The sequence below is a fragment of the Dryas octopetala genome, chromosome 3, assembly GCF_963921425.1.
Source record: "Dryas octopetala chromosome 3, drDryOcto1.1, whole genome shotgun sequence".
In the NCBI taxonomy this organism is placed as follows: Eukaryota; Viridiplantae; Streptophyta; class Magnoliopsida; order Rosales; family Rosaceae; genus Dryas; species Dryas octopetala.
Genome location: NC_141368.1, coordinates 19,034,996 through 19,107,084, shown reverse-complemented (window position 1 = coordinate 19,107,084; position 72,089 = coordinate 19,034,996). Strand labels below are relative to the sequence as shown.

General features: G+C 35.0%; 2 protein-coding genes and 2 pseudogenes across 6 annotated transcripts; all 4 read left to right on the top strand.

The window, feature by feature from the left end:
* The first annotated feature begins 7,790 nt into the window (after positions 1–7,790).
* LOC147291591 (mediator of RNA polymerase II transcription subunit 15a-like) lies at positions 7,791–20,721 on the top strand (annotated as a pseudogene).
* A 16,698-nt stretch (positions 20,722–37,419) lies between these two features.
* LOC147291590 (uncharacterized) lies at positions 37,420–45,802 on the top strand. 5 transcript variants are annotated; one of them, XM_086236706.1, is made up of 11 exons: positions 37,485–37,626; positions 38,831–38,885; positions 39,056–39,125; positions 39,509–39,544; positions 39,648–39,692; positions 40,172–40,255; positions 41,927–41,992; positions 42,174–42,251; positions 42,828–42,927; positions 43,593–43,743; positions 44,964–45,802. In XM_086236706.1, exons 2-11 carry the CDS (start codon positions 38,869–38,871, stop codon positions 44,980–44,982), a joined length of 666 nt encoding a protein of 221 aa, XP_086092832.1. In that variant the 5' UTR covers positions 37,485–37,626; positions 38,831–38,868; the 3' UTR covers positions 44,983–45,802. The 5 variants fall into 5 exon arrangements, with proteins under 5 accessions (XP_086092829.1, XP_086092830.1, XP_086092831.1 ...); XM_086236707.1 differs by having other exon boundaries at positions 37,493–37,626; positions 38,836–38,885; XM_086236703.1 differs by lacking the exon at positions 39,056–39,125 and having other exon boundaries at positions 37,420–37,626; positions 44,964–45,797.
* A 1,262-nt stretch (positions 45,803–47,064) lies between these two features.
* LOC147291589 (protein ELC-like pseudogene) lies at positions 47,065–48,690 on the top strand (annotated as a pseudogene).
* Positions 48,691–53,960: 5,270 nt separating this feature from the next.
* Positions 53,961–55,311, top strand: LOC147291588 (uncharacterized). Its single transcript, XM_086235982.1, has 3 exons — positions 53,961–53,999; positions 54,569–54,655; positions 54,742–55,311. Exons 1-3 carry the CDS (start codon positions 53,961–53,963, stop codon positions 55,309–55,311), a joined length of 696 nt encoding a protein of 231 aa, XP_086092108.1.
* Positions 55,312–72,089: the final 16,778 nt, after the last annotated feature.

The window sequence follows — 72,089 nt, the reverse complement described above, 5'->3', positions numbered from 1 at the left end:
TTAAGGACACCCATGTTTCCATGGGTTCCTTAAACTCACCTTTCTTTATACCCCCCCCCCCTTGAGTTCTATAGAGGCTAAAAGCTGTGAGTTCCTACGGTAAAGAAAAACCATAGATGACAAAAAAAAAAGGTTAGTTTATGGAAAGTTAAAGAAAAACTTCTAAGATAAAAATTTCAATTTCTAACCTTACTAGAGTTTCCAACCTCTCCTTCTCTAACTCTTTCTAGTTCACTCACTCTCTCACTCACTCTCTCTCTCTCTCTCTCTCTCTCTCTCTCTCTCTCTCTTTCTCTTTCTCTTCCTCTCTCTCTCTCTCTCCCTCTGTTCTTTTCTCTGTTCAGTTTTTCTTCGTTGCTTCCTTAAGTGTGAGCTCTTCACACCAAAGCCCTTTATTTATAATCCAACTTGTTTGCTCAAATCTAGTTAAGTTCATTGGCTCTCATCATTGCCTAGAGGTGACTCATCCCTCTAAGAAGAATCAAAACCATTGATCAAGGCTTATGTGTATATGTAATTAAGGGAATGGACGTTGGTATTATCTTCAAAATCCATTCAGAATTTTTTTTTTTTAGTTGGGCTTTTCATCTCTTGTAAAACAATTGGGCTAAAGCCCAAACTTAGAAATTTAACCCAATTTTAAAGCCCATAAATATTATTATTATTATTTTTTTTTATTTTTTTTATTATTATTTTTAGGACATTACAGTTGGGTTTTATGAAACTTCTCTTTTTTTTAATTATATATTTTATAAAATTGATTAATAATAATTTATAATTAATATCTTTTGCGAATAGAATTATTTGGTTGTAATAATTGGTTAATATCAAATGTGTTTTCATTATTTTTGTTTTACATAATTGTTTTTCAATTACGCTACCAGACGCATTCTTATACTTTGAGAATGCAAAATTTAATTTTTCATTTTCATTTTACAATACAGTTTTTAGAAAATTGTTCTGTAAACTATTACCAGACGGGCCCTTCAAATTCTCTTATAATTGTAGAGCAGTCCATCGTAAGGCTAAACATGATAAAAATATATTTTTATTAGTAAATTAAACTGTGTCAGTACCAAGGAATAAAATTTCGGGTTTCGAGGAAATTTCGATGGAAATTTCGACGGAAATTTCGAAGATTTTTAAATTTTGACAAAAATTAGATGGAAATGACGGAAATTGCTATCAAAATACGAAAATTTTGAATGAAACTTTACCATATGTTTATTTAACATATTATCTACTAAATTGATAAAAAACATTGAAGAAATCAAATTATATAGTAGGTTTCATGTGATATAAGGTGAATATAATGCGCGCTGGAGTAAATACTGTTAAATAAAATTAGTATAATGAATAAACAAAATTAGTATATTCTTTATATTGTATAATTTAATTATACACTAAAATCTAAACCCTAATACTCTATATATTCTATATACCTTAATACTCTTTATACTCTATAATCTATACATTAAACCCTATATACTCTATATTTTTTAGGATATTAGGTTTTAAGTCCTTTAGGATACTTTTAATTATTTTTTTATATAGGAATGTATTAAAATTTAAGGTTTAAAACAACTAAAAGAAATCTCAAACTTTTTTTTCTTCTTTCCAATTGCCCAAAGGCCCCAAACCCCCCCTCATTTTTTTTCTTTTTTTTCTTTTTTTTCTTTCCTTACTTTTTTTCCCCGTGCCTCTCTCTTTAGTCTTTTTTTAATTTTTTTATCTTTCCTTCCTTTTTCCCCGTGTCTCTTACTTAGCCAAACTTTGTCTTCACTAAGTGTAACAACCCAAATTTTGGCTTATGATAATTTTGTTACTTAAATTTTTCAAATTTGTTTTAAGGTTTGTTTAAAGGAATTAGAAATTTCTTTAAATTTATTTTAACTAACTTAGACCTTTGGTTGTGGTTCTAGAGCTTAGTTGTGTGGAAATGAATTTTAGAAAATGAAAATTCAAGAATTTGACGATTATTATTTTTTTCAGAATTAAATTATAAGAGTAGGATTTTTCATAATTTTTTTGAAAGCAATTTGACTATTTTGAGGTTATAGGAAATTAGTACTCATCAATACAAGTTCGTAGAATTTTTCGGTGAATTATTTGGAGTCTCGAGCTATTTTTGGTGAATTTCTGAAGTTGAAGAAAATAGAAAATATGAAAATTTCGATAATTCGATAATTTCGATAAATTTCGATAAATTTCGGTAAATTTCGGTAAATTTCGATAAATTTCGGCGAAATCTTCCCGAAAAATTATTAAACATGTGTTTCGATTTCGACACCCTAAAAAAACGAAATTTAATTCCTTGGTCAGTACAGTTAATTGCTATGAATTTTGGTCAAAAGTACTATTGCTTTAGTGACTTTACATATTGATTATTTTACCAATTTAGTTTGGTCTAAGACCTACTTTGGAAAATGATGAGAAAAAAATCACACCAAATTAGATTGGTTTGTCCAGTTCAGTCAATTTATTCAATTTTACGTTACAGTGCTTAGTCTTACGCAATGGTCCACACCACATGATGCATCACTCCATTATAAATTAAATAGAAGCTCTCCAATTCAAAAACATTGAAGTTCGTACCATTGTTTAAAAGGAAAATAAAAAAGAGAATTAAATAGTAAAAGTTTACCAAAGAAAAGCTTCTTAGAAGTTGGGAGGTCTTGACCTAGTTAGTCTTCTTCAAACTGAATGAAAACCTAATATAGTACTGACATTGAGTGGGATGAATGAATGAGCTGGTTGGTTAACGCACAGTTTCATTAAAGAGAAATTGGGTGAGTAAGAATGAAACGTTGTGTTTTGTAAAATACGAAACTCATAGTTTCATTAAAGAGAAATATGCCAAACGATCGATAAAACAATGAGGAAAATATACCAAACAACAAAATAACCTCGTTTTGTTTAATATATTTCCTATGAAAAAATAGGTCATTTTCTCAATCACAAGGTGTAAGCCTCTTCTCCAAATCATGGCGCCTTTGCAACAATCATACGTGTCGCATTGGTTCATGACTTGTGTATCAAAAACGCTTTTTAAACACTGAATTTGACAAAATGAGAGTAGAGGTCTTAAGAAGGTGTGGTGAAATGTATCAAAGTAAAGACGATCAATTCAGTTACTATCAGTTTAGTGACTCTACTGATCGGTTTTTTTATCAATTCAATTCGATATTTAGGGCCAGTTTGGTATTTCTGTGAGAAAAAACAGCTGTGAAGTAAAACAGCTGTGAAGTAAAGTCAGCTGTAAAGTAAAGCAGTTGAGTGTTTGGTAAACTATGTTTTCAAAAGTGTTGTGAGTGCAAAAAACAGTATCAAAGTGTTTGGTAAATGTTAATATAAAAATGTTGTGACTGTGTATAATTACTAAAATGGACATGATGCTGAAAGTGCATTTCACTTATTTGTTTGGTAAAAATAATATGTTTTTTACTTGTTTTTGAAATTTTTGACTACAAATTTTTATTAGCATTAATTTTTCTAAGAACAACATTATTAAATAAGTATGCCTATTATTTTTTTAGGTATATTATAATTTTAATCCTATAAATAAAATATCATAATTAATTATCACAATATAAAATATAACTAACAATGGACATATTTTTTAATTTAAAATAAACAAATAAAAATCATAGAAATCAATGAGGGTATTATGGGTAAAATAAAATATTCATTGTTGCTGTGAGGCACTGCAGCTTTCAAAAGCACCTAGAAACCTGCTTTCTGTTTTTGTTGTGGGGAGTTGAGAATTGTGGGGAAAAACAGTTTTTTATTTTTTTACCAAACACCAAAACTGTTGTAGGTGATTGAGAATTGTTATCCACAACAACTTTTGGGTCCTCCACCGCAATCCCAAACAGGGCCTAAGACGTACTTTGCAAAATTCGGTCCAGTCAATTTATTCAATTTTGTTGTACAAATGACAGGCAACGCTATTCAATTAAAAAATGTTGTTGTTCTTACCATTGTTAAAAAGGAAAATAAAAAAATAGAATTAAATAATAAAAGTTGACCAAATGGGTTTAGTAAAACCTCTTAGGGCTCTTTTGGTTCAAATTTTAGAAATCTGAGAATGAGAAATTAATTCAATTCTCAGCTTTGGTAAGTACATGGAAGTGAAATCATTTCCTGACCCAAGTGAAATCATTTCCCTTATTGGGGGAAAACTTTTATTGCTTATTTTGTAAATTAAACTAACCCTGATATTTTATTAAATTAATTAAAAAACATTATTTGTGTTTAATAAATAAGGGTATAATTGAAAAACTAGACCAATTTTATTTTCTATTCATGCACAAACCAAACAAGAGAATGAAAATAAAGAGGGAATTATTAATTTACTTTTCCAACATTACCAAATGGGAGAATGAGAATCTTACATTCTATTCCCCCCGAAAAAGGCATAGGAATTGATTTCGTGACCAAACGGGCCCTTAGAGCATCTCCAGTCCTTCCCTGAAAAATGATATAAAAAAAAGCTTCAACCATTTCCTAAAATCTCCCCAAATTTTAGATTTTTCTAAAGAATAATGTTATACTTACCACATTCTTATACCACATTTTTATACAATCTCACGTGTCATTACTTTATTGGACAAAGTTTTTATTTTTATTTTTTTAGTGTCCAATGTATAAATGTCATATAAGTTGCCACATAAAATGGTATGAAATTGTAGTATAAAAATGTGAAATATCTAGCACTACTCATAAAATTTTTCCCAAATCAAATTAAATAGAAGAGGTTACTCAAACCTCCAATAGTCAAATTTTAGACTAAAAATCCAAAAAAAAAAAAAAAAGTATAAGGAAAATATAACTTTAACATTAGAGAGTTTTTTCCTAAATTTAACTTTTTTTTTTCTAAATTATCCTCAAAATCAAGAAAAATATCGAAAAAGAATTGGAGATGCTCTTAGGGATGGGAGGTGTGGTGCACTGCATCCGACGAGAGAACACACATGGTAAGAATGTTAATTCTGTGACCCAACTTCCAAATTTGAACCATAGTCACACTTGATGGGGATTGATATTTGATGACCACTGAGCTGGCCCCACCACATTTGCCAAAAGGGGAAAAGACCAAACTCTCTTTTTAAACCCCGCGTAAGCACCTAGATTCCTTGCCTCGCAAGCATACCACTCACTTACGCGCGGCTACAGTAGACTAAGTACACCCGGCGGGAAAAAGGAAGAGTTGGGTTATTTTAAGCGCAATCGTTCTTTTCCACTACCCTAAGTGGAGGGCCGTTTCAGATGGTTTCACAGTTTTTCCTCTCAATCGTAACTCTCACACAAAAGGTCTAAAATCCCTCTGTGCCTTTGTCTACGTCTTGTCTTTGTTGGATATTATCTTGTTTTTTTATATCCTATGGTTATTTTCTTGTTTTTATTTCTATTGGGTCTGATACTGAGGTTGAATTTTTGTTGTTGTTTTCGTTAAATTTTCTGGGTTTACTAGATGATGATACTATGAATTGTTTATTGTGTATATGAATATCGGTATTAGAATGGCTCAATTTGAGGTTTTTCTCTCCTTTGGTCTTTTTATATAGTACAATGGGTTAAGATTTTATTGTGGAGGCTAAGTTTCTGTGTGAATGTTGGTTTGATTTAATTTATTTTGTTTTTGGTAAGAGCCATTGCTATTTTGAGAAGATTGGGGGGAGGTGGGGGAGGGGGTGGGGGTGGGGGTGGGGGTGGGGGTGGGGGTGGGGGAGAGATGGAATGAGGCATTTATCTCTAGCCGAGATAGATGGGCGAATGAGCGGCAAATTTGGGGATTCGAGAGGTCTAACAGTCTAAGACAAGGTGATCCCCTTTTCCCATTCCTAATTATACTAGTAGTGGATGTTCTGAGCACGTTAACGGAAAAAGGCAAGGGAGGTGAAGCTGGTGAAAAGGCTGGAAGTGGGAAGAGAAAGGGTGGAGGTTTCCTATCTTCAATTTTCTGGGGACACTTTTTTTTCTTGAAGGAAGGGAGCAGAATTGTGGGAATCTATTTACAATTCTGGACATATTTTGTGCTTTTTCGGGGATGACAATCAATAGAGCTAATTGCTCTTTGGTGAGAATAAACTCACAGGAGGATAAAGTGGATATATTGGCTATTGCTTTGGGACGTGAGTTTAGATCTTGGCCTTTGAAGTATTGGGCCTACCTCTAGGTGGAAATCCAAGGTTAACCAAATTTTGGAATCCTGTGGCAGAGAAGATTTGGGGGATGAAATAAGGCATTTCTCTCTAGAGGAGGGACATTAACCCTAATTCAAGTCATGCTGAGCAGTCTGCCCTTATATTACTTATCATTGTTCAGACTACCAAGTGGAGTTGCTAAAAGATTGGAGAATTTTATGATGAACTTCGTGTGGGGTGGAGAAAGGGAAGAAACAGCAATTAATTAGTTGGGAGGTGGTGTCATCATCAAAGGAGAAAGGTGGACTGGGAGTTGGAAATATATTGCTTAAGAATAAGGCTTTTCTTGGCAAAATGGTTGAGGCGGTTTCCATTGGAAAGGGAGGCTTTGTGGCATAGGGTGATAAGAAGAAAGTACGGAATTCAAAATTATGGATGGGATGGAAAACCTCTGGTGAGAGGATCTAATAGGTGCCCTTGTAAGGATATTAGTCTTGGATATGAGGACTTCATCAGACATTGTGGTTTGTGGTTTGGTGTTTGGGAATAGGGAGCAGATAAAATTCTGGGAAGATAAATGGGTGGGGTAATCATTTCTAAAGAGGGCATTTCCTTGGCTGTACAATCTTTCTATATCTCATGATGAGGTGTTTGCAAGGATGGCTATAAGTTCTAATTCACCTCAAAGCCGGGAATTTGGATTTAAAAGGAATTTAAGAGAAGCGGAAACCGGGGTGTTGGCTGAGTTGTTGCATATATTGGAGGGAATCAGATTACATGCTAGCAGAGAGGATACAAGAAGATGGCTCCTTGACTCTTTGTTCTCAATGATGTTTTCTAATTGGAGAGCTGCAGTGGTCTAATTCTAAGGCAGTGCAAAGTATTTGTCTGATTGTAGTTGATAGGCCTCTATGTACAGCGGTAGTTTTCTGTAGTGTGATGTGTGCTTTTTGGTGGACTTCTTTTTCACTATGTATGTACTTTTGATGAGAACTAATAAAATTGTTTCTTGTAAAAAAATTTATATTGGAAAGACAATTAAATGAAAACCTGTAGTTTTGGACATAAATATAATATCAACATGGAAAACATAAGTAGAGGATCTGTATTCATAAGTCAGACATATCTCAAGATTTTTTTTTTTTTACAAATAAAAAATACTATAAATCCCTCCCTGATTTTATGCATGACCAGTTTCTGCTGTTTTTTTTCTCATAATGTATAGAAAGTAAATCTGGTACTTGTCTCTGCTAAGTATGGTACTCTTATTAGTATGATTTGGTTGAGTGGATGTGAGTGAATTTGTTTAATTTACTCTTCTTTTTTTTTTCCATCATAGTCATTGGAGATGCTTCTTCTGGATTCTGTTTGTATCTGGTTTTATTTACCGGAAATAGATAAGGACTGAAAGTGTCTGTAACAGAGACAAGAACATGTATTCATTCTACATTGCCATTTGGGAGGGGGTTCTATTGAAGATTTTTTCTCTCTCCTTATTTCTTGTATTTCCACCCTCTTCATTTTTTCTTTTAAATGTCATTGTTTTTGAAGTTCTTTGTGTTGCTTTAGACCTCACACAATGTCCTGTTGTCCACTAAAGTTGATAGGTACTGATTATTAAAGACTTACTCAAGCTGAAATCAAATGGAAGCTGTTGATTGGAGAATTGGATTTTCTGCAAATGCACGAGAAAAAATTGTGAATAAGATGTAAGTTGCATAGCATTATTTATATCAAAACACCATTTGAATTCCACATTAAGGATGTTCCTTGTCTTCATTAGTTATGAGATTCTGTTTTGTTATTTCAATTTTGTATTGGTATAATGCTTCTTTTCATAATATGTGCTCCCTTTGGACTTCATTAATTACTTTCAAAATAAAAGAAAAAGAATTCAATCAGACATGCTAAGCTTTACGAGAATTCTACTTGGGCTGAGCTTGGATGAGCATCAGCATGGCTGATTGGCAAGCCTACAAAGGAAGTATTTTAATGTAACTTCTGATTGAGATAGGGATTTTGTAAGCCAAGCTAGGCGAGCATCTTATAGGTGTGAATGTTAAATATGCTAAAGACTTCTAGTTGGTTTACTAAAACGTTACATTTGAAAACTTCTTGAACTAGCATGGCCAGTAATTTCTGACTTTGGAACAATTTCTCATGCAGTGCAGATACCTTAAGGAAGCGTTTTCCCTGTTCCGAAGGGCATACATCTGAACTTAAGAACATTGCTGTAAAGCTTGAGGAAAAGGCTTATATGGCTGCCAGAGACCAGGTACCTTAAGTTATGAGATGCCTTTATTCTCAAGCATTTATTTCTAATTCTTTTTTTAATAGTCCCCTCTTGGACCTCAACAGCCTCCTTTTAATTATTCTGATATTTTTTGACTGGCTAAGTTTTAGAAGATAAGTCATTGCAGTTCACTAACGTCCTATTTTTCTTTAAGCTGATTTAATACATGACGTTGTGATTGAATGTGCTTTCTGGATCAGTATGAAATAAGTATTTGTTATTTGTTTTTAGAAGGAATACCTAAGGAAGATGACAGAGGGATTTCGTCCAAATGTTGTGCCTAGTTCTTCATCATCAAACCCTCCCTACTCTGGTCTCAACAGCTCAAATCCAGGTAAAGACATTAATATGAAAAATTAAATTATTCAGTGTTACAATATCAACTTCTTTAACTTGTACTTTCTAGAGTTGACTGTTGAAATGCCTTATGTACACTTTCCTTGTTTTTTTAAAGAAAGGAAAATTATGTTTAGACTTTATATTTCGTTAAATTTGGAGTCTTTCAGAATTTTATGTAATTTTAGCTTGTTCAATTGTTTTATATGTCTTTACGGGATACATAAAGTATGATATCATATATTTTCTGGCTACATTCAATTTGATATTTTTTTAGTTTTTTTTAATCTAAAACAGAAAACTGTTCTTGGTTTTTTTGAGGGAAGCAAAATAAACAGAAAACTGTTTTATATATCTTCGCTAGCTACAAAGGTTTTCTTCGAGCATTTAAGATAGCTCCATGCTTGCACTGGAAGCTTGTGACATCCAATCTTCTTTAGTAATCTCCTCTCTCTCTTTCTCTCTCTCTCTCTCTTCCTTCCCCGTCATGTCATTTTCTTTCCTCATTTGTCATACCAATTTTACTATAGTGACGGAAAAATATATAATAATTAATTTTTTTGTTTGCCATTATTCTCAAAAGCTTATGCTCTTAGGACGTGGGCCAATAATTCTTTTATATTCTAACACTCTCTCTTCTCTTCTCTCTCTCCCCCCCCCCCCCCCCCCTCCCTCTCTCTCCCTCTTTCATCTTGTCATTTCCTTTCCTCATTTTTCATACCATTTTTTATAATAGTAGCAGAAAACTATTTATATTGATATATTTTGTTGGTTTACCATTATTCTCAAAAGCTTATGCTCTTGGGGTCTTGACTTTAGTTATTTTATATTCCAAAACTCCTCACATGTGGGCATTTTCCCATCATTAGAAGGTCAAACATAAGAAACTTAACTTATACTGGGAGGTTATAGTTAAAATAATTCTAATTCAGGATCTACTACTTTGATACCATGATAAATTTTGTTGGTCCATCAGTATTCTCCAAGGAATAAGTTTTTTAGATGTTGGCCAACAATTATTTTATATTCTAACATGTTTGACTAGCGAATCAGAAAGCTTTCATTTAGTCAATACACTTCACTTGTTGTTTGTTATATCCATACTAAATTGTTAGCAAATCATTCCAACTTACTCGCTTTCAAAGAATGTCCAAATGTTGTAAAATCTTCAAATGCTGGTATCATTGTGTTGTGAAGTAATACTTGCCTATCTTTCCTGTATTCTTTAACTAAATTCTAATACTTCATCTTATTATTTTGTTGAATAACATCTAATGGTATTCCATCCCCAAGTTGGTAATCAAGGTCAATCAATTGCTGTTCAATCCACTGATCAATCTCAAGCACGTGAACAACATTCATTGCCTAACATTCCAAATAACATTGCATCCGCTGGAGTTTCTGCTATCTTAGCACCTGCACGGCCCATTGTCAGAGTTTCAGCTCAGGTTCCCTTGCCAAATATTGCTAATGAAAATCCCAATTCACAGAGTATCTTAGGTAATTCGCAAAAGTCGGTAAGGAATTCATCAGGGCATGGGACATCTTTCAATGTTTCTGCCAATAATTTGAGAGAGGAGCAAGGAAGACAACATTCACCCCACATTGATACTCAGCAGAACCATGAGCAACTAAATCCTCATCTTCGCAAGCAGTTTAAGCAGGAAAATATTGCACCCTCATGTATAACCCAGCAAAAACAACTTCAGCACCACCAACACCACCAGGAGAAACTCTTAAAACCTACTCAGAAACAGACCTCTCAACAATCTGTCATGCAAACTCCTTTCTTACGATCTTGTAAGATGCATGTTGCTCCACTTTCTGATCTTCGGCAGGATCAGATATCTTCTTTTGAACAGCCATCACAATCTGCGATTGAGAATTATCCGCACACAGCCTTTAGGCAAGCAAATAAATCACAAGAGGCTCCTGATATTCATCAAAATGTATCATCAATTCCAGAGCATCTATTAATGCAATCACAGAAGCAACCACATGTGATAGGGACAAAGTTGACTGCAACTAATATCAAACAGAATCATTTAAATGAACAATCAAATGGTGTCCATGACTTGCAGCAGAAACAGCAAAGGATACCATGCCAGCAGAATAATGCACAACAGCAGTTTCTGGGACAGAAAATAAATCTTTCAATTGCACGTCATGATCAATTGGGCCAAAGAAACAGTATTTCTATGCAGCTTCTTGGCACACAATGCTCTAGTTCAGGCATGCAAGGGGAGACTGGACAAACTGCTTCAGATTTGCTGCCAAATCAAGGGAAACAATCACAGCCACAGTCTCTTGAGAGGCAACTAATTTCTCAATCACAGCCAGAGAAGATGCAGCAGCTGTCAAATCCATCAGAACAGGATCAGCAGCAAACATGTCAAACATCAGGTAAATAAAACGAATCATGTAATTTAGCAGAAAAAGTATATTTATTAACTAAAAGAAAATAAGTACAAACACCTTCCAAGATACATTATTGATCATTTGTACTTAGACAGATTTGCGCATTTCTAATGAATTAGGATTGAGTTGCCAATTTTTGTGGTCTTATTGGGGATGTGTAGGAAACCTCTGATGTGCTGGAGGCTAGTTCTAAATTGAACTCAATAATCTAAATTAGTTAAAAAAAATATGTAGTTTGTTAATAAAATAGTATTAAGTTCTAACTTGGTTTTTAACTTTTTGTTTTTGGAAAATAAATGGATACTTTATTAACTGGAAAACAAACAAGCTCTTCTCAGAAAATGGTTGTGGTGGTTTCAAGTTTCAACATGAGAGTGAGTCTCTTTGGCATGCTGTCATTAGAAATAAATATGGCTTGCATGAAAAATGATTGAGACTCCAATATTGTGATTAGAGGTTCAAGTCTATGTCCTTGGAAAGACATCTCTCAAGGTCTTCCTTCCTTTGTTACTTTTTGTCGGTTTGGGGTTGGTAATGGAGAGTGGGTGAGGTTTTGGGAAGAGTGTTGTGTGGTGTAGTCAGCCCTCAAGTATCTTTTTCCTCAGCTATATAGATTATATATTTTCCATAATGCTTCCTGTAAAGGGGAAGGATTGTTCGTCAAATCAAACATGTCTAGAGATGTATATCTGGCCGGATGCCTTATGTTGTTAACTGTAACCTAAAAAAAAAAAAAAACACTCAACAGTTCTAGGAAAGAGTTTATTAGATAATAACCCAAATGTGGAGGGCCTATGAAGTATGGGTTTGCCACTCGGGGCAATCCATAGGCAATCATTTTTTGGGATCTTGTGATGGAAAAGGTATAGAGATGGCCTATGAAGTATTGAGGTTGACACTAATTTAATCAGTCTTTCCCGTTTACCAATTTAATTATTACCTTTAGCTGTTGGATTCCCAAAGGTGTTGGCTCAAAGGCTGGAGAAATTTATGAGGAATTCTTGTGGGAAGGACAAAGGTTTAGGGGTAGGGAATTTGGTGAAGAAAAATGAGGCTATGCTTGGTAAATGGTTGTGGAAGTTTCCATTAGAGAGGGAATTCCTTTGGTATGCTTTCATCAAAAGCAAATATGAGTTGCATGAGAATGGTTGAGATTCCAAAATTATGACTAGAGGGTCGAGTTGATGCCCTTGGAAGGATATTTCTCAAGTCCTTCATTAAGTTTGTTCTTATTGTCAGTTTGAGGTGGGGAATGGGAATGGGGAAGGTTTTGGGAATGGTGTTGGGTTGAGGAAACAACTTTCTGAACTCTTTTTCCTTGTCTATACAGGTTGTGTCAAGTGCATGATTCTGCTATTACAAGATTGTGAGTAGATTCCTCTTCTATACCTTTGAGCTGAGATTTTGGGTTCCGGAGGAATCTAAACGATCAAGAGGTGGGAGAATTAACCTTGTTACTGCCATGTCTTCAAAATTTTTTTTGGGTCCCTTTGAATAAGAGAGTGTGGAGGTTGGAGTCTTCTGGGTTACTTTCATGCTAATTATATTCAACGGAATTAATGGATGATTCTTCTCTTTCGCATTTTCCCCCTCTCATGTAATCTGGAAGGCTAAAATACTGCCTAAGTGCTTACTTGGATTATTTCTTATGGAAGGTCGAAGACTTGTTATATGGTTCAGAAGAGATGACCTTTTTGTCTATCACCTCATTGGTCATCATGTGTAGAAGTGAGGCTGAAAATTTGGAACATCTTCTTCTACACTGTCAATTTCGTTATCATTATGCTGGAGGCTGTTAATGGATGGTGGGTTGGGTTGGGTGATTCCAGCTGCTTGTGCTGCTTTGCTGTCTGAGAGATATCAGTTTTTGGGAGGGAAGAAGAGAGGTGTGGTGGGGAGGTATGTCTTGGTGGCTGTCTTTTGTGTAGTTTGGATAGATATCTAATGATGTTAGGGGGAAATAGGTGGATAATTTGTGGGAAAGAGTCTGGTTTTGGGCATCATTATGGGTGTCAGTCTCTCCAGAGTTCAGGGACTTCTCTTTTTCTGTCATTATATCTAATTGGAAGGCTGTTGGGTCTTAGAGCCTGGTTCATGTTGATTATGCTACATTGATGTACTGTCTGCTGGCTTTTATTACATTCTAGAGCTTGTTATCTAGGATCTGTTAGGATAGTGCACATCTTGTCTGCTGTAATATACGCCATTATTATTATTATTTATTTATAAGAAACGAAATTTATTAAAGGAACAGAAGTACAAAAGGAAAGAAAAGTGGACAAGATGTCCACCAAAATTAACAAACAGCAGACCAACCAACCACCCCCAAAAACTTAAACGCACAGGAAAAACTTAAGCACACAAACACTCAAACAGCATCAACTCCCTCAAAACCCATAACCCTCCTACCCAACTGCAGCTTTCCAATCCAATAAAAACAACGAAGCTGATAACTCTCTGAAAGCTGGTGAAATGGACAACCATAAAGAAGCTCAGAATCTAACTTTCTCCCAAGAAGACTCCACATTGTCCCCCTTAAAATCTTCAAAAATTCTTCTATTTCTCTCCCACCATAGTACCCAAACTACTGCCATCACTCCACAAGACCATAGCACCTTTGCCTTCCTTCCTAATGAAATATGTTTCTTATCAAAAAAAAAAAAAAAAAGGATATACATTATTGGCTCATTCTCAAGCAACTTAGCTTATGGGTTAAGTTGTAGTCTAGCAATCTTTTAGAAAAAATTGTTCCACATGCATTCCAACTCATAAAATGTAGATAGGGGACACAGTTATTTGTTTCTTTGCAAATCTTTTTTTTTTTAATAAGACATGCAGACACAAACTCAAACGCACATATTGCCATGTTTTTTGTTTTTTTTGATGAGAAACAAAACCTTTCATTAGACAAATGAAAGACTACAGAACAGTGGACAATGAGTCCACAGTAAAATACAATAGAAAACACTGCAACTGCTAGAAAGCTATAACAAAACTACAACAGCTATTGGACTATAACCCCTCAACAAAAGCATCTAAAAACTATAACCACTTTACCACTGCTGCTTCCCAATTAGCAATTACAGCAGAAAAATAAGACTCTGAATTCTGAAGAAACAGATGCCCATAGGGATGCCCAAAATCAAACCCTTTCCCATAAGTGAATCACCTCGTCTCCTTTAGAGTCATCAAATACCTCCTTGCACAAATATGTCATGTGATGAACCTCAAGAGTAACACAATGACAAAAATAGTAATTCTTTGGCAGGTTCTTTAAAAAAAGTGCATGCTACCTGCTTTATTCTGTATGTGTTTTGGTAAAAATGTAGGTGATTGTGTTTAAAAGTGTTCAACGAGAGTTGGACATGGTTGGACACTTTTGCTCTTTTCTCAAGTCTTATGCCAAATTTCAGTAAAAGTTCCCAACACAACATAATAAACAGGAAATACATGAGTATGTTCTCCTATAAAACCAATTGCCAAGTACAAATGTCATAAATATTGAAAGCCTGACTGCCTCTTTTCTCTTCCTTATCTTGATTGGCTTCATTATCTATTGATTGACATGACTTTCTCTTCATTATGAAGCCCAGAAGTCTCTTATCTCTTGCAGCTTTTTTCTTTTGGATTCTCATATCTTTTATCAGTGCAATAATTTCTTTTCTGTTGCAGTTGTTGCAGTATATTATGAAACTTTTGACTGCTTCATTTACAAAATATGAAATCTATATGACTGTATTAGATAGCTTCTAGGAAGTGTATGTATGGGCAGTAAAAATATCTTAAATACATCCTTTTTTTTTTTTTAAATGGAAATCATTGTCATTTTCTGGAATTCTATGGAAGTTGGACTTTTACCTTGATTATTCTTTGTCAGAGTTTGTACAAAGAAAGGTTCACTTCTTGGGATATCTGTTCATCTTGTTGAAGATAGTTTATCGAATTACACATTACCACCACTTTTGTAGTTTGTCAATTGACTTGTGATTGCATGTTTTGTATACTTGTTTAATAGGAACACTAACTTCCACATTTGAGAAACAGATTTCACATTTAGACAATTGGCAAGAGGAGGTCTACCGGAAGGTACTATCTCTCTTTCTCCCTCCCTCTCTCTCTCTCTCTCATGTTTTGAGAATTTATGGTGACTGTTTTTTCTACTTCTATTTGGGTAGTGCTATGAAGATACAAGTTGTAAGAGCGATTGATTACTTAATATGATATATAAGTAGAAATAACTTATTCAGTTCTGCCATTTATTTCCACTTAATCTACTTGTGCAGTAGCACTGGATTGGTAAAGTAAGAAATGTCCTTTTTGAAACCCTAAGCTATACCTACCAGTGACAACCTTAATGAAGTTTTTAGTCTAAGATATTCCATTTATTTCCATTGTTATGATATTATTTTTTATTTTGTTTATATTTTTCTTTTATTTAAATATCTCGAGTCAAGTGGATTTGGTACTTTCTCTAATTGTTGGGAATAGACCATAATTGTAGTTGTGGGCTATGAATCTTATTTTGATAGTTGTTCAGTGTAAGTTTAGGTAATGGGCCTTTACATGATTGACTGAACAATTTTTTTTCTTTTTTCGAAAAGAGGGAGGGACATAGACTTAACCTACCAGAAACTTAAAAAAAAAAACTTTTAAGGGGTTAACCCTGTTCGTTCTAACCCGAGTTTGAATATGCTCTGAATGAGTTGACATCTTGACATCTTACACATCGGAAATTTCTAGTTAAGATAATGTATTTTTAGCAGTACTCAGTCATGAATGATTTAAACTGTAGAACTTTGGTTTAACTAGCAGGTTTTATTTTGGGGTCATGGGAAATTGAGGTTATATGCATTTTGGTGAAAGAGAAATAATTGTTCCTTGGTTGAATCAGAACTTTTTTGAGTCTCACCTTTTCATGGGAAACTGCAGGTATTACTATAGTGTTGCTATGTGACCTACTTGTCACCAGTGTGCAAAAATCAAACCTAAGAATTTTATGATTTCTATTTTTTTTCAATTGCCAAGCATCCCAGAAGGCAGAAACTATATATATGTTCTTTTCTCGACTTAAACTTTTTTGCCTTTTGTGAAACAACTGGAGTCTATTTTTTTCTTAATACATTTTCAAATTTTAACTTACTTTCTTACAAAATTTTGACTTCTTTTCTTATTATTATTTTGCTAGATTATATGTCATATACAAAAATCTTTTCATCCTGTTACTGCGTGTGTGTTTGTCTGTGTTGTAATTATTAAATATTGTATCAACATTTATTATATATGTCAATCAACTATAAAGGACTGATAAGTTCTGTTTTCTAATTATGTCAGTAAAATTACTATGTACCCATGGTTGCATAGACAATTAAAGATTTCAGGCTGTCACTGATCACTATTTCAAATTTTACTCTGCAGGTTGAAAGTTTAAAAAGCAAGTTTTTAACACCACTGAAGAATATGCTTCAAAAGATACACTATATGCTCCAGCAGGTAAGTTATCACTTCACTTCTTCAAGTTGTCTGCCCAATCTATTCAACACGAGATGTAACGCTTTGTTCTTACATTTAACTTTTATACATGACTAATTTCTGGTGTTATCTTTAAAATACCTCTTAATTTTTTCCAGCTCAATTCTGTCCCTCAACATCCACAAAGAGGCAATATCGAGAAAATTAAAGCATCGAAGAATATTTTGATTAACCTCATTAGAAATTTAAATGTGCCCAAAAGTAAAATTACGCTTGATTATGAGGAGAAGCTGGGTGCACTTGAGAAGAGTATTGTATTTGTTCTTCACACATATGGACGGGGAAAGCCTGTTCCCTCACTGCAGCATGGACAACCTTCTTCTGATGTGCACTATATGCGTCAATCTGTGCAACTTCATTCTCAAACTCCTCAAGTTCAGACTCACAAAGATGAAAAGAAGCCACAGCTGTCGTTAGTGAACTTACAGCGTTCTGCAACAATGCAGCGGAGCAATGTGACAAACGTGGTGAATGATTCTAGGCCTCTATCTGAGCCTCCAACCCTGGAGCATGACATGACATATTTGAAAAAGAATTTGACTGAGCAAGATTCAGAACAAGAAAATTCATTGAACTTAGTGCAGCAGGTTAGCCCGGGATCCATAAAAGTTTCTACAAGCAGTCCCCAACAACCAAATGTTAAGACCTTATTGTTGCGAAATCATGTACATGGACAACAGTCAAATGTAAATCCTCTTGAGTCAAGCTTTAGTACACTTCATGGCATGCACCTGAAACAAACTAAAGAACAGCAGGATGCACAGACTCCAAGCCCAAAGCAAGAACTTCAAACGCACAAGATGCAGGAGCAACTAGTGCAACCAAAACAGAAAATACTGCAGCAGCATCACCAGCCGGTAAGGTTGCAATCTGGAGCTGCATTTCCTAATGCTATGCCCAAAATTCCGATTTCTTCCTGTCAACAAGTTCCTCAATATTCTTCTCAGATTGACAAGAAAAATATGCCAAGGCCTCTTACAAAAGGTAGAGCCCCATTCTATCCAATAAACTCACCCTCTATTAAAATTTCTACTTTGGCGCCCTTGGCTTCATTGCCTATGCCAGGGGTTTCTGAGAAACCTATTTCTGATACTTTGTCCTTTTCAAATGCTGGGAATAGATCGACAAGTATATGGTGCACCAGAAGCCCCATCATCAGTTGTCATCAGCACTCCTGGGATTTGTACCTCACCCATTCTTGAAGAGTCCAATAATGACATTCATTGTAATACGTCCACATTAATTTCTGATGAGTTGAGTGCTTCTGTGCATTCTATTCAGCGCTTAATTGAAGTGGTTAGTTGGAAATGATTGAACTTCCTCTTTGATTGTTCACAAAGTATTGGATTTTCTGCATTACATGAAAACTGAGATATAGAAGATGAAATATTATTATCCTTGCCCCATTGCAGGTGAATTCAATGTCATCTAAAGCACTAAGTGCTTCTGTTTTGGACATTGGTTCAGTAGTGCGTACAACTGATAGGATATCAGGATCATTACCAGTTAGGCGATCTAGAGCTGCGATTGCTGTGGATTTGGTGGCCGATTATCATTTGCAGGTGAAGCGCTGCAGAAGTACACTGCCAATTAATGGTGTTGCTTCAGCAACTGGCAGTATTGGTGAAAGCTTACCACAGTTAAGTGATATGGAGAAACTTGACTTGGAGCCAACTGCACTATCTCATATCAAGAGGCCCAGGGTTGAGGTATGATCGATGCTGCTTTTTTTATTTTAGTATATGTATGATGCTGCTTTAATAGGATTTTGTAATTGTTCAAAACTAATAATTATATCCGATGATAACATTAATGTCATGGATGCTGTTCTCAGCAACAGAACATCAATGCAGTTGAGCAACTATCATTGTAATCCTTTTGGTTTTTATAAAATATGTTTTTCTTGCTATGCCATCTGATTCAAGAACAAGATCCTCACCCTCTTAGTTTGCTACACAAGGACCCAAATACTGAAGTTTTGTCTTCCATTTTTTTCTTTCATTTTCAACAACTGTCTGACTTCTATGACAGGGGATCTCTAGTCATATCTCAAATTTCTATTTGTATTGGGAAAACCCTCCTGAGTCATATCTTAGATACAATTTAATCATTCATTCATTCGTTTATTTTAGTAACGGGAGCCCATAGCTTAACCTACATTATTCATAAAAAGATTAAGATAGTCAGACCTTTTTTTGGTTTATCCTTTGAAATCATGGAATTACTGTAGTTTATCTGAAAGAATAATTTATTTGTGGTTTAAATTTCCATGAGAGTAATGTTAACATCATTTACAAAGTTGCAATGCATTTGCAATTACTTCTTTATACTACTTGAATTAATCTATTAGCTTTAAATGTGCCAAGATATACGTAATTGAATGTGAAAAAGAAAAATGCTGAAAAGAAGAGACTCTGGTTACTATTAGTGATCTTCAACTATCACTATACTTATTAGATCTGTATTCTCGCTTAAAGGCATTATTTGATGTTGTCATTGAATTGTGGTGTGCTATCCTTAGCTTTTGTACATCTCTTAAAGTAAGGTTCCATAGGGTTGAATTGGAGCAAGTCTTATCTTTAAACTCTTAGGTCAGTATAAATAAAAAAGAATATGAAAAATTGAAAATTAGCTTCCATCTTAAAAATTTGGGTCACAGTATGCCTCCAGATCCTTATAGTTATAATCTTTGTATTACATTTACATGTTGCAGGAGAATCAAACCCTCCTAGAAGAAATTACAGCAATCAACCAGAAACTAATAGACACTGTACTAGATATCATTGATGAAGAAACCCCTCCAACAGTAGCCTCACCTCCAATTAAAGGTGGTAAAGGAACCATTGTCAGGTGCTCCTTCATTGCTGTGGCCATAAGTCCTGATCTGATGTCAGAGCAGGTTTCAGCTCAAATGGTGCGTTTTAAAACACATTGGTCCAAATGTGATTCAGAAACCACATGGGTGACTTTTCTATTCCTGTATTGACTTTTTGTTTCATGGCAATGTAGTTTCCAATCCAGCCTTTGCGACTGCTTGTTCCTGAAAATTATCCGTTGTGCTCTCCTATATTTCTAGACAATTTGACAGTGGAAGTCAGGTGAGACAATGGGCCTTTTGCTTTGTCTTTTAATTTAGACATCATTTTACAACCTGAAGTAACTATAACCCGTTATGGATATACAGCATCTATTAGAATGAACCCGAAGTTTTACACCTAAATATTTGGCATGCTTTTTATGTTCTTATTGTTCAGAAGAATGTTGTAATATAGTTTTCTGTGTACTTTTTCTTTCACTCTGGGCGACTCCCGGCTTGATTGAATCTTGTTCAACTTGATTCCTATGTACTCTCAATACTGTGTACGTCTACTATGAATGCCCATTTTTTAATTCAGCATCAAATTTCAAATATTTCTTTGAGTTTATAGTCACTGATGTGTTTTCATCATCCAAGAAGTTCTTATTTTGGAATAATAAGAACAAGGAAGGAGAGATCAAAGAGGGGTTTTCCTCTTCAATTGATGTGAGATGGATGTTGTGCTTATGTTGTCTCATGTTGTCTCATTACTGAATGTCAACTCATTAAAATGCTTTTGCAAAAAAAAAAAAACTCATTCAAAAGCAATTGCGTTTAACATGAATCACAAAGTAGTACTTTATAATAATTAATAAACTTATAATGGTCATTTATTTCTTGCTCTAGCTTTTCCTGCACATGAGGATTAATTTACTTGTCTCGTTACTATTTTTCCTTTAGTATAATCCACTTGTCCCCCTTGTTGCTCTTGCAGTGATGAGCTAGAAGATCTTTCAGCGAAGGTAAAGTCAAAGCTCGGTATCTCCCTCCGGCACCTGATGGAACCCTTTTCACTTGGGGAGATTGTCAAGGCATGGGCTATTTGTGCTCGGGATGCTATCTCAGAATATGCACGGCAAAATGGGGGAGGAAACTTCAGTTCAAAGTATGGAACCTGGGAAGACTGTCTTGTTGAAATGTAAATTCTGGGCATGTAATTAGGCAGTTGATTATCTCCATCCATATAAATTAGGCCTGACTTGTAGGTATGTATTTAGACAAGTTTTCTTGTATGAAAACGGTGAACAAATATAAATATCCCCCTTGAGAGAAGAAAAGACGACAAACAACTCTTTTCTTTTCTCTAGTAAAAACCTTCACTTCTCAATGTTGCTTGAATCCTTTTGCACGTATACAAAACCTGTTCAGAAGTTCCTATTGATATGCAACATGTTCTGTGGCAGATGATGGTAACTGGCATACAGTATGGTATGTGCTTATTGTATAAATTTGGATGTCCATAAGGCCCTTTGAAAACTAAAATCTTTGTTTTCACCTATGTTGATACGCATATTGATCGAGTAGAACTACACGTCGTAGAAATGGAAATGACGAGGCTTGAATGATTTTTAGATAGTTGTTTTCCTAGAAATAGACTAAGAAAAAGACCCAAGAGACTAGAAACCCGAAAGGTTTAGTGGATGGAGCGAGACCCAAGCATGGGCTCGAGACCCAAAGGGACCAAGGCCTTTTGGTGACCAAGAAAGGCGAGGCTAGCTTAGCCACAACTTAGACATGGTTAGTAGTCTGTAATAAACCATGAGTTGGTACTCATGCATCTGAGCGCTCGATATCATAAAGGCTCGAGACCTTGGTGCATTGAACGTGCGTTAGCCTCGGCACTAATGGAAGGCTCAAGCCCTAATGACCTAGGCTTAGGGCTTCGTTGTAGGGGAGTTTTGGAGGCCTACACCTAAGGGAGGCACTCTGGAGATGATCCAGTACTGGTGTCGGCCCAGGATTGCACTTAGGGACCCATAAGGTCCCAGGTGGTGAGGTTCGTAGGCGACTAGGGTGGAGAGGATGGGCTTCTTGGATAGAAGGCCTAGCTTACATGAGAGTTAGCCTAGAAGGAGGCGTGTTATACTTTGACAAGAAATCGTGGCCTATTCTAAGTTAAGACTTACGCAGCAGGAACCCTAATTGAACAAGGACTATGAGACCCTTGGCCATAATCACTATAAATAAAGTATGCTGGCCCTCATGTAAGATGTACAACTCTAGTTCTTTAGAATATTCTAAAAAAAGGTGTGATTATTGACATGAGCGTTGTAGGGTCTTTGGCCGGTACCACACTAGTGCCCCCTTACGTTTAGTGTTTTCTGTTTTAGTGTGGTGATTGACATAGGCCTTGACGTGGAGGTCAAAAGCTAGGTTGATCGCGTGACAAATTTTATGCATCAACAACCTACAAGCATTTTGCTTTTTGTCTAAAGGTAGAGAAAAAAAAAGTATTGAGCAAAAAAAGAGCATGAGGGTGGGGTGGGGTGGGGTTGATGGTTTTTTTTTTTAAATGTTTTCAATATTATTTTTGTGGCCGGTCAAACATGATTATTCAATGGCAAAAAGTAATAATAAGAAAATTAAAGGGGCATTTGAGACTTTTTCTATCCAAAAAGTGTTATTTCTACAAAGATAATGTTGGGTGCTAAAATTGTAAACGCATCCTGGAAACGTGCTAGTGACATCTGTTTCCCAAAAAATATTAGAATGACAAGTGGCTGGTATTATAATCTTATGAACGAAATCACATAACATTCAATATGGAGCAAGTTTTTCATTTGTAACTGCACAATATTAAAAAAACAAAAAAGAAATATCCTCGAAAAACTATAAATCTTAAACCATAAACTAATAACTTTCCTAAACTATGCTAAAACACGCTTTCATATATACACCCAAAATTGCCCCTAATAACTCAGCAAAATATCATTTAAATTATAAGAGGTAATTACATAAATGGTCTATTGATTATTAGTTAAGTCTCGTTTTGGTCTACAAATTTTTCTAAGTGTCATTTTGGTCAACGAATTGTGTGAAGTGTTCTATTTTAGTCCAAATCGGACAATTTTACCCCTCAGTTTTGTACCAATGAGTTAACTTTAAGGGACAAAATTGTCCGTTTTAGACCAAAATGAAACACATCAGACAATTCGTGGACCAATATAGAACTTGAAAAAGTTTGTGGACCAAAACGAGACTTAGCTAATAATAAGTGGACCATATATTTATGTAATTTTCTCAAATTATAAATTTAGCATATTTTTGTATTTTTGTCGTTAAAGTTTTGAGATTGATTCCTACTCCTTTTGATATATTTGGAAAGTTTCACAATCCTATGGATAATAAATACCTGTTATTAACTTATAAGAAATAGTTCAAAGTGGTTAAAAAAGCTTAACTTCTAGATTGCTGAGCATCCTCATCCCAGCATTCAATTGGCCTATTAAATCTTAGTCATGTCAATGCATCATTTTTTAATTTGAATCCGATGTAATTAACATGATATGAATTTGTGATTTTAATTTGATAATCTGAATATGATATGAATCCGATGTAATAACATGATATGGATTTTTAATTTCAAGTCAATAATTTGATTATGATCTGAATTCGATAACCTGATAACTTAAAAAATCAAATAAGGATTAGAGTTAATATGGTTCGATAAATAAATAATCCAATTCGACTGAATATAATATTTTATACGTTTTTTTAATTTTTGTTAAACATTATATGTGTGTAAAACATTTTTTTATATTGTAAATTCTCCCAATGACAAAAAAACAAAAATTTAATTGAAATACACTTTAAAAAAATTAAGCTAAATTAATGATTATACATATTTAGATAGGTTCAAAGTTAAATCTAATACATAAGAAAACAATATATGGCACTAAAAGCCTCATATTAGTAAAATTTTAATCATGTTTAGCTATCTAAAACATGATTAATTTGATCTGATCCAAATTTGATACTAATCGGATATGGGTTGATATGTTGAATATGATCATAATATGATAATTCAATTAGAAATAAATTTTGATAAAGATTGAGGTCCATCCCATCCAATCCCAATCCATTGACAAGTCTATTAAATAATAGAGCAAAATGCACCATTGGTCCACTTACTTTGGCGGTTTTACCATATTGGTCCACGAACTAATTTTCGTCCCAAGTTGGTCCACGAATTAATTAAAATGACCCACGTTGGTATGTTCCGTCAAATATCTGCCAACATTTGTCAAAAACCTATCACGTGAGGTACACGTGGGTTTTTTTAGGCCAAATCAAGGATTTCTCGCCTGGCTTACATCCCTATCCTTTCACCATCATTTCCTCCCGCCATTTTTCTCTGTAATGCCCGCCTAAAAGTGTTGGAATATACCCTCATGCAAATTGTTTTAGTTAACATACTGTGTATATTTCTAACATCACGGGCAAACTTGTCTTTTAAGTTCCATCATTCATATACATATTATATCCTAATCTATGTGTGTATGCATAAAAGAGGTCCATGATTTCAAGTTAAAAGAATAATGTCCTAAAGAAGTTAGGATAGTGATACTTAAATTCTTTAGTACTTGAAGTCTAAACTGTTCCTGGTTGCAGGATTGATATCTGGACAATATCAAATCCGGTAAAACCAGCATGATCTATCTTTGCCTAACGTCTAGGATAATTGGTCTCAGATTATCGGTGTAAAAACACTAGGAAAAGATCATGGCTGCCAGTATATGGTTCACTGAACGTGACCAAAGTAATGAATATCTGTCATGGAGTATTAATTACACACCCGTCAACAGGAAATCGTTAAGTCTTGATAATACAATTGGTCCTTAGACTCGAGACACCATGGTTGCCTTGTGCACTCGGTCGCTATGCTTTGACTGTATCATAAGGCTAGACTCCAGAGTTTAGTTAAAGGTACAGATTGAGCATTGTCACTGACGTATGGAGACATATGTGTGTTCAACAAAGAATCCATCACTCCTGGTAATAGAAGAGATGTTTCAAGAGGCAACATATGTCTAGATTTAGGAATCTCTGGCCTGAGTACTAGATCATGGAAACAAGATTCTATAATCAAATGTAATCTATACATAAATGTTGGACCTCAAGGATCATGCTAGGGTTGACAGAATTCCATACTTGACCATGATTCAGGAACATAAGATGATAGAGAGACTATATTGTATTGTATTGTAATCGAAGATGGAATAGGTTATTCTCTCTTCCGGTTAATCCGGGTAGTTGTGATACTCTGATAGGCGTCAATCTTGACTTGTAGAGACCTGAAGGTAAAATGCTAATTTTACCCAGATTAGGTTATTTTGGGAACGTGTCTCAATCCACTGCGGGATTCAATTGGAACCTAAAAGGTCACATGCCTATAGGTGCAGGATGATTTTGAAATGGACTTGAGCATAATTAATTAATGAGTTAATTAATTGGTTAACTAATTTTTGGCTAATGATGGGCCTATTAATTAATTAAGTGGTTAATTAATTTTTGGCTAATGAGTTAATTAATTGACATTGGGCTATTGGGCTTATTAATTAATTAAGTGGTTAATTAATTAATATTAGGGTAATGGGCTTATCAATTCATTAAAGGGTTAATTAATTAATAATCTAATTAAACTTTAATTACCTAGTCAAATGGACCAACAAACTTGGTCCATAAGACTAGGTGGTCGGCCCCCCTATAGTGGAAAGATGGTTTCCACTCAGACTAATGCAAGTTCCTTTAGAATTCATTCTACGTATGTTCTTTCTATTTCTAAAAGCCACACTCACGAAAGAAAGCTAGCAGTCTCATTCTCCAGTGAGCTCAATCCCTCCATCTTCTCCTAGTATGGACTAATTAAAGGTCATACATCTTTGTGTGACTAGAAGAACCAAATGATGGAGAGCTTGTAGATTCACACTTTGATAGGCTTTAAATCAAGAAAACAAGGTACAAATTCTCCTTGGATAAATCATGTTTTTTTGCATCATATTTCAATTTGAAGCATGATCATATGAATTTTATTTCCCCTGCGTTTATATGATGAATTTCCAACAAAAAGACATGTCATGCCCTTTGTTTCTTCTATTTAATCGAAGACATAGGGCTCCAAAGCACCAAAATTGATCAAACTCCCCCTTCCTTCTGCCCTTAAAAATGTCAGTCAACTCATCATCTTCAACACATAGCCCTTATCCTCATCCAATTAAGCTATTGCGATTGTGGGCGGCTCGCCGTGAGGAGGATGAACTGGACTGATTTGAATCTAAGAAGAAGGTTTGAGACATGTTTAATACCAAAGGTAAGAAAGTGTGGGTAATGGGTTTCTAAACACAAGTATTGGTTTTTGTCAATTTATTGCAAGTAATTGATTTGAGATTTCAGCCAGTAATTGATTGGGGATTTGTGGTTTTCCATTTTCTTGCAGCGAAATAGAGGGTACGATTTTTTTAAGTGGTTAATTGGACCCTTCTATGTGCCCACGGTCTAGGCAGCTGATTTCGGGATTGCATAGAAGAATCGACGCACAGGAAGTTGAAGTGAAATTGCATTGACAACAGGAAGCTGAAGTTCAAGACATGTCTGATTATGTCTTGGATTTTTTTCATAGTGGTTATGATGATGAAATAGAATAGGGTGGGTTATGTGTATGGCTGAGTTCAATGGCATGGATGGGTTGTGTGTATAGCTGGGTTATGTGTATGGATGGGTTGTGTGTATATATGGTTGGGTTTTTGTATGGCTGGGTTAGATAATGCAAAATGAATTTGAGACATTTGCATGAATCTACCTTACTTGGAGTTATAACCAAAATGACTGAGTTTAGAGATAGTGCATTAAAATGCTTATAACAAAATCCAACCTCTTTGTAATCCAAAATCAAGGAATTAAATTTCGGATTTCAAAGAAATTTCGATGGAAATTTCGAAGATTTTTAAATTTTGACAAAAATTAGACAGAAACGACGAAAATTGCTATCAAAATATGAAATTTTTTAATGAAACTTTACCATATGTTTATTTAACATATTATTTACTAAATTGATAAAAAACATTGAAGAAATCAAATTATATAGTAGGTTTCATGTAATATAATTAAGGTGAATATAATGCGTGCTAGAGCAAATGCTGTTAAAAAATTAGTATAATGAATAAACAAAATTAGTATATTCTTTATACTGTATAATTTAATTATACACTAAAATCTAAAATCTAAACCCTAATACTCTATATATATTCTATATACCCTAATACTCTTTATACTCTATAATCTATACATTAAACTCAATATACTCTATATTCTTTAAGATAGTAGGTTTTAGGCCCTTTAGGATATTTTTAATTATTTTTTTATATAGAAATGTATTAAAGTTTAAGGTTAAAAATAACTAAACGAAATCTCAAACCTTTTTTTTTTTCTTTCTAATTGCCCAATTGCCCAAAGGCCCCAAACCCCCCCTCCTTTTTTTTTTCTTTTCTTTCCTTACTTTTTTTCCCCGTGCCTCTCTCTTCAGTCTTTTTTTTTGTTTTATCTTTTCTTCCTTTTTTCTCGTGCCTCTCACCTAGCCAAACTTTGTCTTCACTAAGTGTAACAACCCAAATTTTGGCTTATGGTAATTTTGTTACTTAAATTTTTCAAATTTGTTTTAAGGTTTGTTTAAAAGAATTAGAAATTTCTTTAAATTTATTTTAACTAACTTAGACCTTTGGTTGTGGTTCTAGAGTTTAGTTGTGTGGAAATGAATTTTAGAAAATGAAAATTCAAAAATTTGGCGATTATTATTTTTTTCATAATTAAATTATAAGAGTAGGATTTTTCATAATTTTTTTGAAAGCAATTTGACAATTTTGAGGTTATTGGAAATTAGTACTCATCAATACGAGTCCGTAGAATTTTTCGGTGAATTATTTGGAGTCTCGAGCTATTTTTGGTGAATTTCTGAAGTTGGAGAAAATAGAAAATATGAAAATTTCGATAACTTTGATAAATTTCGGTAAATTTCGCCGAAATTTCAAAAATTTAGAAAATTTCGGCGAAATCTTCCAAAAAAATTATTAAACATGTGTTTCGATTTCGGAACCCTAAAAAATGAAATTTAATACCTTACCCAAAATTAGATGAAATTTAAAAAACATCCAAATAAATTAATCATAAAAATTGAACAACTTAAATTGATCAAATGGTACTGCAGAAATTGAAAGGGCTTACAATGCAAAATTCTATACATCAGAAGGTTTTACAAATCTTAAATACAATTGATCACCAATACCAGTTTGCAAGCCTACAATGCAAGCCCTAATTGTGTTCACTTTCCTACCAAAAGGGTTTTCAACCATGAATTGTAACCAGTCAAAATACCAATTTATTCCTACCAATTCTATGCAATTTTCTACCAAAAGCCTACCAACTCAAAATATTTCCCTACCAAAATATTTACTTTAGCAGCCAAAATATGCATATTCCTACCAAAATATTCACTTCAAATGCCTGAAAGTCAAAATATTCACTTCAAAAACCTACAACTCAAAATATTCACTCCCAAAGCAACTCCAACATCTAAAGCAACTCCAGGAAGTTTACACTAACTCATTCCTGAACCTACCCCTTTTGGCAAGGGCTTTCACCATTTTCCTCGCAGTGCCACTCTACTTGCTCGCAGACCCATTCTCGCTGCTCGTATTCCCACTCTCAATGCTGAAGCTTACACTAATTCCCTACCTCTGCCCCTACCCCTACCCCTACCTTTGCCTCTGCCTCTGCCTCTGCCTCGGACCCTCCCTCTTCCTCTCCCTCTTGTCACCTGCAACAATAGGCAATAAAAAGAATATGCAGTAAACAATCATTAATCCACGTATCCACAAATCCACTAAACATCAACAATAGGCAGTGATTATCATCAACAATAGGCAGTAAAGAACCACAAATCTACTAAACATCAACAATCGACAGTGATTACCCTTGTGTTGGTTGGTTGTTTTTAGACTTGGGTTGTGGAACTGGTGCTAGGGGTTGTGAACTTGCACTTGGGGTTGTTGGGCCTGGTGTGGGGCCTGTTGTGGTTGGACATGGGCCTGATAAAGATAATGCACAAAAAATTTATAAGTACACCTAAAACTGAAATTAATTTGAATTGCTTGAAGAATAAAACACACACTTACACACCTGGTTGCTGGAGTTTCCAATCTGCCTTTGTGAAGCTCGGGAATTCCCAAAAGTATTTTGAGAATTTTTCTGAGACTTTACGGAAATTCTAGAGTTTTTTTTATAATTTATTTTGTGAAGGGAATTTGTTTTTCTTCAATACTAAGAGGTCTTTTGAGTAATATGCCTTCATGGGAAAAGTTTTGTTTATTTTTAAGAGACCAATAATGCAGACCTCGTATTTTTCGGAGTTCAAGAATTTATCCTATGAAATTTCAAAGTTTCTTTAGTATTTTAATTTTCTAGAATTTAATTTGGAGTTCCAAATTTTCTGAAAGTTATCAAAGGGGAAAATTGGTGATTTGATCCTTTTGATATTTAGTACTTACTTAGACAAGTCCGTAGGATTTTTCAGTGAATTTTTTCAAGTCTCGAGCTATTTTTGGTGAATTTTTGAAAAAGGGATAAAAAACGGAAAACATGGTGCCAAGTGGCACACCATGATTGGATGACACACTTTGACCCTAAGCTCATCCCACATCTCTCTTTTTTGGGCTGTACCTTTCCACTAAATTTTTAAAGCCCATTTCAAGTTTTGAAAACCCATCCCACAAAGCCCAAAGCCCATTTTCTAGGATATTGTAATTCTCTAGAATTCTGATTTTTATTATTTTAATATTTAATTTATTTTTAATTATGGATCTAAATCCTTTCAATTAATCATAGCCAGTCATTCTAAATTAATCCTAGCTATTAAATTCACCATTGCCCACCTATAAATACCCCCACAAAACCATCACTTTCATTAACACCTAAACTTTGAATTCTATAGCTTCTCTCTAAAAATTCTCTCTCTCTCTCTCTCTAGTTGTTCTCTTTGTCTCTCTAGAGATCAAATATAAATTTTTCTATTTTGATCGTAAGTGGAGTTTTAGAGGTCCGATTGACGAGCTTTTTTCGCCGAAGTGTTTGTGGAGCCGAGCCCTACTCTCTAGAGTCGAAGTTTTGCAGAAATTAGAATTTTCATTTTTAGCCTTCGGTAACCTCTTCACCCTTTGCTGAAATTCTATTAAATTTTGTACTTTTGTTAATTAGATTATTTTATTCAGTTGTTTTGCTAGTCTAATTGTACCAAGGTTCTGCCTGTGCACCGTCTTCTACAAGTAAGCTCGTAATCCAACTTCTTTAACATGTGTTTATTTAAGTTGAGGTTTTAGACGAAATGTTGTTTAACTGTTTAACTGTTTAACTAAAAATGAATTAAATACTATATTGAGGTCATAGAGTGGTAAACCCAATAACGTGTTGTTTAAGACAGGTCTATGAACATACAGGCGTTGGGGACTGAGTCAGAGCTTCCTCAGTTTCCTTATGCATTGATCTGGACACGTTTAGGTGAATACTGATCAACCTCCTCTATATAAATTAAAATGAACCTTAGTAGAAACCAAACGGTCTGACATTATTGTCTGCCTCGAGGAGCAGGGTCATGCTGCATCAAGAATTCATAGAAGCCTAGCAGCTATGCTAGTGCTGAACCTCTGAATTTTACCTAGTCTCAACAGACAAGGTCGGGGGGTACGCCTTGTACGTTCCTAATAGCTGTCGTCGGATTTGGAACTCCAGTTTTCCCAACAGGCACGTGTGGAGAGTTTAGACTTGGAGACATGCATGACTTTCACATTGGTAACATGTAGGGGGAAAACACCATGTCCCGGTTATAGGGTTTTTCCATATTTTGATAATACTATATATTATAGAATTGTTTTCAAGTATTGCATGAATTTTGTATGGCATACTTATGTGGATTTTATTGTGATTACCATTGCGACCTGAAAGTAAAATGCCTCAGTGTGGTGTCCTTAGGTTTCGATCCCTTAAACCTCATGAGGCGGTGTTGACAAAAGGGCTAGTCGAATGTCCTTCTGGGGAGGCTATCCTATGTGGTATTCACCAAGAATGGATACTCTCGCTACCGTATCGATGATTGATTGGATTTCGGTATGGGTAGTTGGCCATTCATGTTAGGTCGGCAGGTAAGTATTCTAAACTTGACATGCGCATGTCGAATTTCAACAGAAGATGTTTGAAAGCATCAAAGGTTTTACTCACTGATCATTATTGTGGATATTTTGTTGTGTTGCATTGTTTCCCCTTGGTTTATCCTCTTATTGAAATTATATATATATATTATACCTTCAATATTATTTTTAAACATAACTTGGGATTTCCCCCGAGGGGAAGCAATGATCGTATGTGATGCTTACCCCTTATTGTACTCTTGTGAGTGCAGATATCCTAATGAATGATGACTTGGACTGAGGCTGGTGGCGTGGCATCTATACCTTGTTAGTTCCAGTTTTAGTTTCAGCTTTTTGTCTATCTGGTTTAGATCTTTTCTTTGGATCTGTGGTGGTGTTTCCCGTTTTTTGCTATAGGTGTTCTATCTATGCAGATTTCAGAGTCCTAGTCCCTTTTGGCACATCCAGTCGTCAAATCACTCTGGATATGGGTTAAGATATCTCTGCTGTTTAATTTAGGAATATCTACATAATGTTTTAGTAGGGTTATCTGTATTTTGAAACTCATGACCCTCACAGGTTGGTTTTATATTTCTATTTATTAGTAATATTTCGAGGTATTATTCAGAAGTACATTCCACTGTAATTTCTATACTTTGACCCAACCCAAACGAAATTTTAAAATAGGTTTATCTCATTTTAAAAAGCTTGGGGATGTGATACTTAGTGGCAGAAGTATTATATTCTCAGGATTTCTAGAATGGGTGCCACTGTGACGTGGCCATTTTCGGGGTGTTACAGCCTTGGACATGACCTAGTGTTGTGACCTTCTTTGCCACATTTGCTACACTTAATATTCACCCAAAACCTCCTCAACTTGAGTGGTGGTGGTGGTGCCAAAGAATTTGCATTAGAGTTGTCTTGAATTGGGTGAATAGTAGGAACCTTACCAGCACTTTTTGTTCTCTGTTTTTTGGGTCTCCCATGTTGTTTCTTGAATGAGGGAGGCTCAAGAGGACCCCTCTTAGATGTTCGCCAAAATTCCATGGCAGGTATTGGATAAATCATTGGGTCATAGGCTTGGAGATATATATGCATGCATATAGTTCATTGGGTCTTGACCTCTGTCCCAAATGCAAGAAATGGCATGACTATAGGGAATCCCACTCAAATCTCATCTTCTGCAGGTACAAGTCCAATACCTTAAATCCACACATATAGTAGTATTCAAACCAATCCTAACCTCAAAATCTAACCTCAAAATTTTTCTCATTAATCTTCACAATCCTGGTCTAATGGAGTGTTTCCAACTTCTACAATCCTATTGGCCATCCTTAACATGAGGTATTGTCTGATCGGGTCAAGCATTGTAATTATAGGCTGGACTCTTGCCTCTAGTATAGTACTATTGAAGCTCTCACACAGGTTATTCAACAGTAAATCACACTTGGTGTGGGTCCCAAAGTATGATCTACTCCATTGTGTTGATGGTCTGTCACTCAGCCAACCCCATGCCTTCTCATTTAGATCTTTCATCTTCCTCATTTCTACTTTCCTTAGGCCTCATAAGATGCCCTTGTAGCAAACAACAAAACATTCTTCAATGCAAGACCAAGGTACTGCATTTTGAAATTATTGTGTAGATGTCTAACACACATCCTATGCTCACATGTAGGCAACAATTGCTCTATAGCTGGCACCAACCCCTTCTGTTTATCACTCATAAATACCCATTTATACCCATCTTCAATACTCAAATCTCAGATAAAGAGTTCTAAGAACCACTTCCATGATGACTAGCTTATTTTCAACCACTACAACTACATATGCAATGGGGAATAATCCATTATTTGGATCAACCCCAATTGCTGTAAGCAGTTGACCAGGAAATGGGCCTTTAATGTGGCAACCATCAACCCCAATCACTTGCCTGCAACCTTTACGGAATCCTTCTTTGCATACATCCAAACAAATGTACATTCTCTGGAAAACCCTTTTATCCCCAACCTCCCTTGAAACAAGACTGACTGTTGACCCTTTGTTAGTCCTCAATAACTCCTCTACATAGCATTTCAGTCTTGCATACTGCTCTTTGTAGAATCCTACATTCTTCACACGTGCCTTATGTTTTTTCTCTATAGACCTTGTTCCTTGAAACATTTACACCTTAGTCTTTCTTCACTTGGTTCATGAATTTTGGCAAAGACCAGTCAGGATCATCCCTAAGTCTCTCTGCATATTTCTCAGTAACCCAATTATTGTCAGCATGCCTTAAATTAGGTTGTGTAGTACACTGGTGCTCAATTTGCAGTTGTTTGATCACCCATGTATCTAAACCACCTTGCAATGGATTGCATCTAACCTGAAATAGACAACCTTGGACCCCTACACATATGACATTCAACATGATCTTGTTATTTTTTACAAACTTTAGTATCCTTCCATTCACAATCCCCTACTCTTTAATAAAGGCATAACAATCAGTCTTGCATGGAAATTGCTCTCCTATTTCTAAAACAGGATTCTTCATGTATGTCTCTTTGTTAAAAACTTTGAACTTTGGGAGCCTTCTCTTGCTCTTCTTTTTACCCTCATCATCATCAGAAGACTCAATTAGGTTATATAGATTACTAGAATCAGTAGAATCATCAGAAATGTCACATGCATTGTTGGTAGTTGTAGCATGATCTATTTCATCATCAACAATATCTTGAAACATAATTTCATCCTCATTAGTAGCTTGAAACGCAGCTTCTTCATCATCACCTCCTAAAAACTCATAGTCACTAACTTCAAAGTCATCATCACTTTAGCCCTCATCACGTCCTGCAGATGCACCTTCCCTCTCACCAGCTTCTCTATCACCAACTTCTTCATCACCATCTTCTCTATCACCCATCTTCATTGGTAGCCCCATCCCCATCTTTACGATTTCCATCTCCATTTGCCACCTCTTCTTCATGCTCATCACCCCTACATATGCATTATCCTCCTGCATGTTATCGAAACCATCATGTTGAGTACTATCAGCATTCTCTTCAATAATGTTGCTAGAACCCCTGTTCACATATACTTGTGTCAATAATGTTTCCCACCTCTTGAAAGTTTCAACCTCATCAATCTCCAACCTATTCTCTGGACCATGCAAGCTCGACCATACAATAGGTGACTGACTTTCATTAGCAACATTCTCATTATCTTTTTGCATTTCCTGCCCAACATTCTCATTGGTAGTTGGTGCAACATCCTCATTGGTCACTTGCTGCATCCTCCTTCTTTTCTCACTACTAGAATAATTAGTTTTATCAATTGATATAAATTGTCCCCTTCTCTAACTCAAGTGACTGTTACCAGTCTCCTATGTCAATAGTGACGATGCAGCGTCCATTGTCTTGACTGTCTTTTGGTTAGGGTCGCTACAGGGCTATTACAACATGAGAGATATCAGTTCTCATACAATTTTCATTTTCTGCAATTTTTCAATATAGCTGGCCTGCTGTTGTCAGATTTCATTTATTGCACGTAATAGTGCCTTGATCAAGTTTTTCATAATGACAAATAGAGCACCAGTCCCTTGGCAAAATTTTCAAATTTTTTTAAAAAAATTGGGGGAATCCAACAATTTCCCCATTGTTCAAAATTTGTAATTATTCAGATCTGTAAAAAAATTAATATATAATGATACAGTGTATTTTGTATCTAGCCTCTGATCAGCCCATGTAAATTGTAATCTCATAACCATAGTCTTTCATCTGCATATACAACAATATTAGCTATGAGTAAAATCCAGAGATAGTAAAAGCCTAATATCAACAAAACACTTAGCAAAAAACCCAAAGAACATGAACATTAACAAAGAAACCTGCACCTAAAAATATTAACAAACATATTAGTTTTAACTTTTAGATTTTAACTCAACTAATGTATGTCCGTAGTCAATGTGTGTCTCCATCAAAAGCATGTTCCCAACAAATTTTTTGAGTAATTCCTGCACAGAAAAAAAAAAAAAGACAAAAATAAAATTTCATAAAAAAAGGAATAAAAAACTTCCCTATCAAAATTCACAACCCTGCCAATTCATGTTCCCAAATCAAATATAAAAAATATAAAGACAATGAGCAAATCAACACCGGCCAAATTTTTAATAAAAAGAAAAAACCAAATCAACAAAAAATAAATTACCTTTTGGTTTGTTCTTCGGGTTCTAGTGTTTGGATTTTTGGGTATTTGGAGTTTTGGAATTTTGGGGCTATGGGGTTTTGAGTATTCCATGCAAAAAAGAACAAACAAAAAGTTTCATAACAAAATTAAACAAACTTAATTTCAAATCAAGACTCATCCAATTGGTGTTCCCAAATAAAAAAAGATGGAAAAAGAAATATCTCATTTCCATTTAACTCTGATGGAGAAGGAAGTTGAGAGAGGGATTGCGATGTTCCCGAAAGTTATATATCTTTCTAAAAAAATAAAACCACAAAGAAATCAACAAACCTTAAAATTTTACAAAACACTAAAATCAAAACCTAAAGGAAAATGAAAAAAGAAAAAACCTTTTTTGTAGTGGGTTTCACTGTTTCAGTAATGAGTTAGGTTTTGTACTAGGCAGAAAGGGCGAGGGAGAGAATTGGTTGTGGTTGTGGAGGAGATATGCAAAAAAAATATAGGGTTATATATGATGGTCGTCGTGATTATCACACCTGCAGAAGGATTGAGCAGAGAGATATAGGGGTTGAGAGAGAGAAAGATACGGGTTGAGAGAGAGAGAGAGAGAGAGAGAGAGAGAGAGAGAGAGAGAGAGAGAGGGATATGTAAATGTAATAGTTGAGGCAAATTAGGCAATGACCAAGCCTACTGTCAGTCAATTTGAAATCAAGACATCTAATCTTCTAATTTCACAAGCATATTTATTATAATTAAATGAAATCAATAAATATAAATTGCTTGGACACTCATAGTCAGCCACATTAAGGAATTAAAAGGCCTTCATAATTATGGATTTCAATTACGCAACAAATATTAGTCCTTATAGATAACTAAAGGGACCCAGTTAAACAAGAGTCTTCAATGAAATATCCAATAGTGACTAACAAAAATTTGTCTCTTGATATCAAATACTAAAAGGGGTTATTCTAGTAGTGCCTATACTGGAATTAGGCTTTTGTAATACACTGTTACAATCCTATAGAGAGGTGCTACTGCTGCAACTATCCTAAGCATTACACTATCAAACTCAATATATACCAACTCTTGTGGCCCATATATGTTAAGATCCTTTAGTATATGTTCATCTTATTAGGCTCTATTATCTCCCTGTTGACATCATATCCAAGCTCCTCATCAACCTTCATGAGATCCAATGAGGATAGAAGATCAACATATAGGTAATCCAAGTAGCAGACCTTACCCCCCATATAAACTCCTTCACTAATGTCACCTTCATGTTAAATTTGTAGAGTAAGCCTATTAGGATCACCTGCACAAAGTAACCAAGTACATGTATTATCAATAACTCTCATTATCACAGACTCACAATACAATATGACACATGTTAACATAGTACATTTGAAAACCCAAAATCGAAATTCAACAGCATATCGATGTCTACACTATATGAAGATCATATCAATCAGTTAGTCCTACCAAATGAGCATATCAAAGTAACAAATTCATTTATTGGCAGACTTCAATGCGCATATGCTCATGTCCATTACTTTGGCAAACTACCACTGCTCATGTTCATTACTTTGGTGTACAGCTTACCCATGTGTTTAGAAACCAATTAAATGGTCAAGATTCACATCGATAACAACCAAGCCAAAAGTAAATATGAAGGACGACACCACAATAAAAAAAACCCTAAAGTACACATACCCATAAGATTCTCGGCAAACAAACAAACAATTCCAATATAAAAATGCCTAAAAAGCTAACCAAGTTAACAAAAAAACAAATCAAATATGAAAAACCAAATACACAAAACGAATATGAAAAATCAAATAGTGGAACTTACTATATATCAAATTATCTCCATCTCGATCAACTCAAAATCAAGTACCATCCTCGTGAAATAGCAAAAATCCGAATTAACCCACTAATTTCACAATACAAATTTCTCAAGATCCAAAATCTTCGAGATTGATCGCAATTTTCGTACCAAAACCTTTCCGCTTCCACTTTTCGTCTAATAAACTGATTTCCAAAACGTTGTCACACCTTTTTGAATTAGGCAAGCGTGAAATCCCTGATTTACCCTAAATAAAACTCATGCAGAGCTCAAAATCTCATAGTTAAAATCTAATATAAAGCCGACACACCAGGGCTTGAGAAGAAGTAAAAATGCACTTCTGAATACTCGAAAATGACCGTCAAGGGTTCGACATCTGGTATGTGTGAAAAAATTGAAACTAATGGACCAATATTATGTAATATGAAATAGTTATAATATTATTGGACTTTATTTAGAATTTTAAAAGTTATTAGATTTTATTCAATAAATTGTTAAATTAAAAGAACTAAATGAAAGTTTACCTTTAATTAATTCATAGACCTAAGACGAAAATTAGTTCAAACACCAATATGAGGAAACCGCCAAAATAAGTGGACCAATGATATTTTACTCTAAATAATAAATATCATCCCGCCCAAAATTATCTAAAACGTGGTCTAACATTTTAGCAGCAGAGCACTGGATATGGCGACTACGAGTGTGAGCATAAAAAGGCCTTTGGCTTCTTTTGGTCTTCAAAGCTGGCCACCACCGTTACCACCTCGGCCTCATCGCTTTGGGGTTTGTTGCTTGTCGCGCGGGATTTCTATGGAGAAAACGCTGACGCAGATTCAGAGTTCAGGTGTCATCGCCTGCCTCCGTGCAAATAGGTGACTCCATTATGCTTTTTATTTTCTTCTTGTTTCTCTTAATTTTTACTGGGTACCTGTTGAACAAGATGATAATGCTCAATTTCTCCAGGACTAGTTTCAAACTACCATATAAACTCCAAACCAGCTTGATGTGCCATAAAGATTGACATAATGAAGGCTTAGGATATGTTATATGGGATTTTCTCCTTAGTGTTCCATTGAAGTTCATCAATTGGGTCACAGTCTGTGTAACTATGCATAGTTTTTCCAAATGGACCCTTTATCACCTTTTCTTTTTGTCATTATTATGTAGGAGGTCTTCAACAAGCTAATGGATAAGAAAGCTGTTCATAACTTAATTTTCCATTATGTGAAAAATTGAGACTCTCCCATCTTTGCTTTACTTTTTTAATGTTCTCAGCAGCAAATTCGGGTTCAGTTCAGCTAATTGAAAAAGTGTTGGACTATATTGCATCAGTGGGTTGGTCTAAATTCAAATAAAGACAAGGTTGAAATATCCTTTTCCGAAGCTACAAACACTTACAAAGCTTTTAAATTTCGGCAATTCAAAGAAGGCAAACTTTCTCTGAAATGCCACAGGGTGCTTTTAATATCTTGAAAACTTTCGTATAAAGAATTCCTTCCTCTTTTGGTTTCGGAGAATCACTTCTTGGAAAAGGAAAGCATCTGTCCTATGCATGTAGGATCATGTCTTTCTATCTGGGATCATGTCAATTGGTCAAGTATTTTTAATTTTCCTGAAAAAATTATCAAAATAATTGAACAGCAAATGACTTCTTTTATTGGGAAAGGCCAGAACAGATATGGGTGAGGTGCTTTGTAATGTATAAGTACTGACTACTGAGAATAGGAATCTTTGTGAGGATTGGGGTTGCTCAGCTTCCATTTTAGCTTGTAAGACTTATTATTGAGTTTCTATTATGCTTTTTGTAAGGGGAAACCTGCCAGTTAATTGTGCAGCTCTGGCTCTTGTAATGCATTTTGTTTGAATAATATTTCTTATTCATCCAAAGGATAATAGTTCTCATTTTCATTTTTTTTGTTTAATTTGTCAAACTCAAAAGTTAAGTAAACATGGTAATAGAGTAATTATCGCTGAATTTTACAATCATGTGAAGAAGGTTTTTCTTATTTTGGGTAAATTTAGCCCATGATTTTTTCCAGGTTTTTGAACTTATTATCTGTTTCTCTTTTTTTGTAGTGCAGAGCTGGCAATTGAAGCTGCATGTGCTGCACTTCATGGTGGCATTTCAGTTGTGAGTTCTCCTTTCGTAAATTTCATAGACTTAAGTAGAAACTCATTCTAGTAAAAAATCTTCTCTGAAAAAGCTAAGTTTTTAAACAACATTTTACATCAATTGTAACGAATTGATGCTTTAGTCTATGAACTCTAGTAATTAACTCTATTTGTTAAATACCGAATCAGTTGCACCAGTTTGGACTGTCTAAAAGATATTACTAGCCCACAGTGGCATATCCCCAAGTACATGAATCAGGTGCTTAAAGCTCCGTGGTGGTTGGTATTTTAAACTCTCTCCCCAAGGTGTCTTGCATTTTAGAAAGTTGGGGTTATAATAATGCAGTGGGGGGTATTTGTGTAACTGCCTAAATATGCTAGTTAATAGATAATGGTTTTCTTCTCATTCTATGGAGACAAGCCACATTTATTAATCACTGTTCCTCTTCTTCTCTTTTTTTGCCAACCCAACAATAAGTATGAAATTTACTGGAAAAGTGCAAAGGGGGTGAAAACCCTTATACAAGAAATGCCTGCTGCATGTTTGCATTGTTTTTTAGATGCACAGTGTAGTTTATTTATTTTCATTTCGGATCACCAAGGATGGGCTTCTAATATTTTTTTACATTTCCTGATATGCAGCTGGAGATTGTGATGTCGACCCCAGGTGTGTTTGAGGTTGTTTTAATTTTCAAACTTTCCTGTTTCCTACTAAAAATGGTCACTTAGCTTGAGAGCTGATGTTTGTTTGTTTGTTTTGTTTTTTTTTTTTCCTGCACAGGTTTTACAGAAGCTGGTACATGACCATCCTACAAGAACCCTAGGGGTAATCACCTTCTTAGCTCTTGGAGTTCTTGACATTTCATTGTCATTTTCTTGTGGGCTCTGAGTCAGAGTGGTTGACACAAAAATGCACCAAAGTTTATATATGCCGAATTCTTCCAAAAATAAAAATGGTATTACAGATATCGCTGTGTCTGCATTATTTAACACAAATATTGGTCCATGCGAAAGAACCATAAACTGATTGTTTATTGGATGCTATGTGAAATGTGCCTTGTAGCATAAATGTTCAAGATGAGAAATCTGGATCTAATAGAAAACCCTAAGTAGCTTCTCTTTCCAAATTCCTCAGTCACATATCATCTTGTACAAATCCTAGTAGATGCATTTGTAAGTGACCAATCTGGTTCCGTGTTGAGGTGATCAACCTGAAATAATACTAATAAAGGTGTTTCTGATTGGTGTCCAAAATTCTAATTCTATATTGCAAGAAGTGCCAGTTACAGGTTCCATGCCCTGCAGGTAGGTACTGTGCTCAATGTTGAGGATGCCAAAAGAGCAATGATAGCTGGAGCCAAGTTTCTTATGAGTCCTGCTATGGTGAAGGTAAACATATAGAAATTTTGGGTCACCTTTTCTTTGACTAAATTTTGGTTATTTCCTTTTTTCTATTATTTCTATGAACAGTCTTTATTTTGCCTCTATTTTCTGTTTCGGTCTTATAGAAGTAATTTATTGTCCGAGGAAAAGTTAATTTGCCGAGCCCCCCCTCTTTTCTTCTCTCTCTCCTCCAATCTCTCAAATTTTCTTATTTTCGTCTATCTAACTTCTAACTTGGTATCATAGCACATTTAAATACATTATACTCATCTTTCTTCTCCCTTCTTGATGTGGTGCACATCACTTTTAAGTACTTAGAACCAATTGACTAATGTAAGGGGAAGAATTCAGGAAAGGAAGGGGTGTGGAAGTAGTAAGCAGGTGTAATTGGGCTTGAAATCACGCTCAAGCGTGAAGTGGAGTGCTAGAAGGTCACTGGGAGTTCCAGAGGAGGGCTTGCTGGCCTTTCAAGCGAGCTTCGAGTGAGAATGAGAATATTTTTCTAGGCATTCGAATTTCTTCCCCTAGTGTTCAAACGCCCGACTTGTTTTACATGCTCTCCTCTTTTTCTGCATGTTTTGTTTCCTTTTTCATGCTTATGCGATTTCAGCTAAGTTATAGGATTATTTTACATAATAGTCTTAGTAGGTGTATTTTCCATAAGCTTTTATGTTTCATTAGTAGGGTTTTGTTTTCCCTATATAAACCCTTTTATGACCTTTTGTTTTAGTTGGTTGATATTTAATAAATTTGAGAGTCTTTTCTCCATTCTTCCTATTTTTCTGGTAGTTTAGGGTATTATCAGATTTGTACATGCCCTTGTTCTGGTCATTCTCGATCTAGAGAATCAACAAAATTTAAGGAAGGTTGTATTCCAAATAACCTAATCTTTTTGCCTGCTACCCGCTGCATCACTTCTACTTTTTATTTGTTATTTTTTCTGGGTTGTAGATTTTTGGCTTGAAGACTTTCTAAATCTTTTTTTTTTTTTTTTTTTTTTTTTTTTTTTTATCTAGGAACTTTTTTCTATTTATTGGTATGGTTGATGGTTCGATAGGAAGTCTCTGTTAGTTGAAACTTTGTGGGTAGTTTGAATCAAATATTGAGAAGTTGTCTCCTATCCTAGCTGTCCTCTCTTACTGAATCTTCCACTCCAGTCTATAGTGGTGCTACAAGGGTTAGAACCTTTTTGAGTACTTCGAAGTTTTTGTCACTAGTTTTTTTAATTATTTTTATTTTATGGCTTTTGATATTTGGCTGGTTCTTTGGTGATATTATGACGAGAAAACAGTGTAGTGAGCCATTGTGTACCAAGAGAATGATCATTTGGGTAAATCAGGTGCACAAGAAGTTGGTTCAGTCAACTGGAGGATATGTTGTTTTTCCATCATGATTTGTGCCTCATTTACTGGGTCATGTGATGATTTTCTTTCTTAGATTCTACAAAGGCTTAATTCTTTGTGCCTCCCCTTCTTTTATTCTCTTTTTTTTTTTTGGTAATAGTCGGGGCCCTTTTTTTTATTCTCTTTTTATCCTCCAATGTCTGAACCTTTCTTGACTTCATCTAATGTAACTTTTAACTATTTCCATTTATTATCAATTATGGAGACCTTCCATCATAAGGTATTAGGATATATCTCAAATATTGCTCTTTCAATAACTCAAAACGTTCCTCAGGACATTTTGGATGATTTTCGGCATGGCGAAGTTTTATATATACCTGGTGTTATGACCCCAACAGAGGTAAAATCATTTCTTATACTTGAAACCTTGTAATCTTTGAGGCTTCAATGCATTTCTACTTGAACCTGCTTGACTTATTTAATGTTTATTTCCTTGATCTCTACTTTTGTCATTATAATGGAAAATCTAGGAGATTAAAACTGAGCATTTGTGTATCATGGTATTCTGATTGAGATTGTAGGTGATCACTTTTCCCCTCAAATATATTTTCTATTTGCAGATCTTGTCTGCATATAATGCTGGTGCCAAAATTGTCAAGGTGAGTCTTGTCATTCTTCTTTTTTCACGTGTGAGTTGCATCAAGATGGACTTGTCATCATTATGTCATCTGCAATGACTTTCCACACGCCTACAAGGCTTTTAACATAAAAGTCAATATTAATTTGATTATCCTGTTTTTACCAGTCCTTTAAAATTGTTGATGTATGTAAGCATGGCATGACAATTTCTGCTTATCACACACACACACAAATAAGTAGGAAAATTTTAAGAACTGATATGCTTCTTTAAACTCAACAAGCCAATTCTATTACTTTCCATCATCTTAGAACAATTTGCAGACAAGCCACAGCTTTTCACAAACAGCGCAGCCTGTTTGCTCCAATTTCTTATGTTCTTCCTGCATAGAGTGTAGTCATTCTCTATTATGTTAGCACTTTGGACCTAGTTTTTGTTTTTCTAGCCATGAAACTTGAGTTGCTACTCATGTAATTGTTGCTTTTACCCAAAATTATTTAACATGTTGCATGTACCTGGTTAAGTTCAATTCCCTATGCATGTTTTTTCAGGTCCAGACATGACTTGTGGGTTTTAACTGTCTTATTTGATGGAGCAGGTTTATCCTGTGTCTACATTAGGTGGCATACAATATATATCAGCCATCAAGAAGCCTTTTTCTCACATCTCAATGGTTGCTTCTCAAGGCATAACATTAGGTTGGTAACTTGACTCTCATGTTTCCTTTAAAGCTCCAGTGCTCCAATCACTTTGTGCTACTACTTGAAAGATATTTAGTTTATGTACAGTAAGAAAAAACAAGTAATAAATAAGGCTAAATTATCTGTGCTTTTAGAAGCTTTAGAAAGGGTGGAATTATTAAAGAATCTTACAATTGAACGGAAAGAAAATAACACTGAAATTGAACCAAGAGTTTCACAACTTATACACACAATGATATGCCGTCAAAATCACTAATTTAGTAGTGCTTTTGTGAAGATACTATCCTAATAGCATCCCAAACAAAGAAAAATTTTAGATCCTTCTTTTATCCGAATGTCCAAGATAATCTCTTTATCTACAAGAGAAAGCATTCATAATTCTGTATCAAAAAGGTTGCTCTCCTCATGGCTAAGCATATTTCAGTACATTTTTTTCAACAGGAAAGCATATTTTCAGTACATTGAGAACATCCAGTTCTACATTAGTTTACCACAAGAAAACCTTCATAGTTATACTTTTCTGAATTTAGTTCCAGTTGTGAAATTCTTACTCCTATTTTTCAGGTGTAGTTTAACATGTGCTTGAAGAAAGCTAATGAGTCATTGGCTTTAAGCATGTGCACCTGACTTATTTAGATACTTTTTTCTTCTAATTGATACAGATTCAGTTGGGGAATATATTGCTCAGGGAGCATCATCAGTTGTTTTATCGGATGCCATATTTGATAAAGAGGCAATGGATCGAAAAAATTTCAATAAAATATATCAACTTGCAAACGTTGCAGCTTTGCAGGGCAATGAAGCTGTAGATCGGTTAGATGCTGTACTCTGTTTCTTAGTGATTGTTTTTGCCTTATGTAGGATGTGTATTCATAACGTTGTTAGTGTTACTATGATATGGTTATTCTTCATTTACTGTTGACAAAAAATTTAGATACAATTAAGTATGGAAATTGCTTTAGATAAAACCAATGTGGATTTGTTCCAAGGTAAATGCTGGTAGCTGATGTTGGTAGACAACAGTTTTTTACATTACCATTTCACTAGGAAAATCTTGGCTTGCTTGTTGATGCTGTTTGGAGTGGTGTGGGTGTGTCCTAGGAGCTGTTTTTTGTTATTGACGCAGGGCTATTTGGTAAAGGGGGCATCCAAAAGGTGATTAAGGGCCCGTTTGGCATTGCTTTTAAAACTGCCAAAAGCACTTTCATTAGTAAAAGCGCTTTTGATAGCGTTTGACAAATATATATAAAAGTGCTTCTGGGTTATAAAAGTGATTTTAAGGGGTTTTTTGAGAAGGTGCTTCTTCAGGAAGCACTTTCAAGTGTTTTTGCATGAACAACTTAGAATTTTATAAAAATTTATATGTGCTTCTGAGCAGAAGTGCGCCAAACAGGCCCTAAATAGAATAAGAGGTTCTTTGAGGGCAAAGAGGAGGAAGCGGAGTTACTTTGGCTAGGATTAAATTATTAACTCTTTTCAGGTTTCTTTGTCAAACATTTAAAGACATCTTTTCTTCTTGATTGGGGGAGTGTTGTATTGTGTGCATTATTTGTTTTTGTTTGAGGTTGACGCCAGTTTTAATGCACTTCACCATACCCATGCATGTAAGTATATCTTTGCAAACTTGGTAATTTACATTGATGGATCCAAAGATATTCTCTACTGACTTGGGACATGATTGTTGTCTTTATGAATAGTAATCCCAAACTTACAATTACTAATCAGATAAATCAGTAATCATTCTCATTTGAATCTTGTTACAAGTATTAGGCATCTGCTGAACATTCTCTTTTTCAATCTATCAAAATCCAATAGTTCTCTGAATGTAAATTTCCAGTCAGATTACAGAACTTCAATTTTAGTTTGTTCTGATTCCTTACTCTCACTTACATCCTGCTGGGTCTTTAGCTTAATTGAATAAAAAGGAAAAACTAAAAAGTTGGACTTGTATACAGGGGTCAGCAGTATATTTCTTTATTTGTCATGTACTTCATTGATGCTTTTAGCCTCTGACTGCTTTTATTGTCATGCAGGAAGAGAAGGTCATGCTAAACCATTTGCAGGAAATATCTGCTAAACCATCTGACTGCTTTTAGCTTATACTAATCTCAAGTATGATTAGTCATCTGAAACTCCAACTTCTGGATCAACTGTTTCCTGAGTCGTCATAGATGTCCCAAAGAGCAAGTTCCATATCCCATTTGAGTTAAACTGTAGTGCTAAGGCCTCAACAATGTGTTTGTGCCAGATAAATAGGAATGCTGACAGATTAATGAGGAACCACTGTACCACAGGAGCGAGGATCAACCAAAGTAACTCAAAAGCAACTATCCCAGAAATGAGGCAAAATCAACCTCAAGTTAGGAAGGGAATTGTAACTACCACTTGTCTGTAGTACTAAGGCTATGTTGAAAAACAAATGTAGCCATCATAAAAAGCAACATGGTCCAATGATGTGATCTAAACGGAGTCGTTTCAGAGCCTTGATATTTTAGGTCAACAAGGGTGAGCAGCATTCCAATGGTGAAGCCAACAACTCTATGAAATGCTATGGAATTTGACAAGCCCTCATCACTTGCATGAGCTGCACCCCTAAAAGAAAAAAGAAAATACATAAAGAAAATAACAGAAAATGATAAATAAGCTCATTCTACACTTTCAAAAATTGAATCAACCACTTAATACTTGAAATATTAAAAAGGTTCACTTCTTAAAAAAAAAAAAAAAAAAAAAAAAAAAAAAAAAAAAGAGACTAATGCTAGAGTAAAGCTTGGTTTTAGACTTGAGTGAGGTTATGCAAACCACCATTAACTGCTGAGTTGACCACCTTAATATATTTTTTTCTATTTTACTCTTTATGGTTTATTTCATATTTAGTACCTAAACTTTGACCCTTGTCTTAATGTGGTACCTAAACTTTTATTTGTCCTAATTGAGTACCTAAACTTTTATTTTGTATCTAATAGGTACCAAAATGAATTTTTGTTAAAATTGTCAATAAAAATTAGGGGCAATATAGTCAAAGTATATTTTAATTATTTTCTTTATATGTTTAAAATTATTAAAAAAAAACACACAACAAACAAAAAAAATTAAAAAATTAAAATTAAAATATAAATTTTTTGAAGTGACTATATTGCCCCTAACTTTTGTTGATAATTTTAACAGAAATTTATTTTGGTACCTATTAGACACAAAATAAAAGTTTAGGTACTCAATTGGGACAAATAAAAGTTTAGATACCACATTAAGACAATGGTCAAAGTTCATGTACTAAATATGAAAAAAACCCTACTCTTTATTATAAAAAACATGAATAAATTATCTAGATTTATTCGGTGGTTATTTACCGAAATATTCATCAATGTTCGATAAATAAATGTTGAATAAACACAAATATTGCGGCAGATAATTGTCGAATGTCTTTTTCATTTTCATTTAGTGGTTATCCACCGAAAAATCCACCAACGTTCAGCAGATAACTGTCGAATAACCACAAATATTTCGGTAGAAACTGTCGAATGACTCAACGAACAAAATTGAAATTTTTTTGTTTTAAAGGTAAAATTGAAATTTTGAAATACAATAATCAACTCAACAGTTTAGAATGGTCGAAATAGAATCACTCGTTGGACTTTTAGGGTCTCAAGTGGTTACTTGGACTTGGGCATGAGAAAGGGATCTTAATGACATTGCGCTATTTCTTGAAAATTGAATTATATTTGGGATAGACAAGTACCGTAGAACTGTAGAAGTTAACATATATTTATAAAGTTTGGGCATAGGAATTAATCAAAGATTCCTTCTTTCTCATTTCTTGTAATATTGTGCTCATTTCCTTATGATATAATTATTTTGACCAAAAAAGAGTACATATGTGTGTCTGAACTTACATGACTTAATTTATAAGCTACTTATCTCAAAAAATCTTGGAGGCTAATGAAGCTTCCTGGAAATCTCCCATCCATTATTATTTTGATTTTTTAAATTTCAACAGATGGTGCAAATATTTCATTTGTGAACAACTGATTAGTTTATAAACCTTAATTATTTAGAACAAGTAATCAATGGTAAACAAAAGTTAATTATTTAATAGTTTACTGACTCCAAGTCAGCGCAACACGCGCACATTCCTCCTCTTCTTCGAAGCAAACAAACAATCACAAACTCAAATTCCCATTCCCATAAATCCCTAATCAATCAAATCCGAAACCCGACCCGACCCGACTGCAAGATGGTTCCAGCGGGCGGTCCGACCCTGCAGTTCCTGAACAGCATCCTCTCCCAGCGCGGCCCCTCCGCCCTCCCCTACTCCGAAGACACCAAGTGGCTGATCCGCCAGCACCTCATCTCCCTCACCTCTGACTACCCCTCCCTCGACCCCAAAACGGCGACGTTCACCCACAACGACGGTCGTTGCGTCAACCTCCTCCAGGCCGACGGCACCATCCCCATGCCGTTTCAGGGCCAAACTTACAACATCCCCGTCATCATCTGGCTCATGGAGTCCTACCCCCGCCACCCGCCCTGCGTCTACGTCAATCCCACGCGCGACATGCTCATCACGCGCTCTCACCCCCACGTCAATCCTTCCGGCTTGGTCTCCATCCCTTATTTGCAGAATTGGATTTACCCCAGCTCCAATTTGGTCGACCTTGTTCGGAATCTCAGCGCCGTGTTTAGCCAAAACCCGCCTCTACGCTCTCAGCCCAGAACGAATCCAAATCCAAATCCAAACCCTAACCGTAACCCTAGTCATGGGCATTCTTCGGTTAGCTCAAATTCGAGTTATTCGAGCTCGGGCCCGGTTGATTATGCTCGCCCAGCTATTCCGCCGCGGGCCTACCCGCCATCGCCGTACGGAAGCAGTGGGTCCTTTTCTCGGCCTCAGACCGACGATCCCACCGAGGTTTACAGGCGCAATGCGGTCAATAAGCTTGTGGAGATGGTGCACGGGGACGTGGCGGGGTTGAGGAAGACCAGGGAGGCCGAAGTGGAAGGCTCTTTCAACGCGCAATCGGTGCTGAGGCAGCGATCGGAGCAGCTTAATAGAGGTTTGAAGGAGATGCTGGACGAGAAGGAGGGTTTGGAGCAGCAATTGCAGATGGTGTTGATGAATTCGGATGTTCTGGAGGCTTGGTTGAGAGACAACGAGGGGAAGACCAAGTTGGATGGCGTGGATGTGGACGATGCGTTCGGGTGCGTGGACGCGCTTTCGAAGCAGATGTTGGATTGTACGGCCTCGGATTTGGCTATAGAAGATGTTGTGTATTCCATGGACAAGGCTGTGCAGGATGGGGCCATACCCTTCGATCAGTACTTGAGGAATGTGAGGTTGTTGTCCCGCCAGCAGTTCTTTCATCGTGCCACGGCGGCCAAAGTCAGGGCTGTTCAAATGCAATCACAAATGCAATCACGGGATGTTCGTTTGCAATCACAGGTTGCTAATATGGCTGCTAGGCTTTCACATTATGTTGCATCATAGTATATTTGTGGTGGTTATGAGTGTTGTTGGACCGACTGACTGCATATTGGGGCTCCATTTCTCGGCTGCTTCGGTGGGTCATTTGTATAGTTTGAGGTTAGGTTCCTGTGAAAATATGTCCATGTTTATTTTGCCTTTATGGTTTTTCTAGATTCTTCTTTCACAATTTGTCTCGATAGGGTAAAGGAGATGGGAAGTATGTTGTTGTTCAATAAGTACCGTGTCGAAACTCATTTTTGTTCCATAATTTTTATATATGAATTTTTTTTTGTTGGCTTCAATCATTTCCCAGGTTCAATTATGGAAGCATCTTCAGTTTTAATCTTGTTTTGTGTTTTCTGTAATGAATCCTTTGTTGTGGATTGTTATCACCAAATTGATATGAGAAGATGGATGTGGCTAGGAACACTGGAAAACCAACCTGAGTAACTCATTTGGAAGAACCTATTAGTTTGTGGTAATTCCTGTATTGTGACTAAGTGCATCTTGCTGCCAAGCAAATATGAAACAAGTACATCATACTTGTTACTAGATAGAAAGCTATGGGGTGATATGTACATCACTTCAATCACTACAGGACAGAACCAGTTTCTGTGGAGATTTTCTGGATGACTCCATCCTCGAGCTCGAGGCTTTAATTTTTCATAGTTGTGCCCTCATTGACTTATGCTTTACTAATAATTTTATGTTGAAACCCTTATTGTGATTAACATTTGCTGCTGCAGAATGACAATGTAAGATGCAAAATGATTAACATAAACGCACAGGAGGTTTGGTAGCCTGGCATCTTTACTACAAAAACAAAAAACCAAATCGTACTAGTTGCTCTCTTCTCTGCATTCAAATTATTTTCAATTTCATTCTTTCTTTTCTCCTCTCTTTTTCATGTGCTTTTCTTCTAGGAATTTCTTTCATTACCATGTTTTTAGTGTGTGATTTACTATGTACTAGTTGCTTGCTGAATCTTGATTCAAAACTGATGGTGTCTGTTCTTTCAAACTACTTTTAGCCAATCTCTGTGATATATTTTTATTCCACACCAGAATTCATTTTGACAGTTCTACTTTTAGCTAATAATCTCTATAATTTACGAAGTTCTAATGAGTTTGGTGTCAAAATATTCTAATGAGTTTTCACATATTCTTTTACTTGGTCAATTTTTTTGTAGAAAGTTGCATCATGATAGTGAGATTCAAATGTTGTTTATTTTGTTTTTGTTTTGTGATATGCATATGAAATTATGCATACAAACTTTATGAAAATCCATGAAATGTGAAGTTGCATTGAAGGAAATTCAATAGATCAAGTTTCTTCTTTCTAGAGTTTCTTTCTGTGCTACAATTTGAGGCTGAAAGTTTGAGTAGTCGGATCGGATGTATTCCCCTGTTATGAATATTTATCTAATGAAGAGGAGGTTGAGGCAGATCCTCCTTTCCGTAATTTTTCTCTGCAATATCATTATTTTGATGGCTTAATCCATTGACTAATTCTTTTCCAACAGAACTAATTGAATTTGGTAATGTCATTATGCAATAACATTGCTTGGGTGAGTAAATCCATGGACTAATTGAATTTGAAAGGTGGAATTATGTAGCATATATTTTATCAATTACTTTCCCCCTCTCATTAGCATTATTTTGAGGGTCATGAGCAAATCCATGAACTTCTGGACATCCTTGTTGACTTTGGTGTCTTCTGAGTTTAGGGATTGGTCTTTTCATGCTTTTTTTTTTTTTTTTTTTTTTCCTTTTCTGATTGGAATGCTGTAGCCATGTAGTTCTGTTTTTGTTTTGTTTTGATTGTTAGTTGTTGTTAGCTGTAGTCTAAAGAATAGATGTTATGGGGGCACCATGTCGGCTTGTTCCCTGTGTTGTTATTGTTATTGTTATATATACAGGGCAAAAAAATCTGTTCATCTACACCTCAAAGTCAAACAATCCGGTAAAGTGTTTAAAAATTAAGTAAAAAAATGACCAAGAATCTATAACAAAACAAAAGTCCATTTAGCAATCTTCAATCTTCTTTTTCTTTTAACTCTATTTTCTCAACAACGAAATGAGTAACAGCCATTCAAATACCAAAGATGAAAACAAGTGTGGTCTTAACATATACTAGAGTTGAGCTGATCTTACAATACATTACAAAACCAATTAAAATGGATTAACAACATTGCAAGCCTGTTGAACTACATTACATTACAATAACTATCTCAATTTTATAGACGGTTGCTCATTCATCGATCAGGATTGGACTCTCCAACTCATGCCCATATCAAAGGACCACATCCCCATTATCCAAGCATTTCGGATATTGACGATTTGGGGTCTTAAGAACACTTGAGGAGAAAAGTGAGATTAAAGAACTTACAGAGATGAGCCCTAGAGTTTTAAATTAAAGATAGGAAGCCAAAAAAAAAGTGAGAACCCATACCTCAGAGAGTTTGCTTACAAAGCTCTGATTTTTGTGAGGGTAACTAAAAAACCCTAAATATTTTGAAGAATTAAAAACTCATAAATATTCAAATTGAAAATAGAGGTAAATGGAGGTCCCTATTTCGATTCAAGAATAAATCTAGGTTCCCTGTTACTACCAAGGATGTTGTGCAGTTAAGGGTAAGTAAAAATGTGATAAAAGTATTGTTGTGGTGATAAATTGATAATAGATCCAACAATGGCATTTTAGTGGTGATACTAGTGACAGTGGCTATGTTGGTTCATTTGTAAGTTGCTATAGGTGTTGATGGAGGTAGTCATTGTGTTTAGGAAGGCAATGGGCTGATACTGACCTCTATCTAATGAGATACTTTAGTTGAAATTTGGACCGAGGCACTGGAGTGCCCATACATTTTGTCCATAGTGGCCTGAGTGGCTTGAGTTAAGTATGCACCCCATTAAGTTTTCATTGCTATATAGTGAATGACATAATTGTTGGAGCTTAAGTTTTTGCATGTTGTGGATCTAGACTTCTAGGGCATGTTTGGTAAGCTGGATAGTGTTGCATTTGGAGGGGGAAGGGGCAGGACGGACTCAGGAATTTAAAATTGGGTGGGCTAAACTTTAAGGCTATCGAAATTTCGGCAGCATACCGTTTGTTTTTATGACACTTCTCAAATTCAAATAACTTATTAAAACAATTCATTGATCTAAAATGTAATTTATTCAAAGAAAACTCGAAATGAATTTCATTAATAAACAACAAAAAATACATCTACTTAAATTGTGCCCTATGATTCTTCACAACATAAAAATCATCAATAATAGAATCGTTGCTGATAGTATCAACAAGATCGTTTTCAATATGGATAATCATACAATAAGCAAGAAACTCATTACATATCTTGTTTCAAAGTCGATTTTTAATAAACTTCAAGGATGAGAATGTTCGCTCAGTTGTTGTCGTCGAAACAGGAAGAGTCAACACAAGACGAATCTCTCGATCAACCAATATGATTTTCTTGTTCAAACAAGTTCATAACATAATTCAAAAAAGGAGGACACATTCTAAAATTGTAAATAATGTGCAAAATATTAAAATTGTCTATTATGTGTGATCAATCAAAAAAACTAATGTCTATTTAGTAAAATAAATTAACAACATATCAACAATTAAAAAAATTAATAGTTCTATAACATATTATAACAAACTCAAACAACCCCTAATTTAAAATTTTAGAACTCTTAATTGAAATTTAAAGCCCCAAATTAAAACCACAAATAAAAAAGCTAACTCTAAATTTAGAAATTCAAAAAGAGTTATTAGGCTATTATTATAGTTGAGTGCGCTATTGGGTACATGTCAACAATTGAGTATTGAGTTAATTGGCTAATATTATTACAACCTTTTTTTTTTTTTTGGCCAAAAAATAGGGTGGGTTGTACTTGAAGAGGTCCGTCTCTGGATAGGGGGTGGGGAGTGATCAAATTTGGAAAGCTTAGCTGGGTTTGGGGAAGGAGATGGAAGAAAACTAGATCGCTACAACAAAAAAAGAAGAAGACCAGATCGTACTTTCTAGCGAGTGGGCGTTAAATGAGATTGTGGGGAGGTTCTCATTTAGCGAGGTACTTTCACACAGTGTTAAGTTAGAATGGCTAATGAGGTGTTTTTAGTGGGACCGAATTTCATAGTCCCACTTAAACTTAATACTGTGTCCAACCACACACGAGATTAGTGTTTTATTTAAGACAGTCCCCCTTAATTATGTGTAACAAACCCACAGCCCTAGAGTATTAGCTAATAAAAGGCTTTTTTGCACTAATACCACCCAGACTATTAAGGGTGTGCACATTTATCACCCAAAAAATTGTTTTTGAAAATCAACCACCCTTTCACAAAGGTGACAATAGGGGTCACCAAAAAGTCTAAGGCCCGAAGCCCGTCCGGCCCATTGGGCCCGCAGCCCGGTCCGGCCCAAAAGCTCTATTGGATTCCTATAATTCAAGTCCGAGCTCGGCTCAACCCTAAAAAATTTGAGCCGAATTAGCTCGACCCAGCCCATTGCTGACCCCTAGGTGACAATGTGGCACTTACCGTCCATTTTCGTCAAATTCATATAGTAGAGTATATAAAAAATTTAAAAAAGAAGGATAATTCATAGACCCACCCAATTTGCTCAATTGACTCTACAGTCTCTACTAACTCTTTTCTTATAAAAAAACTAGAATATGTTTTTTATTTTGCCATTAAGAATAGAATATGTTTAATCAACTAAGAAAATATTAAGATGAAAAATAATAAGGAAATAACTAAGAAAATAAGAAAAACATAAAAATGAAAGATTGGAAAAAAAAAAAATTAGGAATAGCAGCTCCCTACCCGCAGCCATGGAAGAAGAAGAAGAAGGAGAGAGAGCCACCCGCAGCCATGGAAGAAAAAGAAGAATAAGGAGAGAGAGAGAGAGAGAGAGAGAGAGAGAGAGAGAGAGAGAGAGAGAGAGAGAGAGGTGACGGCAAAACCGAGAGAACGAGTCGTTGTCGGCGCTGGAAAGTGAGACGAAGGAAAGACAAAAAGAAAGGAAGGAGAGAGAGGAGAGGGAGGAGAGAGAGGGGAAAGAGGATAGATTAAAATATAGTTTAATAATATGTCCACAGTCTAATTATAGTTTATATGATGACGGCGGCTATTCCGACCACCCTTTTGTGCTTAGTTGACCACCCTAAATTTAATTTAGTAAAAGACATATATACCTTATAGAAAATTGACCATAAAGGATATCAAATATTTTTAGAACATATTTTCTCCCTACACCCCCTACCATCTTCAACCACCAGCTGAAGAGCACCATCATCTTCACCACCATCTTCAACCTTCCACCACCACCATCTTCAACCTTCATCTTCCACCTTCCACCACCACCATTTTCAACCTTCCACCCTAGATATAGATTGTTGTTTTAAACAATCCCACCAGCTGGCTCCACCCACGTATACCACCATCATCAAACAACACTCCACTTTCTTCTACCACCACCACCATCTTCAACCAAACCCTAGACATAGATTGTTTCTGTAAACAAATTCATTGTATCCAAATCACCTACTTTTGACAAATGGACAATCAGAACGACAATTTGAAGTCATCAAATGAAGTAAGTTTGGGTTTTTTTTTTGAGTTTTTATGAATTTTTTCGCGGTTGAAAAACTGTAAGTTCGCGTTTTTATTCAGTAAACCAGTACCGAAATATATAGTATATTTCGGTGGATGGTCACCGAATAAATGTACATATTTCGGTAGGTATCCACCGTTTATAAATGTAATGTCAATTTTCCACACATTTGTTCGGCCGATGCCCGTCGAAAATGGCAATCTATTCGGTGGTTTGTCACCGAAGTTTATACAACCGTTCGGCAGATAGCCACCGAATGAAAAACGTATTGTTTTTTTAATAGTTTCATTCGGTAGGCAATTGTCGAACTATATTGGTATATTCGGTACTTATCCACCGAATATATATGATTTATTCGGTGGTTTCTCGTCGAATACTGGGACACAACTACTTTTTTTTTCCGAATGGCCAACGTATAATTGTTTCATTCGATAGTTAATTGTCGAACTATGTTTGTATATTCGGTACTTAGCCACCGAATATATGTGATATTTTCGGTGGTTTCCTGTCGAATACTGGGACAAAAATAATTTTTTTTTTTTGCTGAATAGGAGCAGCAAGTGGGTGCTTCCACCGAACTCAGTATAGTTGAAGGAAGATGCAATTTTGACTACACAAATGAATTCACAACAGCGGAGGTAAACATTGTTTGTATGGCCGAGAATTATGATTTATGCATACCTAAATTTGAATTGTAAATAATATATATAATTGTCATGTGTAGGTGTTTCAAAGTAAGGATTCAATGGTTAGTTGGATTCGTTCACAAGGAAAAAGGAACAACATGGTAATTGTCATTAGATGGTCTGATGCAGGCGGGGTTCGTGGTAAGAGAGCTTGGATCAAATTTGCTTGTGAGAGAAATGGTCAATATGAGGCAAATAGATCAAGAAAGTCAACAAAGTCAGATTCAAGCGACCAAACATCCGATGCTACTAGCCGTAAGCAACCGGTTTCTGATGACTCTAAGGACACCCGTTCGAAGAAATGTGGATGTCTATTCTTGTTGAAGGCGGTGAACACTGGATGTGGTGATCAATGGGAGTTGGAGGTTGCATGTGGAGTGCATAACCATGTAGTTTCAGAGTATATTGAAGGGCATTCATTCGCAGGCAGATTAACTGAAGAAGAGAATTCATTGTTAGTGGCTTTGTCCAAGACTTTGGTGAAACCGAAAGATATATTGAAGACCATAAAAAGTAAGAATCCACAGAATACATCAATAATCAAAACAGTATACAATGTCAGGCAAAAAGATAGGGTCATCGTCGCATTGAGAGGGCCGGTAGATTAGAGATGCAAGTATTGCTAACTAAGCTGAGATCGAGAACATAATTATGTTGAGTGGCATAGAAGTTCTAGTGATGTTGTGACTGACCTGTTTTGGACTCATCCTGAGAGTATTGATATATTACGTGCATTTCCGCATGTACTGATAATGGATTGCACTTATAAGACTAATAGGTACCGTTGGCCACTTTTTGAGATTATGGGTGTGACTTCCACTAGCATGACATTCTCTGTTGCATTCGCTTATATATGTTATGAGAATGAGGATAATTATACATGGGCTTTGGGTAGAGTACGGTCTCTATAAGTTTCGCCTCGAGAAGATTTACCTCTAGATGCCCCTCTCTTATCCATACCTATATTCAAAAATTGAAATCATGTTTAGAATACAAAGAATATAAGTTATCATGAAATATAGAATAAGAGAAAAGTGTATGTAAAAATATTTTATATTCATGTCATTCGGCAGATGTCTACCGAAAATTTCAGATCCATTCGGTAGATGTCCACAGAAATATTAAAATTAATTCGACAGACACCCACCGAACATATATCAAAGTTTCGACAGATGCCCGTTGAATGGAACCAACAATAGTTAAATCAATATATTCATTCGACAGAGACCCACCGAGTAACATTTGCTATTTCGGAGGATATCTACCAAATGAATGTAAATAATTCGAAACAGAACTACCGAATGAATTTGTAAACACATTTCCACCAAATTCTGTTCGGAAGTATACTGTCGAATATTTGGAAGTAATTCGACAGTATACTTCCGAACAAGTTAAGAAATTTCGACACACCAGTACCGAATGAAATTCGAAATCAGATCCTAATTTGCAGACACCCACTTTCAAAATCTCATTCTAATTTCTATAAAATATCAAATATCTGTGTAATTGGTAGGCCAAATATATATATTAATGCATTACACAACCCTAAACCCGAAAATTTCAGATCCAAGAGTGAGTTACACCGAGAGTGAGTGAGGGAGAGTAAGAAGGAGAAAGCAACCACTTGAAATTGCAGAGGAGGAATCGGCGGTGGAGGGGAGGACCGGCAACGGAGGAAGCGGCGGCGTTAGTTTCAGATGGTCTGCGTAGGCCAGGGGTGGGGTATACTGGTGGTGTGTTTGTTTGGGTGGGGTAGGTGGGTTTAGATAGTAAAGATGATGTATTTTGTGGAATTAAGGGTATTTTTGTCATATTAGGGTGGTTAACTCAGTAGAAATTAAAAAAATTTTAAGTGTAGGTGGTGAACTAAGTAAGGGTGGTCAACTCAGCACAAAAGGGTGGTGTGCATAACCCCCCCCCCCCTTTTATATGATATCTAAGTTAGTTTACTCAGATATAGACTGTGGACATATATTAAACTATTCTCTATTAATAAACTATAGTTTAATCTTACAGAAAAATTACACTTTTTCAATTTTGGATAAAATAAAAAAACTATTTTATCTATAGATAATTAGGATTAAATACCAAATATCAATAGTTTTTCAATAAAGCAGCAAGCCACTAATTTTTTTTAGTTTAGGTACTAACCTAGAGTAAGACATTTTGGATTAGGTCACAAATCAGTTTGTTATATAGTTGTGATTAAACTGTGACTGTTTCAAATTTATAAAAATTTAAAATTTTTAAGAGTTTAATACTTTTGATTTAGGCTTGGGGGATGAAGTCATATAACTCAAAGACTAAACATTAAAGTTTAAGCCTTGCAAATATTGAAAAAACAACAAATCAATAAAAAAGTTATGACTGTTAGACAGTCACAGCTCGATATAACCATGTTTTTTAAAATTGGTACCTAAACTGAAATTTAGTACCTAAAGTAAAATTACATAAATATTTTGGTAGTTAAAATAAAAAAATATTATAATTTGGTACCTAAAATCAACGGACATTTTTATCTAGTGTATGTCTAAAGTAGTCTTAACATTTCTTTTGGTGAACTAAAATCTAACATTATTGTTGAATGTACGCTTTTTTTTTTTTTCTCATAGTTCTATAGTTTTTTCTCATTGGTGAGAATCTATATTATCTAAGTTTAATATATTACTTGCTAAATTTATGTCTCTAATTCCTGGTAAATGTGTTATTCCACTACTATTCTATTTTTCTTTGTTCTCATTTGCTCACTTATTCTAACTGCTTCATTTGCTGCTTATCTATATGTTTTTTGTGTACTAGATATCGCTAACTCTGACCTTGAAGGGGTTTCACATGGATTTTTATTTTATTTTTTGGTCGAAGGTTTCACATGAATTATCTGTTAATTCATATGTCAGATTATACTATTGCTGGAATAAAAGCTAGATTAGAAGCTATTAAACATGCAATCTTTTATTCTACATGTTCTATCTAAATATTTAAATCACAAATTTGTAATTGTTCATGTAAATGATGTCTATTCTATTGACTCTGGTGCTAGTCTGTAAAATGAGGAAAAGAATATTTGCCTTGAATACTTTTCATTGAAAACAGAGAACGTATCTTTATACAGGGGAAGTCCTATAATTGTGCTAAGTTAATTTAGGAATCTGAATACAATAGGAAAAAATCTTTTCTACCTAATACAAGATATATTTACTTCCTAATCTATATACAATGAAAATTGAATAGCATTGACCTTCTCAACACTCCCCCTCAAGTTGGAGAGTGAATATCAAGAACTCCCAACTTGCGTATCATGATAGAGAAAGCTTCCTTTCCCAATGGCTTAGTAAACACATCCGCAAGTTGATTTGCCGAAGTAACATACTGGGTTGCAACTGAACCGTCTTGTATTTTGTCCCGAACAAAATGACAATCCATTTCTATGTGTCTGGTCCTTTCGTGAAACACAGGATTGGATGCGATGTGCAAGGCTGCTTTGTTATCACAATATAACAATGCTGGTTTCGAGTGCAATATTCGCAAATCTTTCAACAATGAGCGTAGCCAAGATAATTCACAGTATGTACCTGTCATGGCCCTATATTCAGCTTCTACTGAGGATAGAGATACGGTTTTCTGCCTTTTTGTCCGCCAAGAGATAAGAGATGATCCCAAAAATACACAATAACCCGTAGTGGATCTACGAGACACTGGGCAACCAGCCCAATCCGAATCAGAAAAAGCTCGCAAAGACAAATCATTCTGAGAGGAGAAAAACAAACCTTGTCCTGGACTATTCTTCAAATAACGCAACACACGCAAGGCAGCATCCATATGTGGTTTGCGTGGTGCATGCATAAATCTACTCAACACATGTACCGAATAGGTCATATATGGCCGGGTAATAGTCAAATAAATGAGACGTCCTACCAGTCGCCTGTATGAAGACGGATCTTTAAGTAATGTTCCTTCATCCGAGAGCTTTATGTTTTGCTCCATAGGAAAATTCACCGGCTTAGCACCCAAAAAACCACTGTCTTTTAGGATTTCCAAAGTGTATTTCCGTTGAGAGATGGAAATACGTACCTCTCTTGGATCGAGAGACTTCAATACCCAGAAAATACTTCAAATCACCCAAATCCTTAATCCGAAAACGACTATGCAGAAAACGCTTAAGAGCAGATATAGCAGTGAAATCATTACCCGTAATAAGAATGTCATCAACATATATCAATAAGGCTGTAAAAGATTTGCCTTTTCGATATGTGAACAATGAATAATCTGCTTTGGACTGAATAAAACCGGCATCTCGGATAGCGGAAGCTAGAAAACTTAGCAAACCATTGACGGGAGGCTTGCTTTAAACCATATAACGACTTGTGAAGGCGACACACCAGGTTCTCCCCCTGTCGCTGAAGACCAGGAGGTAGAGACATATAAATTTCTTCATGGAGATCACCATGAAGAAAAGCATTGTGAACGTCAAGCTGATGGAGAGACCAATGTTGGGCAGCTGCGAGAGCCAATAAACAACGGACAGTAATCATTTTAGCAGTGGGAGAAAAAGTGTCATGATAATCGATACCTTCCAATTGAGTGTAGCCCTTGGCCACCAAGCGAGCTTTGTAACGTTCAATAGAGTCATCCGACTTACGTTTGATCTTATAAACCCAACGACACCCAATAGGCGTCTTACCAGGAGGAAGAGAAGTGAGAGACCAAGTATGATTGGCTTCTAAAGCAGCTAATTCAGAGTGCATCGCTGCCTGCCAATGTGAGTGAGAAGCCGCTTCGGTATAAGAAGTAGGCTCAACATCCTGACTGATAGTGGCAACAAAAGAACGATGTTGCGGTGAGTAACGAAGATATGAGAGAAAATTACGAAGAGGATACTGCGTACCTTTTTGTGGACCAGACAACGAAGTTGACAATGGTTTGGGAGACGTCACTTGATTGCAAACATAATCATTAAGAGCCGCGGGAGGAACCGAAATACGTTGAGAGCGGCGTACTTCAGGTGCAGGAGACTGAGTCGGACTCGAAGGAGACGGAGTCGGACTCGAAGGAGGGAGCGGAACCGGAAGCACAGAAGAAGAAATCGAGTCTGTGGCCAGTGGTGCCGTGGACAGGGCCGTGTCAAGTAGTGTTGTGGGCTGGACTGTGGGAGAGGAGGAATCAGACACAACATGAGGAAGGACAGGCACAGAAGATGGAGAAGGAGGCGAAGAAGACGCATAGGGAAAAGAATGTTCATGAAAAATCACGTCGCGACTGGTAAAGACTTTATGGGTCGTAAGGTCATAGAGCTTGTAAGCTTTTTGACCAACTGGGTAACCAAGAAATACACAGCGTTTAGCGCGTGGAGCAAATTTATGAGAAATATGTACAACAGTAGCATATGCAAGACACCCAAAAACCCGAAGATGTGAATAAGAAGGAACCTTGCCATAAAGCCGTTCAAAAGGAGTTTGACGGGAAAGAATCGGTGTGGGCAAACGGTTAATCAGATGGACTGCTGTAAGAACGCATTCTGCCCAAAAATGTAAAGGGAGATGAGCCTGGAAACGAAGGGCTCGAGCAGATTCTAGAATATGGCGATGTTTGCGTTCCACAACCCCATTTTGTTGGGGTGTATAGACGCATGAATGTTGATAAGTGGTGCCATGTTTTTGAAAAAAATCCTGCATAGAAAAGAATTCCCCTCCATTATCAACCCGAATATTAGCTATAGAGGCATTGAAGTGGGTTTTGACAAAAGAGAAAAAATTAACAAGTAAATTTTGTGTGTCACTCTTGTGGTGCATAAAAAATACCCATGTGAATCTAGAATAATCATCCACAATAGTCAAAAAATATTTAGCACCAGAAAGAGAAGCAATTTTGTAAGGACCCCAAATGTCACAATGAATTAACTCAAAAGGTTTGATAGACGAAATTGAACTAGCAAAAAACGGAAGCCGACACTGTTTTGCAAGTGCACAAACATCACAAGCATTATTAGATTGGAAAGGAAAATGTAATAAAGTTTTGGACATAAAATCTAGTCTAGAGGAAGACAAATGCCCCAATCGACGATGCCACAAGTCAGTGGCATGAGAACAGGATGAATTGCTAACAATGGCTGCGGAAGGCTGAACTCGAGATTGTGGTGCCTCCGAGGCCAGCGCAACCAAGTGATAAAGTCCATCTTGTTCTTTACCCAAACGAATCGTCGTCCTCGTCGTCAAGTCCTGCAAAATACACCAATAAGGAAAAAAAGTCACGGAACAATTAAGACCTCTTGTAATTCGACTCACAGACATTAAATCCACCTTAAAAGATGGCACACCAAGCACATTCTTTAAAGAAATAACTGAATTCAAAGGCAAAGTCCCAGTAGATGTAATCGGAGCTTGTTCACCACTTGGCACAATAACAGGTGGCAACAAAGTGTTCTTACTACTGTTGACAAGTAAATGCGGAGATGAAGTAATATGATCAGTTGCACCACTATCAATAATTAATCGATGGGGATGCAACGATGCTTGTGACAAACCTGGAGTTCCAGCAACATTAGCCTTAGGATTGACTGATGGGGACATTCCTTTACCGTTCATGATAGATAAGATTTGCTGGAATTGGAAATCAGAGAGCTCATTCATCACCGACTGCATCTCCTGCTTCATTGGACCTTCTTTGACATTATTAGCCGAAGACTGACTGTTATTGGAAGACTTAGAACGGTTGCATCCTTGATTATGCCGGTTTGCTTTATGTTTTGGATGTCCTGGTGGATACCCATGCAACTTCCAACATGTTTCTTGCACATGGTGATCTCGATCACAATGAGAGCAATGTAATGGCTTTCGATTAAAAGAGGTGGAACGAGAAGAAGAACCTGGTCCTTGTCGCACTGCCAAAGCGGTCGGTTCATCCCGTCGTACAGCCATGGCAGCAGTTTCTGTCGTGTCTCGTGCAACACCTAGACTTCGCTGCTTCTCTTCTTGTATGATGGAAGAGTAAGCCCTTGTAACATCAGGTAGTGGATTCATTAGAAGGATCTGCCCTCGAATTGCGCTGTATGACTCATTGAGTCCCATAAGAAACTGCATCAGTTTGCGTCTCTGATTGTTTATCCCACAAGTGCAAACTGTGGTATTATAGGAACCCAATTCATCCCATAGTCCTTTCAGCTTTGTATAGTAAGCCGAAACAGTCATCTGATCTTGAGCAAGACAAGCGATGTCCCTCTCAATCTGGAAAATACGAGGGGCATTGCTCTGTGAAAAACGAGCCCGAAGGTCCTCCCATACTTCATGGGCAGTGGTTGAATATATAACACTATCGGCAAGATCTGGTGTAAGGGAATTGAGAATCCACGATAGAACCATATCATTGCATCTTTTCCACGATGCATAATCATTTGGTTTGGTCTTAACGTTCGGCACAGGAGTGGTACCATCTATAAATCCCAACTTGAACTTGGCATTCAAAGAGATCGTCATGGCACGACACCACGTCGAATAATTTTCCCCATTGAGGGGCTTGGAAACAAGCACCATTCCTGGATGATCGGAATGGTGGAGAAAAAAAGGATCTGCGGCATCTTTCTTGCCTTCACTTGAAGATTGCTCGTTCATCATGAAGAAGCAAAACAGTGAAAAGAAAGGAAGTGATGAAAAGAAGAGCTAAGGTTTTCGTCCCTGCTCTGATACCATGTAAAATGAGGAAAAGAATATTTGCCTTGAATACTTTTCATTGAAAACAGAGAACGTATCTTTATACAGGGGAAGTCCTATAATTGTGCTAAGTTAATTTAGGAATCTGAATACAATAGGAGATAATCTTTTCTACCTAATACAAGATATATTTACTTCCTAATCTATATACAATGAAAATTGAATAGCATTGACCTTCTCAACATAGTCTAATTTGTCAAATTGTGATTTACAATCAAATTTACTAAATATTTTTTAGTTTATATTTAGTTTATTAATTCATCTTTATTACATAATTTATAGAGTTCATTAATTATAAGGTACTAACAAAGCAAAATATTAACCAAAACCACTCAATCTATTTTTATTAACTTGCGAAAATATAACATGTGAACACCTTTCAAAAGAAACGCATCACAACCAAACCAACTACACAAACAGCCCAAAACTAACCTTCTTCTTTTTTTTGCCAAATCGATCTCTTTCTTCAAATTTACCAAATCGAAAATTGTTCATCTTCACTCACAAGCATCGTTCTGCAACTGCAAGCCTGCAACTCCAAAAAAACTACAGTTTCAGTTCACTTTGCAGTTTCACTTGCAGTTAGTAACTGCAACTGCAAGCCTGCAGCTCCAATAAACTGCAGTTTCATAAACTGCAGTTTCACTTACACTGCAACTGCAAGCTTGCAACTCAAATAAACTGCAGTTTCAGTTCATTTGCAGTTTCTGAAACTGCAGTTGCAACTCCAATAAACTGCAGTTTTAGTTCACTTGCAATGTTTCAGAAATTGAGCTTAAAAAAAAATCAAGATCCTTCTACTGATAAGAAATCAAATTAGGAGTCTACGTACCACAAGCTGTGATCATGCCCAATCGAGGAGAAGTCGGAGTGGTCAGAGCAGATCTAGAAGGCTTCGATCAAGCACGGAGAGAGAGAGAGAGGAAGCCGGCGGCATTACTCCCCTTTCTCGCATCGATTTGCTGCAGGTGGTGCCCGGCCGGCAGCGGGGAGGGTGGGTTGAGTCGGCGCCGGTGTAGGGAGCACACCGGTGGTCGCCATTCGTTGGGGGAAGGCCGGAGCAAGAAGCTTCGGTGTGGAGCAGTGTGGATTGCAAGAGAGAGAGAGAGAGAGAGAGAGAGAGAGAGAGAGAGAGAGAATAACATATTTTTTTAATATCATATCTTACAAATGTGACTTTATTGTTAAATTTGAACAATAGGTATAGTAGAGGTTAAATAAAATGCTTGTCATGTATCCTAGAGTAATTAATTCTAATTTATAACTATCTTCATATGTATTATCAATTTTATTAGTTTGAAGGTTGCTGACATATGCATAGACTTTGAAGGTCTTATCACTTTTAAATTTAATAATTCTCTAATTTGTTGCTCAAATTCTCTAATTTGTTGCTCAAATTCTTGGTTATCCATGAGATTACATGGACAAACTGTTGTCTTAATTGTTAAGTCTAGATCTATGATATCTAATTTTGCTATTATTTTATTTTTATTCTAATATTTTTGGGAATCTCCACCTATAATTCTAGTTTGTTCTGCTAATTGTAATAGCTCTTCTAATGTTTTTGGTCTATCTAGAGATAATATTTATAATGGTGCCATTTGTCCTAATGTTGGTTATGAATACTCAAATATTATTTCATCAAATTCTTCTATTTGGTTAGTAATTTCTTATATATCTTCTATATAAGGTTTTTCTAAGCCTAAACTAATGCTATAGTGTGTGTTAGGAGGATTACTCTGATAATATGCTGTTATTCCTTTCTTGAATAATATTATTCCTAAAGGTGTATATAAAAATCCACCTTGTAGACTTTATGAGAAATTTAATCCTAAAATAAATGGATATAGTCCTAAAGGTGTACATTAAACTGCTTTAATTTTCACTTAATAAATCTAATATAACTTTTTTATCTATACAACTAAATTCTTATTGGCTTATACTACTTACTATGCTTCTTTTACTTTCTAATATTCTTACTTTATATAAGTAACTTTTATGTTTTTGGGTATGCTCAAAACATTTCATAAGAAATTCTTATACTTCTATTTCTCAGGAATAGATGTCCTTTGCTCTAACCACTTCTTTGTTTTTTTCTCTGAATAGTTCCATTTGCTATTATCAAAGAGATTTATTTTATTTTGTTTTGTTCCTACTTTTCCTAAAATTAAACCTTCTAATTTATATACTAATTCTGGAGGTAGTGTAGCTTTATGATTTGCTAAAGTTTTATGTATATCTACTATTTATTTTTCAAAATTATCTAATTTTTATTATATATTTTCTATGAGATGAATAATAAAATTATTTTGTCTAACAGGTATATGCTGATTTAAGATGTTAGATGTGTAATCTGAAATAAATACAGGTGTTGTATTTGATTCCACTTCTTGAAGTGTTTTAAGAGCTTTTATGTGTTTTGTGCTAGTTTTGACATTTTGCATCTAATTAGATAGTTTAAAGGGTTAAATACAAAAATAGTTCACGAACTTTACAGTGAATCTCAATTTGGTTCACTAACTATAAAAAGTGTCAATTTGGTCCACGAACTTTTCAAGTTGTACCAAAGCAGTACAAACATTAACTTTCATTGAAAAATTTAACGAAAATTGGTCATGTGCACAACAAGTGACCACATTTTCAGAGGCATTTTAATCCGTTCATCACATTTTCAGTGACCAATTGTGTTAATTTTTGGATGAAAATTAACATTTGTACTGGTTTGATACAACTTGGAAAGTTTGTGGACCAAATTGATACTTTTTATAGTTAGTAGGCAAAATTGAGATTCACTGTAAAGTTCGTGGACTATTTTTGTATTTAACCCTAATTTAAATTTAGCATGTGGTCATTCTCTAATTTATAGTTAGTTTACTCAAATATAGTTTACAACAGTAAAATTAATCTAAGTGTTGGTTATAGGTTATAGTTTACTCATAAAATGTATTATAGGTTATAGGTTATAGTCTAATATAATTAATTTTAAAATGTGTTAGTTAGGAAAATGCATAATTAGGTTATAGGACATAAACTATAGTTACAACAGTAAAATTAACTATTATTGTTCACTAACTGCCTATTGCAATAGTTTTTTCTAACTAGAGAATAACTATTGGAATGTAATATAATAGATAGGATTCTCTAATTTAATCTAATACTATTACTAAGCTGGAATACTATTATTATCAAATTAGAGGCAAAATAGTTTAATAATTATTAATTTTTTGAGTAATTTATTAAATTGATAAGAAAATAGTTTAATGTAATTCTCTATTAGAGAAAATACAAAGCACCACAAGATAGAAGTAAGTGTAAATGTTACCTATATGGAGAAATATAACACATAAGACTTAATTGTCCCAAAAAAGGAAAAACAAGTAGAGACAAAATACAATTACTAGAACAATTCAATTTAGAGCATGATCAAGATTTAGAATCAGTATATAGTTTAGATAATCTTAGTGATAACAAAAGCATTTATAGTATTAATATTTGTAGTTCAGACTCTAAAACAGAGGAAGAATCATTAGACTTTGATTATTTAGAAGAACAGAAGATTCAGACGATGATTACAATTGTGTATTAATAGAAGAAGGAGAGCAATATATATATAATAGTCTTGAATGACCAACTAATTGTATAAAATATAATAAAAAAAGTAACAGCACATTATAGAAATAATAAAAACACTAGTAAAGTAACATACACCATAGCATTAGTTTAGACTTAAAAAAACCACATATAGAAGATATAGAAGAAATCATTGACCAAATAAAAGAATTTGATGAAATAATATTTAAGCATTCATATCTAACATTAGGACAAATAGCACCATTAGAAATAGGCCAAAGTGCATTTTTGGTCCCTGTACTTTAACGAAGTTTCCACTTTGGTCTAGTTCTTTCAATTTTGGAAATTTTAGTCCCGCATTTTCATTATGTTTGCAATTAGGTCCAAATCATTAATTAGGTTTAAATTGTAGGCGAAATTATGACGTAGTAGGGATATTTTGGATATTTTAAATAATCTATGAATAGAACTCATTTAATCAAGTCACGTCGCCTAATCACATTTAGACACATGTCTTTTTTTCTTAATTATTTAAGTTTTTTTTTCTTTCTTAATTAAATTTTATTTAACTTAAAAATGTACTTTGGCCTTATAAATATTATCTCTAGATAGACCAAAAATATTAGAAGAGCTATTACAATTAGCAGAACAAACTAAGATTATAAGAGAAGATCCGCAAAAGCATTGGAATAAAAATAAGATAATAGAAAAATTAGATATCATAGATCCAGACTTAACAATTAAGACAACAAATTGTCCATGTAATCTCATGGATAAGCAAGAATTTGAGCATAAGTTTCTATAGCAGAAAACATATTCTCACAAGTCTTTTTGGACCTATACTCCATATGAGCACAGAAACAAAAGATATTTTTGAAAAGTAAAGGAAAGATTAGAATGCATAAAGCAAGTAGGTGATGATGATGCTCAATTTTGGGATAATCTCACAGATGAGGAGCTTCACAATATTGAGAACATGATAAAAGCTTAACAATAATGGAGCTAATGTAGCCAGGCAGCAGGAATCCTATGTCTTTTCAACTTCCAATAGTGGAGCATTTTCATCTACAAACTCAAGCATCAAGCAATAACAAAGCATCCATGTAGCTACTATCAGCAGGAACCTTATTAGCACAACTAGATTCTTTAGCAACAAAGATTGGACCATGCACATACATCCAACTTTGGGAAAGCAAAAGCATCACATGATTTCAAAAGTAAAACATCTTCACCATTTAGAGAAGCATGAACCACTTTGTCAAAAAGCAAGGACATCATGGGAATAAGCTAAAAAGCTTTGTCAAAAGTAAAAGAAGTATAGTAAGTAGTATAAACAAACAAAAAATTAGTTGCATAGATAAAGAAGTTAATTTTCTATGGTGATTGTGTCTCTGAAATAATTACATCTGAACACTGGTAGAGTAAGTATAGAACACTGCAAGCTGCACTTTAGGCTATAATGGCGACTAGAATTCAAGGACTTACAGATTCAGGGACCTTTTACAATTCCAAATTTAACATAACAGAGAGATAATAACCAGAGAAAAGAAATCCAGTGATCATGTTTATCAAGATAATAATATGTTATGATAGTGTTTCTATGTTTTTAAATTGAAGTTAAATTAAAACAAACAGATAAAGAGTATATAGTTGAAGAAAACTTATTGAATATTATTGCTTATATAGTCATATGAATTGCTTACAAGGAGATGGCTGACAGAAACTTTAAAGGAAGGAAGGTGTTTACAAGAGAAGGAGAGAGAGTAGTTAGCACGAGAGATTTTTGCTTCTCAAGATTTTTGTGCCCCCTTTTATGGTGAAAGCCTAGCTCTCTATTTATAGAAACTGAGGCATACTACGTTACAAGAACTTAAAGAATTTGCTTTTGAATTTATATGCATTATGGAGTGTAGGACTTGTTTGGCATCTTGCTGAATATGGCTGTCAATCAGTCACAACTGCTGCTATAAGGGATAGTAAAAAGTTTGTTGCTTTGTGGCAAGTGAAGTCCAGCCCCATGTGAGCTTGTAGTTAGTGCTTGATATCTACTTTTGGTATTTCTGAAAGTCTTTAGTAGTGAATCCTAAATGACTTCATTTTTTAGTAGTTCTTCTGAATTTTTCCTGGGAGAGAATTCAAATATACTTCCAAAAGAATTATGGTTTTTAAGATCTACTACAAAACTCACAAGAATAACCTATCTGATCTAAGTGAACAGGCTCAAGCAAATTGTTTTAATATTATAGGAATCAATCACGAAGCAATAGAAAACCTATAAATGATTAAAGATCATTACAAAATATTCTAGCAATTGAACTAGAAAAAGACATGTTATGATAAATTATTAAATTTAGAAATAAGTAAGCATCAAAAGAGAAAATTTACTTTAGATAATAATACTTTAGTTTGTCATTTTCAAAACAAAAAATATAAGCATATCTTACAAAGTAAAGATCAGCACATAGAAAATAATATAGTTGATCTACTTATAAATTTGTCAAAAAATATTAAGTTGGAAAAACTCAAGCAAACCCCGTCAATGTAAACATTAAGGCAAAATCTAGAGAGAACTAAACAATTATTTAAATTTGGATTATATTATTAAGCAAGTAGAAGAAAGTGATAAAAATATTCAAAAATTTCCTATAGTAATAGAACAACTTAAAAAACAAGTACAATAAATACAGCTAGTACAAAAGAATTTAGCAGAACAAGTAAATACTTTACATAATAAAATAAAGGGAGACTTACAGTCCAATCCATTTTATGAGGAATTCTTAGACTAACACCGATAGTAATTTAAAGTTTTTAATTAAGTCTTTTTTTTTACGGCTTTATGTTAGGTTTTAACTCTAAGATTTTGGGTGGAATTAAAACTTAACATGCAGCCTCTATGAAGCCCACTTTACACCCTATGAGGGGAAATACCCTTCAAATAAGGGGAAATACCCTTCAAATCGGGGAATGACTTTATTATAAATTAAAAGGATTTTCTTATAAATTTTAAAACACCCCCGGTCTCCATCTAAAAACTATTTTTTCTAAAAAACCTAAGCCTAATTATCTCTAAAATAAATCAACTACTTAATTATATGCAAAGTGTAAAAACAAGCACAAAATACATAGAAGCCCTTAAAACACTTCAAGAAGTATAATCAAATACAACACCTGTAGGTATTTCATATTACACATCTAACATCTCAAATCAGCATATACCTGTTAGACAAAATAATTTTATTATTCAAATTTTAGTAAATATATGAGAAAAATTAGATAATCTTGAAGAACAAATAGTAGATATACATAAAACTTTAGCAAATCATAAAACTACACTACTTCCAGAATCAGTACATAAATTAGAAGGTTTAACTTTAAGAAAAGCAGTAACAAATCAAAATAAAATAAATCCCTTTGATAATAGCAAATGGAACTATTTAGAAGAAAAGACAAAGAAGTGGTTAGAGCAGAGTACATCTACTCAGAAATAGAAGCACAAGAATAACCTATTGTTTACACCATAAATTTGTTTTAGGCCGAAACCACAACCAGACCCATATTTTATTAATAAAGCCCTACTTTTTTTGTGAAAGCGAGCCTAAGAGTTAGGGCCCAAGTCAAAATTGATTAAAGGAAAATCTAAGTGCCACCGAAAGTTTTTGGCAAACTAGGATTTTTAAATCATATAAGACAAGGGTTTCCTACAACCCTAGGAGACTGATCACTATATAAATGAGGCGTCAACATTCAGAAATCTCTCTCAACACATCTCACAAAAATCAAACACAAGCTTTTCAACACCTCAAGTTCCCGAATTCTCACAGATTTCAGTGTTCTTTAATTTCTTTGTTTCTCAAGACCTAGTTCTTTCTTTTTGGCTATGCTAAGATCTTCTCTTAGTATTGATTTCTCTTAGGTGTTATTTTCCTTCCGTTGTTTATTTTTTTTCTATGAGATTTGTCATAAGAAGCCGTATTGTTACTCAATTTTGAGATAATCAAGTCATTTATACCTTCTTCATCAAGATTCATTATTTTGCAATCCATCCCGTTACTCAAATTACAATTTTGCGTACTTACGAATTCGAACATCAAGTTATTGAAACAAGTGATTAAAGTCCATGAGGATCAAGGCAAGTAGAAAGTTTGCCTTGTTAAAGTTTGTGTTATTAAAGTCCGTGTTTTTTTCTATTACGGTTTTTTAGCCGAAAATAATGGCATACCCAAATCATTAAACTAGGACTGCAGTGTTTCCAACTTAGATCTCGGTGATCGTTGCCGTCACTTTTAGAGGTAACACTTATTAGAAAGTTTGAGCATAAATGTAATGTATATAAGAAAAGTGATAAGACGTACCTTTAAAGTCCAGAGAGGACATATATGTTAAATGATAAGATTATTAAATTTCTTAAAGTCCTCTATAGTTTAATAATTTATAAACAAATTAGAGGAAAAATATATTAATAGTTTAATAATAGTTTAAACTATTCAATAATAGTATTGGAATAGTTTATACATTAAACTATCTAATTAGTAAAGTAATATATTTAATAATTAACCTATCTATTATTTTCTAATATATTAAAGAATAAATATTGGAATGTATTAATTTACAATTAGGTTGGAATGTATTATTGTTAGGAAAATGTATTATTGGAATACATAATTAATCTAAAATGTATAACCTAATTATAACCTCATCGATTATAGATTACGCTGATTAATCTAAAATGTATTATAGTTAGATGTATTAATTTACAATTAGGTTGGAATGTATTATTGGAATGTATAATTATAATACTAAAATGTATTAATTTACAATATATCTGAGTATTATTGGAATGTATTTTAAAATGTATTATAATTAGGTTATAATAGAAGAGCACAAATTTGTGATTTTGACAGATTCAATGCCACTCATCCTCACCTAACATTGATAGGAGATTATCATAATATAAGCTTTTATAGCAGAAAGTAGATTCTCCTAAGTCTTTTTGGACCTACACTCCATATGAGCATAGAAACAAAAGATACTTTTGAAAAAGTAGAGGAAAGATTAGAATGCAGAGAGCAAGCAGGTGATGATGATGTCCAATTTTGAGATAGTCTTACCGATGAGAAGCTTCATAATATTGAGAACATGATGAAAGCTTAACAATAATGGAGCAAATGTAGCCATGTAGCAGGAATCTTATGTTTTTTCAACTTTCAATAGTGGAGCATTTTCATCTACAGACTCAAGTAATAATAGAGCATCCATGTAGCCACTATCAACAGAAATTTTATCAGCACAATTAGATTCTTTAGCAACAAAGCTTGGACCATGCACATACATCCAACTTTGACAAAACAAAAGCATCTCCACCATTTAGAAAAGCATGGACTAGTTTGTCAAAAAGTAAGAACACCATAGGAATAAGTTAAAAAAGTTTTGTCCTAAATTAGAAGTTTGGTAGTAGATTCTAAAAACCATAATTCTTTGATAGTAGATCTGAATTCTCCCTAAAATTCATAACAACTCTACACTTATAATTAGAAAAGTGCAAAATTGGTTTTGGCCCACATTTGCCCCATCTTTGAGAATTATTATAATTAGAAACTGAATATCCTGAATTATTATTACTGCATCTTTTAACATTATCATTATTGTTACGCCAAATACTACCTACAGTAGTTTGAAGAAATTGGATCCTTATTATCTAGTTAAAACGTCATACATTTAACAAAGGGAGGTGATTTTTCACTCCATCAAACTCCACTTCCACTCTCATTAATTTTTTATGGCTTTTATATTTTTTGATCTATTGATTTTCTATATTTGTCCTCAAATTAAGTAATTAACGTAAAAGCATTCAAAAAGTAAAAAATATTAAAGGCAAATTTGAAAACTCAATAGATAAAATAATATAACAAAACATAAAAATTAAAAAGTGTAACCGAAGATTAGTGAACTGCGAAAATCGTCTCCCTTAAAAAAAAAAATACTTTCACAATTTTCATTAGACCACATGAAATTTTAATGTCGGATTACTCGTCCTAGAACATGGAAAGCTCCTAAAACCATTATACAGACATTAGGAGCTTACTTTACAATAAATAATTAATAGCTCATGTAAA

Excerpts from the sequence above, each read along its gene's own strand:
- LOC147291590 (XM_086236703.1), top strand. The coding sequence starts at position 37,442 with ATGGCGACTACGAGTGTGAGCATAAAAAGGCCTTTGGCTTCTTTTGGT. Across the intron at positions 39,545-39,647 it reads CGACCCCAGGTGTGTTTGAG|GTTTTACAGAAGCTGGTACA; the intron begins GTTGTTTTAATT and ends TTTCCTGCACAG. Across the intron at positions 42,252-42,827 it reads CTGGTGCCAAAATTGTCAAG|GTTTATCCTGTGTCTACATT; the intron begins GTGAGTCTTGTC and ends TTGATGGAGCAG.
- LOC147291588 (XM_086235982.1), top strand. The coding sequence starts at position 53,961 with ATGGACAATCAGAACGACAATTTGAAGTCATCAAATGAA. Across the intron at positions 54,000-54,568 it reads ATTTGAAGTCATCAAATGAA|GAGCAGCAAGTGGGTGCTTC; the intron begins GTAAGTTTGGGT and ends TTTGCTGAATAG. Across the intron at positions 54,656-54,741 it reads ATGAATTCACAACAGCGGAG|GTGTTTCAAAGTAAGGATTC; the intron begins GTAAACATTGTT and ends TGTCATGTGTAG.